Consider the following 61,731-nt stretch of genomic DNA (forward strand, 5'->3'; position numbering starts at 1 on the left):
GCAAGGCAGGGGGCTGGGAGATCTGTGGCTAGTCTTCCAATCAATGTGTGTTCCTGAGCATGGTGACAGGTCACCCATGGTGACTCAGAGCAGGCAAGCGCACAGTCCTGCAAAGGAACAACACGGAGGCTCTGGGAAACCCACAGCTAGCGTCACACTCGACAGTGCACGCTTTTGCCCGTAGTCAAGAACAAGACCAAACTGTGTGGTTTCATCACCTGTTTCCTGTTGTGCGTTGCCCTGGTGCTGTTTGTACTTTGATGCTAATTCTGCTTCCTCAAGAGGGACTGGCTCAAGGAGTGGATCACGCCCTCTGGTGATTTCAGGCAAACCTTCTGCCCATTTTATAAAGCAAATCAAGGCGAGAGCCTGTGATTGGGCAGTGGATGGGAAAGGTGGGGCTGGAGGTTTTAGAGAGGGAGAGAGAGAAAGGAGGAAGGGAAGATGAGGAGAGAGAGAAGAGAGAGGAGAGAGAGGAGGATAGAGGAAGAGAGGTGGAAGGAAGATGGAGCAGAACCACGTGGCCTACAGGAACGGAAAGTAGCAAAGGATTTCCCACCTGGGGCGTGAAGTAGTGTAGTGTTCAACTGTTGAAACGCCACCTATTCTCCACAAGGCTTTGCTTGACGCAGTTGCTTTTCTGCCTGCTTCAGCTTCTACATGGAGGGTGCCAGCAGTACATCATTCAAGTTAGACATTTTTATTAGCAGCCATAAAGGCCACAAAGAGGTGGACACTATGGGTGAGAGACAGGCTTTCACGTGTCAGTTTCAATTTCTGTTGCCATTGGGAGGTCCTGAGCCTACCTTCTGCTCAGGAAAGATTGTCAATCATAGATGGCAACTCAAAAAGTTTAGGCACACGCTTGGGGAAAGGAATAAAGAAGAGAATAGCATTTGAAGGAGGCACCACCTACTCTGTCCTTTGCTTCTGCTAGATACAAAGGATGCGAGCTCTCCTGTTCCAAGTTTAATCTACCGATCCTCTTTAGGCTGTTCATTAAATGTGAAAGTCCTTCTTTTCATGGAAGCAGATTTCACCGGGCACCTCTGGAGGCCACGAGCTATAATGAAGCCAGCACCCAACGTTAACTACAATGCCCTCTGGTGGCTTGAAGTATTTTCCTTAGTTACAACAGTAAAATTAAACAAAACAAAAGCTCAGAAAACAACCATAACCACCATAAAAGTCCCAGCACTCGGGCAGTTTTCCCTCTTAAAAGGAAGCTCTTCTATAAAGTCGGAAATCATAATTGTAAAACTCCTTAGTATGTATAACCTTCGTGACCACACATCTTTCTACACAGGCTCATTACCAAACACATGGATCAGAGATGAGTAGGTGAGAAAGAGGGGTTGAGACAGCTCAGTTAGAACGTTTGCCTGGCACACCCGAAGCCCTCTGTTCCCCAGCACCATGTAAACAAGGCGTAGGCGTGGTCATGGTCGACCCAACAGTAACTCCAGTACTTCAGAGGGTGAGGGAGGCGGAGCCAAAGTTCAAGGTTATTCTTGACTTTCTGTTGCCATGACAAAACACCATGACCAAGGCAACTTGGAAAAGAAGGGCTTTCGTTAGCCTTAATTCAGCCCTGGGGAGGGGATGGGGAGGGAATTGGAGTTCACCATGGCAGAGCAAAGGCACAGAGGGAGGGACAGATAAGAGCTCACATCTTGATCCAAGAGCAGGAGACAGGGAACATACTGAAAATGCGGAGACTTTTGAAACCTTGAAGCCTGGCCCCAGGGACTCCCTCCCTCCAACAAGGGCACACCTAATCCTTCCCAAACAGTTCCACCAACTGGAGACCAAGAATTCACGCCTGTGAGCCTATGGGAGACAGTCTCGGTCAGATCACCACAGTGAGTTTGAGGCTAGCCTGGGGCACCTGTGGAGAAGTTGGTGGTGGTGGGGCAGTATAATGAAGAATCCCAACAGGAAGAAATTGCAATCTAACAAAGTCACGTGACATGGGTAGTTGTGCAGACCGGTGGAAGCAAAGCTCAAAAGGCAGAAGTGTGGGAAGTACAGGGGCTTTGGGCTCTGCAGGATTCAGTAAAGACACACATAAGGTCCTGGGACACCAACGTAAGCAGGTGGTGCCTAATGAACGGTAGCTACTGTTATGACCTAGTTTAGTAGACAGACAGTCTCCAGTCTCAGCTACTCCCACTGGGTGAGAACTTTCAGCTACTGATCGTTGTAGCATTTATACCCTCTGCAGGATCGTTGGGGAGAGCAAAGCCACATAGTACACACAGCCCAGCCCTCAGTCCTGCACCTTTCTACCCATTCCTCTTACAGTGGGATTTCTCCTGCAGATCCGCAAGCAGACATGAAGAGAGGATGTCCACACTGCTCAGTGAGGGACACTGAATGCAAATGAGTCATCAGGGAAGTGGGAGGTGCAGGCCCAGGGCACCCCAGGCACGGGCTTCTGTCTTCTCTGCATTGTATGCTGCAGGCCAGTCCAGTTGACCTGGTGAGACCCTGTCTTAAAAACTACAAACCTCTGCCTGGCAGTGTGGCACATGCCTTTAATCCCAGCACTTGGGAGGTGGGGGCAGGTAGATTTCTGAGGCCAGCCTGGTCTATAGAGCAAGTTCCAGGATAGCTGGGGCTACACAGAGAGACCCTGTCTTGAAAAACAAAAATCAAAACTAAACAAAGCAAACCATAACAAAAACACAAAACCCCTACAACCCCCCTCACACCAGAATGGCCAGCCCGGCCAAGGACGATGGTTACAGGAAACCTAAGCTGGTTTTGCGGGTTGATCTTATATAGGGAAAACGAAACAGTCCATGTTACACTTAATTTAAAATTTTAATTACTTGATGAGCTCAAGGACATCATCATCTTATTAGACTCAATTCTAAGTGTAAACAAGCCGGTTAAGAAACATGGGGTTGCGGACTGGCTCTTCCCTCGGTGCAGGAAGTGGTCCAGAGCTCTTTCCTCTCCTCTATTCAACCTCCTCTCAATGCTCAGGCCTAGGCTGGAAGGCTTCTGGGTTTGGTTCAGATTCATGTAGAGAAAATTTCTAACTGACAAACACTCTCCACTTCCTCCGTCAGACAAGCCTCCACCTAACCGCTCGCAGCTCGGTGTGTTCCCAGGGCAAACTTCACCTTCTCACCTCAAAGTCCATGACAGAGTTAGCTCCTGCCTCTCAAGCTAACAGTGATGTAGTGGCTGGGGAGGAGGCTGGGGAATTAAGAGACCTGACTGCTGTTCCAGAGGACCTGGGTTCAATTCCCAGCATCTACTCAGTACCTCACGACCTTCTAGAACTCCATCCAGTTCTAGTGATTTGATGCCCTCTTCTGGCCTCAGTGTGCACAGGGTATATAGACAAACACACAACCCAAGCACCTATACACACACATAATAATAATAATAATAATAATAATAATAATAATAAAATTAAGGCAGGTGGTGGTGGCACAGGCCTTTAGTTCCAGCACTCAAGAGGCAGAGGCAAGCAGATTTCTGAGTCTGAGGCCAACTTGATCTACAGAGGAGGTTCTAAGACAGCCAAGGCTATACAGAGAAAACCTGACTTGAAAAACCAGAAAAAAATCCTCTCTCTCACTCTCTCTCTCTGTCTCTCTGTCTGTGTGTGTGTGAGTGAGTGTGTGCACGAACAAACATGCACACATGGGCACACACATGTATTCTTGCATGTGCACATGCCACATGTGTGCAGTGTCCATATACACAAAAGCCAAAAGAGAGCACTGGACCCCCGGAGCTGGAGTTATGTGTGGCTATGGGCTGCCCAGTGTAGGTGCTGGGAGCTGAACTCAGGGCCTCTGGAAGAGCAGCAAATTCTCTTAGCCACTGAGCCATCGCTCCAACCCCACAAAATGACTTGAACGTTTACAAAACATTTTTTCATCAAACTTCTCTGCGGAAGCAGTCTAAGCTGTAGTCGTCTGTCTGACTCCCACACTGAATAATGAATTAGAAGGGCAGAGCCTGAATATTATTCATCTCTCCAGTCCCAGAAACTGGCAAGGCACTTGCATATGGCAAATAATTTAAAAAAAACTGGTTTTTTAAATACACGAGCAGAGCATTAGTCTCAAAACCAGAACCGACAATGTGATAAAGCCCTCCATATGGCACCCACAGGGACTACTCACTGGCTGGCCATCCACTCTACGAACGGGCTCCAGACTCTAAAACAAACAAGGATGAGATACACCCGGAGCAGCCAGCATCTGGCACAGGGTAGCTGCCTATAAAGCAAAAATCTAATGAGTGTTTAAAGGTTGAATAAAAGCAAACTGAAGCCATGCGATGCTGTGTGCATGTAATCCCTGCCCCTGGAAGGCAGAGGCAGGGGGATCAAGTATCTTAAGTCAGTCTAAGCTATATGGAGACTCTGTCTCAAAAAGTATGAACTAATTAAAGAAAGCTGAAAGCTGAAAACACCACAGTACAGTAAAAATGTAAACTCTGTGTATGTGTGTGCACATGTGTGTGTGTATGTGTGTACATGCAGGTGAGCGTGGAGGCCAAGAAGTCAAGAAGTGCTAGGTGTCTTTCTCAGTCTCTCTCCCCCTTATTTTCTGAGAAAACAGGCATATGCCACTGTACCTTGGTTGTCATAGGACTTCTGGGGACCTGGACTTCTGGCTCTCTTACCCAATGAGCCATCTCCTTAACTACAATGGAAAGGCCCTTTAATTAAGATAGATTCAAATGGAAAGCAATCCGCTTCATCTTCAGCCAGAAGCAGTCCACACCACGGGTGTGTGAGATGGCTCTGACCACCTGAGTTCAGTCCCAGGTCCCACACAGTGGAAGGAGTGAAGGACATATTGCTCTCTGGCCTCCACAACATGCACACTGCCTACCCAAGGAGGCCAGAAGAGGGCCTGGGACTAGAGTTACAGACAGTTGTGAGCCAGCATGTGGGTACTGAGAGTCAAATGGGTCCTCTAGAAGAGTAACCAGTGCTCTAAATCGCTGAGCCATCTCTTCAGCCCCATACACCGTATTTTACTAATATTCACCACAAGCTCCCTCTCACCTCCACCTATCTACTCTGCCCCAACTTCATTTCTTTTAGTTTAAGGCCAACCTGGTCTACATAGCAAGACCCTGACTCAAAGACAACAGTAACAAACAAAAAGCCCCAGAAGAAAACAAACAAAAGAAGACAGAAACCTAAAAAAATACCAACCATAGCTTCTCAGCTAGGGGTCGGGGCTGATGAATCCCTCCCCATACCATGTTAGCATGTTGGACTGGATCCGTCTTCTGTGAGTGCAGTGATCTTGCTACCTCCAAAACCAGTTTCCCTCTGGTCCTCTCCAACTTTCTAACCTTTCTATCCCTTCTTCCCTGCTAGTCTCTGAGCTTCAGTGTATATATGTGTATAGTGCGAGTATATGTGTGTGTGCATGCATGTGTGTGTGTGTGTGTGTGTGTGTGTGTGTGTGTGTGTGATATAGACATTCCATTTGTGTCTGAGCACTCCAGTCACTTATTCTTGCACTTTGACCAGGACAAGGTCTAAGAACTGCACTGGCCTGTGGATTCAGAGGTGAGACTGTGCAGGGAGATTTGATATGATGACCACTGTTTTGTTTTTGTGGGTCAGGCGCTCCATTACTGAGCTGTACTCCCAGCCCTTTAGAAAAGGTTTCTTTTAAATTACGTATATGTGCGTGTCTCTGCGTGTGAGCATGTGCACGCATGCTCAAGTGTCCAAAGATGGGCTGGAGTCACAGGCAGTTATATAAGCTGTCAGTCGTGGGTTCAAGGAACCAGGTTTAGATGCTTTCTCTGCAAGAGCAGTGCACGTTCTTAACCTCCGCCATCTTTCCGGTCCATCTGGGCAGCTCGTAGTGTTTTGTTGTTGTCTTAAAGAACGTCTGGAGGATGCAGAGTGACTGTGCAGGGAGTTTTGAAGTCAGTCCTCATCTGAACCCTCTCACTCACAAGGTGCATGACCCTAGGTACGGCCATCTTTGTCCGTGCTCTCCTCATCTGTTCATGGGAAGGAACTGTGCATGGACGCTTAGGCATTCTTACAGGGTGTGCTGGCGAGTTTTACCTCAACTTGACACAATCTAAAGTCATCAGAGAGGAGGAAACCTCAATTAAAAAAAAAAAAAGCCGGGGGTGGTGGTGCAGGCCTTTAATCCCAGCACTCAGGAGGCAGAGGCAGGCGGATTTCTGAGTTGGAGGCCAGCCTCATCTACAGAGTGAGTTCCAGGACAGCCAGGGCTACACAGAGAAACCCTGTCTCCAAAACAAAAACAAAAACAAAAACAAAACAACAATAACAACAAAAACAAAAAACAACAAAAAAGTTTCCATTAGCCAGGCAGTGGTGGCTGAGGCCTTTAGTCCTAGCACTCCAGAAGGCAGGTGGACCTGTGAGTTCGAGGCCAGCCTGGTCTATAGAGTGAGTTGCAGGACAGCCAGGGCTACACAAAGAAACCTTGTCTCAAAAAACAAAACAAAACCAAACAAAGCCTCCATCTAGCCTGGTCTACAGAGTGAGTTGCAGGATATACAGAGACTATACAGAGAAATCCTGTCTCAAAAAAAAAGCCAGGACTACACAAAGAAACCCTGTTTTGAATTGCACCTCCAAATAAGTAAATAAAGAAAGCCTCTATAATAATATCTAGGATATTTTCTTAACTAGTGATTGATGGTAGGAGGGGGAGCAGCCCATTTCAGGTGTGGCTATCCCTGTGCTGGCTCTGGGTTCTACAAGAAAGCAGGGTGAGCAAGCCATGGGGAGCAAGCCAGTAAGCAGCACTCTTCCATGGCCTGGGGATCAGCTCCTGCCTCCAGGTTCCTGCCCTGTGTGAGTTCCTGTCCTGACTTCCTTTGATGATGAACAAGAATATAGATGTCTAAAATGAATAAACTCTTTCCTTCCCAAGTTGTTTTTTTAGACTCAGTGTTTCATCACAGCAATAGAAACCTCAAGACATATAAGGCTTAATTATGATTGGCCTTCAATGCACAGAAGTTCCACGACCCATTCATGTGTGCTGACTAATTCTAAACAGCACTTGTGGGTTCTATGGTTCAGCAATCTGTACACCACCTTTCCCTTTTCATAGTCAGAGTGCTGTGCCGCGCTCAGCACTGGTCGGTCGTCTCTTCTTCTGACTCTCACGTCTTCTAGGTTCCTTATCACTCTTCATCGTGTGGGTGCACATGTGTGCATTTGTGGAGACCAGAGGAGGAGGACATCAAGTGTCTCTTCCTCTTGCTCAATGCCTTATTCCCTCAAGACAGGGTCTCTCACTGAACCTAGAGTTAGCAGGGTTTGTTTGGGTTTTTTTTTCCCCAGCGTTAGGCTGATAGCCAGAAAGACCTAGTAATCCTCCTGCCTCAGCACCAGGGTTACAGGTAGGCACAGCCAGAATTAGTTGGGTTTTTTTTTTTTTTGTTTTTTTTTTGAGACAGGGTTTCTCTGTGTAGCCCTGGCTGTCCTGGAACTCACTCTGTAGACCAGACTGGCTTCAAACTCAGATATATCCACCTCCCTCTGCCTCCTGAGTGCTGGGATTAAAGGCATGCGTCACCACCACCAGGAATTTCTAAAGATCTGAATTCAGTTCTTCATTCTCACACAGGAAACACTCACACTTACAAAGCCATCCCATCTCCCTAGCCCTCCCCAAGACAGGCAGGGTCTCATGCAGGCCACGTTCTCCTCAGACTTGTGTAGCCGTGAATGACCATCAACACCTGATCCTCCTACCACTAACTTCTAAAGTGCTGGGATTGCAGGTGCTTGTCCTATGCCTGGTTGTAACTCTATTTTTTCAATGCGCGCGCACGCGCGCACGTGTGTGTGTGTGTGTGTGTGTGTGTGCGCGGCGTGTGTGCGTGCGTGCGTGCGTGTGTGTGTGTGTGTGCGTGTGTGTGTGTGTGCGGGTGTGTGTGTGCGTGTGTGTGTGTGTGTGTGTGTGTGTGTGCATGGGGAAGAGGCATGTGTGTGGAGGTCAAGGGACAAGTCTGGATTTGGTGTTCTTCTGCCTTTTCATGGGCCTTGGGATCAAACTCAGATCACTCCACTTATGTGGCAATAACCTTTACCCTCTGACCCATCCTCACCAGTTATCACCTTTACCCCCTGACCCATCCTCACCAGTTATAACCTTTACCCTCTGACCCTTCCTCACCAGTTATAACCTTTACCCCCTGACCCATCCTCACCAGTTATAACCTTTACCCTCTGACCCATCCTCACCAGTTATAACCTTTACCCTCTGACCCATCCTCACCAGTTATAACCTTTACCCTCTGACCCATCCTCACCAGTTATAACCTTTACCCTCTGACCCATCCTCACCAGTTATAACCTTTACCCTCTGACCCATCCTCACCAGTTATAACCTTTACCCTCTGACCCATCCTCACCAGTTATAACCTTTACCCTCTGACCCATCCTCACCAGTTATAACCTTTACCCTCTGACCCATCCTCACCAGTTATAACCTTTACCCTCTGACCCATCCTCACCAGTTATAACCTTTACCCCCTGACCCATCCTCACCAGTTATAACCTTTACCCTCTGACCCACACCTCACCAGTTATAACCTTTACCCTCTGACCCATCCTCACCAGTTATAACCTTTACCCTCTGACCCATCCTCACCAGTTATAACCTTTACCCTCTGACCCATCCTCACCAGTTATAACCTTTACCCTCTGACCCATCCTCACCAGTTATAACCTTTACCCTCTGACCCATCCTCACCAGTTATAACCTTTACCCTCTGACCCATCCTCACCAGTTATAACCTTTACCCTCTGACCCATCCTCACCAGTTATAACCTTTTCCCTCTGACCCATCCTCACCAGTTATAACCTTTACCCTCTGACCCATCCTCACCAGTTATAACCTTTACCTCCTGACCCATCCTCACCAGTTATAACCTTTACCCTCTGACCCATCCTCACCAGTTATAACCTTTACCCCCTGACCCATCCTCACCAGTTATAACCTTTACCCCCTGACCCTTCCTCACCAGTTATAACCTTTTCCCTCTGACCCATCCTCACCAGTTATAACCTTTACCCTCTGACCCACACCTCACCAGGTGCCACTCACTCTGTAACTGTAGTGTCATTTTCTTCTCTTTTCCTACCTACACCCTAGAAAGCCTTCTTTCCTGTTCAGTTAGACCCACTGAGCAGCTCCTGTAGGAAGAAGTACCTGCACCCCACAGACATTAGCATTAATACAAAGCCTTTTTCGTTAGATAGCAGCACTAAGCCCGTAGCACGTCAACCCGCCCACATTTATCGCATGCGTAAATACCTTACAAGGGAGCTTTCTATCGATCTGGTTATTCCGGTAACACTCAACTGCCAGGTAATCAATGTGCGGCCAGCAGGAGCTTGCTTAGCCCTGTGGCATTTGGCTCCATAAAGCCACCAACTCTAGCTTTTCTAAAGAGCCCAGGTGAGTCACTAGCTCAGCCAGTGACTCTTGCTATTGAACATAGCCTTGTTACTGAGTAACTGATAATTTCAGGGAGGGAAACCTAATTTGAATACTGAATAAAAGAAAACATTATTGGATTTGGCTTCTCTATTTTTCCTCTTCTCTGTTTGTTTATGACAAATATTCCATACTCATTATTGTCTCCACTTAAAAAAAAAAAGAATAATACTTCACAAATTTGTGTCACTGTGATGGCTAGTCTTGGTTGTCAACTTGACACAAACTAGTTACCTGGTGCATTAGTCAATGTTCTCTAGAGGAACAGAAAAGAACCAAGAGGATAAAGAAATGTATTGAAAAAAAGGTATTAAATCAGCCTAAGAGACGGAGAATGCAGTAGTTGCTCAGCCCTTGCAGCCGGGTACCTCAGCAGTTGGAGTGGTAGGCCTCAGTCTAGTTCATTATAGGAAACACCATGATTGATCAGCAATTGCAAAGGTCTGCATGAGTCATGCCATTACGGATATCGCATTACCTGAGTGACCCATTAGAGCCAGACCGTTATAAACAATGCTTGCCCTGTCCTGCCCATTACAAGTCAGGCCATTATAAACAATGCTTGGCCTGCCCTGCCCGTTGTGAGTCAGGCTATTACAGACATTGCTTTGCCAGTGCTCCCACTAGAGTACCTACAATCCCTTTTGCTACTCCAGTGCCCAATTAAACACACTGCATTTAATTCACCCAACTGAGTGGCAGCATCTCCACACCCTGGGGCCTGGCACACGGAGAGCAAGGACAGAGCTCTGCAAACGAGCTCCTCACCGTCTTCTGTCTTACGGCGTTGGTGAAGGGTGTGTCTTCTGATGAGGTCTTAAACAACAAATCCACTCAAGCATTCCAATTTCCCTGAGCCTTAAAAATCCCTCAACGTTAAGCTGAAGAAGAGCAGCCATCTTTGGCTCCTTCTAGCCGGGCAGCTTTCCACAGACACTCAGCCAACAAATCAAATGAACTTGTGGTACCTTTAACTGTTCTAGCTTCAATAGTAAACCCAGAATCTTCCCCCCCGGGGCTCATACTGATACACTCGGCCTCTCTAGCGCCACAATCCTTTGCCTCCACACTCCTTCCCTTAAAATCCATTCCTACAAGTATTCCCCAGATGTCTGTCTAAATGAGTTAACAAATTCACTAAGTTCATTTGTGTAATACAGCAGGCATGGGGGTGGGGGGGCATCCTCTGCTAAGGATCAGAAGACGATTTCCTCAGGCAGACTGGGCCCATGAGAATCTGAGGATTCAATACCAATCTCTCTCCTTATGGTCCTTCCACACATCACCAACCCAAGTCACATGATCCTATTCTTTTATAACCAGCACTCTCGTTTTTTAACTGCTGGCACCCTTAGAGGCTGGGAATCACATTGGCACTGTAAGTCAGCTAACTGCAAGGAGGGCTTGGGTTTGGCTTTCTACAAGTTGAGTTCTAATGGCTGCTGGCTTCTCTTCCAGGGCACACTTAGGAACCTTTGGATTGTTTATGCACACCTGGGGAATCATCAATTTTATAACTCAACTCATTTTTTTCCTCTTTTTCGTTTATCCAAAGACACCAAAAGGAAGCAGGCAGCCTCATGACTTTCCCACATTCAAAGGTTTTCTAAAAAAGTCACTAATGCCTTGCTTCTCGCAAGAGGCGAGCCAGGCACATAGGATGCATCTATCTTGCACACTTCTTTAAATAGCTCACACTATGGACTTTCCGTGTTCTCCGTGCTACCCGAGCAGCCTTTAGCAACCATGGATTTCATGCAATTGAAGATCCAACTCCAGAGACCAGAAAGCCCATTGGAGAAATTCATCCTTATAATCCTGTTTCTCCAGAGCATCCCTCGTACCACAAGTTATATTAGTCAATGTTCTCTAGAGGAACCGAATCAATTGAATACACACACACACACACAGAGCACATATATAACATGTATATTACATACACTTATATATGAGTGGATCTAAAGAAATTAAGTCAGTTTACATAGCTTACATTGAAATAACAACCGGTGTCTCATACCAGAGGGGCTGAGCTCTCAGTCCACGAGGCTTGGAGCTTCAGCAGTCCCAATGTGATGCTGAAAACTGGAGAGTTTCCAGAGAGTCACTGCTCCTCAGTCAACAATGGAAGCCTAGAAATGCTAGCTGCAGTATCAGCAAAGGAATCAGTGGAAGCAGCCGCCGCCGCCTCAACGGGGAAACTCAGCAGCAAGAGGGAAGCCCACAGGGGCAGAAGGCAAATAATCTTCCCACTGCTGTGTGTGTGTGTGTTTTGCCTTAAATCTGGAATGCTACCACAAGGTGCTGCTGCACTGTGGGTAAGTCTTCACACCTCAATTACGGAAATCGAGACAATCCTTCAGGTGACAATTCCTACTCTGGTGATTTTAACATGTGGCAAACTGACATTAAAACCAAGTCTCACAGCTGAAACGAGGGAACCTCAACTGAAGCCCGGCCTCTATCAGAGTGCCCGACAGGAATGCCTGTGGAGCTTTTCTGCCCCTGTTAACTGGTGTGGGAGGGTCCAAACCACTATGGGCGGCACCACCCCTAGGCAGGTAGACCTGGGCTGTATAAGAAAGCTAGCAGAGCAAGTCTGAGAGCAAGCCAGAAAACTGTGTGCTTCCACGGTTTCTGCTTCAAGTTCTTGTCTTGAGCTCCTGACCTGAATTACCTCAGTTAAGAACTGTGACCAGAGCCGGGCGAGGTGGCGCACGCTTTTAATCCCAGCACTCGGGAGGCAGAGGCAGGCAGATTTCTGAGTTCGAGGCCAGTCTGGTCTACAAAGTGAGTTCCAGGACAGCCAGGGCTATACAGAGAAACCCTGTCTCGAAAAACAAAACAAAACAAACAAACAAAAAAAGAACTGTGACCGGGAAGTGCAAGATGAGACAAGCATCTACCTCCAAGTTGCTTTCGGCCATTGTCCTTATCGCAACAAAAGAAATCAAACTGTAATAGTCACCTTGCACAGGGTCATGCTAATAAACTCTGTATCTTTCCAATTTTACTTTCCTCTGAAGCAAGAGCCTGGCTTCTCTTTGAAAACCACCCTATATTAGCAGTGTCAGATGTAGACTCCACCTCGTGGAAAGGGCCTTCAATACAGTTTTTAAAAAGTGGTCAGCTGGGCTGGTGAGATGGCTCAGTGGGTAAGAGCACCCGACTGCTCTTCCGAAGGTCCAGAGTTCAAATCCCAGCAACCACATGGTGGCTCACAACCATCTGTAATGAGATCTGACTCCCTCTTCTGGAGGGTCTGAAGACAGCTACAGTGTACTTACATGTAATAAATAAATAAATCTTAAACAAACAAAAAAAAACACTTGAAAAAAAAAAAAAAGTGGTCAGCTACTCCCTAATGCCTGAGTCACTACTACATTAGTGTGTCTTGTAGGCAGGTCCCTGTGGTAAGTTGCAGAGCTGATAGCTGGATGAGATTAATCATTATCAAACTCTGCTAGCATGAAAAGTACCTTCCTGCACTACGGATGCTAGTCAGTAAGGGTAAAGCTTCCTGTTCAGTACCAGCTCAATTTCTCCATGTTCAAGGACATAAGTAGTGTCTTCAGCAAGAGGGCCCCGCCATCTATGGGATGTGGAGGGTAGCACTGGCAACAGTCTATAATGTTTGGGGGGCTTATGAGACCTCTTTGGCCGATGACTCACAAGGTGAAACCCACTCCTGACCTGGCTTTTACTTGGCATGTTATATATGATGTCTAGTTGTCTCCCCTATGATATGGTGACTTCATTTAAATCCTTTTATATATTTTTAGGAAGCTTCTAGAATAGTAGGTGTGAGTGTGGCTTTTCAAAAGTCACCTTTCCCTATATTTCCCTTGCTCGATTAATCCTTACCCCAATTTAACCCTATTCTGATTTCCCTACCATCCCTTTATAAAGCTATTTTCTAACCCAGGTTTAGTGGCACGAGCCTTCATTCCGCACTCCACCTTTGACTCCAGGACTCCGGGAAGAGGCAGGTGGAACTGTTGAGTTAGATGCCAGCCAACCTGATCTATATATCAAATTCCAGGACAGCCAGGGCTACACAATAGACCACATCTCAAACAAACAAAAAGCATACCTATACTCTAACTTGCTTTCTTTAGAAGATCTCCTATTCCCTCCTGGTCCCAGGAACTTGCTATGTAAACCAGGCTGGCTTCAAACTCAGATATCTGCCTGTTTCTGCCTTCCAAATTCTAGGACTAAAGGCACTGGACACCACATCCAACTTTCAGCTTTTTTGTATTGTTTCGTTTTGTTTTGTTTTCTTGTTTTTTCAAGAACGAACATGAAATTGGGTGGGGAAGAAGTTGGGGAGGATCGGAGAGAACTTTAGAATAAGATCAAATGCTTTGTATAAAATTTTTAAAAAATAATAAAAAAATAAAAACATGACACGTCAAAAGAAATATTCACAATGAAAAAGAATAAAATGACATACAATACCCAAGGAAAAGAGAGTTTCTTAGTTCAAACTGCACTTGTTAAGCACAGATACGCATCAAATACCGTGTCAGTGCTTGAGACCCCACACGCCTGTCTTTTGCCCTGAGAATAATAATTTTGCTTGATAGGAGAAGACACAGGCTTTGAAGGCAAAGTGATTGATCTGCGGCCACAAGGCTAGGATACATGCTAGGTGGAAACTGAGCTGAGATCTGGCTCAAAATCCAGAGTGCCTTCTGTGAGAACACAGTTATACCCAGGCAGCTATATTCCTGATCAATATGACAGTAATAGTCACCACTGATGTTTAGCTAGCTCTAACAAGGCACGCAGTGTGCTTTCATCTGACATCAGTGATCACCCATGGGCTAGCTTTATCAAGAACTTCACTCCTGAGCTGGAGGGAAAGCTCAGTGGTTAAGAGCTGTCCCACCAGAAGACTTGAATTGACTTCCCACCAGCACCCACATAGTGGCTCACAACCATCTGTAATTCCAGTCCCAGGAAATCCAATGTCCTCTTCTGACCGCCTTGAGAAAATGGTGAACAGGCAAAAGAGTCATTCACACAAAATAAAGCAATATTTTATTTATTTATTTATTTATTTATTTATTTATTTATTTTGGTTTTTCAAGACAGGGTTTCTCTGTGTAGCCCTGGCTGTCCTGGAGCTCACTCTAGACCAGGCTGGCCTCGAACTCAGAAATCTGCCTGCCTCTGCCTCCCGAGTACTGGGATTAAAGGCGTGCGCCACCACACCCGGCTTTTTTTTTTTTTTAAAGATTTATTTATTTATTATATGTAGCTGTCTTCAGACACACCAGAAGAGGCCGTCAGATCTCATTACGGGTGGTTGTGAGCCACCATGTGGTTGCTGGGATTTGAACTCAGAACCTTTGGAAGAGCAGTCAGTGTTCTTACCCATTGAGCCATCTCGCCAGCCCAGCAATATTTTTAAAAGGAGAGGGAGAAAGAGAGAGTGGCAGAGACAGAGACGGAGTATATTCCACACCACAGTTAAGAAAGCTGTGCTTCCTGAAAGTCCGGTCTGAGTAACTATCTCTCTAATCCCAGAACCCGTTCTCTTAATTTCCAGAATGCAGGAGACTCAGTTCTGGCCCTGGCTCTGCCTCGCCAGTCTTCTTGACAGTTGTATTTCAATTTCCTGGTTAATGAAATGGGGCCATTGTTACTCGTCCCTGGCTACTCCACAGAGACACTGGGTTGACGAGGAGGAAAAGCAAAAGCTTCAGAAGAAGAAGTGCTGTACAAATCTGGAGACTCACGAGCTCCCGGCAGCCCCATCGTAAAGGGGTGGAGCTGACATCATTAGCTCTCCCACACCCTCGGCAGTGGGTAGGATGTATCATCAGCTCCACTTATCAAAGAGTGGAAGGGCAAGGAGATGCGAGTTAGTGGCGAGTTGGGAAATAAAATCCAGGACTTCCAACTCCCGCTGCTTATGTTCTCAGGGCACAGTCTAGTTTTTAGAGTTCTTAGTTAACTGTAAAATAGTCAAGGGTAGAAACATCAGTGTCCACTTCGAAGCAGAGATGAAACACTTACAGAAATGAACACTTCCACAGCAGTGATGCCCATGTGATCTCTAAGGTCCTTAATCCTCCCAAGTCTAAAGTAACTACATGATTCAAGAGGGGGAAAAAAGATCCCCATTCCTTCTAATGGACACCAGCTCTTTAACATGCTCAATTAACCTGTCACTAACTAAAGGCTACAAAGCTAGGCGTTATTACCTAGAAAGCCTCATTACTAAACTGCCCCTCGTAAGATCAGAGAAAAAGGGGCCAGGTGTGGTGGCGCATGCCTTTGATTCCAGTATTTGGAGGCAGAGACATGGATCTCTGTGAGATTGAGACCCGCATAGCTTACACACTGAAATCCAGAATAACCAGATCTACAGGGTAAGACCCTGTCTCAATAAAACAGACAGACAACCAACCAAACAAACAAACAAAAAAATGAAGACGTCAGAGAAGTATCAAATACATCTCACATCATAAACACTCACTTGAGGGGGGCCTGGGGAGAGAGCTTAGCCAGCAGAGGATGCCCGAGGACCTGAGTACAAGCGCCAGGATCCCCTCGCAGAAATTCGACATGGTGGAGCATACTACAACCCCAGCACGGGGGAGGTGCAGGCGGGCAGACCCTGGGGGCTAGCCAGCTGGTTGGTCTAGCTAAATCGGTGAGCTCCAGGTTTATGAGAGACCCTGGCTCAAAAAGGTGAGGGGAAGAGCCTGAATGGCGGGTGGTTTCCACATGTAGGTTCGCAGTTCCACTTGCTCCCGTCCCCACACATATACACATAACAATAGTAATGGGACCAGTTCTGTCTCTCATAGGGAAAGTGCGTTCAGTCGATCTCACTTAATTTTTGTTTCCTTGAATGCCACAACCCCCATCAGTTATTACTAGTTTAATAATCACACCCTTTGACATCATCAAAGGTGTGGGAAGAGGAAACATGAGAAATTTCCAGGGTCCGGATCACAGAATCCTCATTACGCTCCAAATGACTGAATGATAAACGTGACAAGAAACCAAACCACAAAGTCAGTTATTCTACTAAGACGAAGCCACACTTGATCTTAGCAAGGCAGCTGAGAACAAAGAATTCTCTGAGTGTGAAGAGAATTTGTTTTGTGGGTGGGTAGCTTGAGCTATCGTAATCTGCTCCTGCTGTGTGCTCTGAGGGAAGGAATTGGTGACATGGGATTTTGAGATTTCTGAGAGGCCATCTTTTCTATAACAATGCAGTTTTCCTTTGAGAGAAATATTTGTCTGGCTTCTGTAATGGAAGCCAATCCCATCTCCTGTTGGGCCACTGGCCCTACGATCTCCTGAACTTTATTATAGATGGGAATGGCCTGGGGAACTTGTTAAACTACAAAATATTACTCAGGAGGCCTGGGCTGCAAGCCTAGCCTGCTCTCAGCTGATGCCAATGCTACTGTTTGGTGGGCCATATTTTACAGTAGTAGGGCCCTAAGGAATGTCTCCAAATGGAAATAACCTGCATTCAATGCTTCTGAAATACAGCATCCACAGACTCTACAAGGGAAGAGAGCAAGCGTTGCAGAGCCCACACAAGGTACCTGCCTCTCAGCACACTTGTACAGTCTTTCTCTAACCATCCGGTTGCACACTGTCTCAGTCACTATTCTGTTGCTGAGATAAAACACGATAACCAATGTAGCTTGTAAAAGAAAGCACTTAAGCCAGGCAGTGGTGGCGCATGCCTTTAATCCCAGCACTTGGGAGGCAGAGGCAGGCGGATTTCTGAGTTAGAGGCCAGCCTGATCAACAGAGTAAGTTCATCCAGGACAGCCAGGGCTACACAGAGAAACCCTGTCTCAAAAACCAAAAAAAAAAAAAAAAAACCCAAAAAACAAAACAACAACAACAACAACAACAACAAAAACCCAAAAAAGAAAAGAAAAAGCAAAAAGAAAGCACTTGATTTGGAGCTTAGGGTTTCAGAGGGATAGAGGGCAGTGACCGCCATGGCAGAAAGGTAGGCAGGCAGGCGCTGGAGCAGTGGCTGAGAGCTTACTTACATCTTGAGGCACAGTCTTGTGTCAGAGAGACATCATGTGGGCTTTAAAACCTCAAAGGCAGCCCCCAGTGACTCACCTCCTCTAACTAGGCCACACCTCCTAACCCTTCCCAAACAGTTCCACCAACTGAAACTAAGCACGCCACAGGGCCATTCTCAGTCAAACCACCACACACACACATTTAAGGCCTTAATCAAGAGCAACTTTCATGAATGTTTTCTGTATGTGTGCTGACAATTTATTGAGGCTTATGTGATTGGAGCTTGCACGAATGGACATACAACATCAAGGCTTTTTTTTGTAATATAAAACAATTCGAAATAAATATGTATTAAAAAAAACCTATGTCAAACACCAATGAATAATTGACATTTACAAATTTTAAGAAAATCATTTAGGTTAGTAATTTTCATTTCCCCCACAAAATAAATAGCTTTCTTAAAGCAGGAGGAAAAGAGTCAGATGGAAACAAAGTCATGCCCATGGCACAGTCATGATGTTATTCTCAGAGGAACTCTTTACCAAGATTAAGACAAAAGCATCTGAGGAGAATTATGGTACTGAATCGTCTAGAACCTGGGAGAGAATTTAGCAAAAGAAAACAAGTGGCAAAGTTGAGAAAAGCTTTCAATGGAAAGTCCACCCCCTTGAGAAAAATGAATGAACACCCACAAACTAACATTTTCAGGGTTTCAATATTTTCATATCAGTCTAACCTCTACCCCCAAATACAACCAAACACCATAAAAACACCAAAAAACCCCATAAAGGTGACAGGCTTAGCTGGCTATACTCCCTGCTTAGCCTTTGATGCCTTTACAGCCAATGACTGGAATGTCTGTGGTGTGGATGGGACCAACGGGAAAGGAGAACTGTTCCTCTTCTCCCTGTGCAGCACCTGCGTCTCCACACTGTCCTGTGGGCGGGCCTCAGTGCTTATGTGTGCTCTTCAAGCCCATTACGGTGAAGGTAGCAGCTGTCAGTTTCTCGTACACAAGGAACATGAGGGCGGCTGTGAGCACTGTCTGCAGCAGCTTAGCTTCCAGGCCTTTGTAGAGTCCCATTATTCCAAAGCGCCTAAAAGGAAAAGAGGTTGGGAAAAAAAATCGATTTTCTTTGTAAAAATGGGCTCTTGTGTTAGATCTAACGCCCTGACAGCTTCTCCTTGAAAGAATTTCTCGTTAGGATCAAAACAAGCAGCAGAGGTTTTCAATTCCAACAATCTGCTGCTGGAGTATTAGCTTTGAAGGTGGACAGATGAGACTCAGTATGAGGGGCCATTGATACTGTCTTTATGAGCATTGTCATTAGATAGTAGGGTGCTGGCAACACTGCACTAATAAGATGCAGATTCTGAAAGCTTCTGAACCCATCATCATAATGCCCAAACCAGAGATCTAAGAACTACGTTTAATGGGCCCCCAACTCCAGGTATTTCAACATAACAGCCCCTAAGTGGTAGGAAAGCCATTAATTGGTTCAGATCATCTAGACCTCAATAGAACCAAGGACAGAGACAGAAATGAAGAGTCGTTTGATCCTCAGACTGCCTACACATTTGGTCCTAAGCCTCAAATGAAATTCAGCAAGCACCTGACTCACCCAGACTGCTGGTTAAAATACAGATCTGCTAGCCCACTCAAAGAATATATGACTCATTAACTTTGGGACAGGACTCAAAAAAAATTTTTTTTGCATGTCCAACAAGCTCCCAGGTGGTGAGGAGGAGCAGGCTAGCCCGGGACCAGCATGTAAGAGCCCCTCAGACAAGAATGCTTTGGCTAGAACCGGAAACTCAAAGCAAATAATCACTCCAAAGCTATTTGCTGAGAGTGAGTTAGTCTCTTATGCCAGCTCTATAGCAACTCCAGCTTGTGGGTCCATGTTACAACTAATCTGATGCCCAAATCAAGCTAGTTTATATATGTGCTGTGAAACATCTATTGCCGGGCAATCATGAGAAAAACAGGGTGCAAGACTGGACCCATGCCTTTCCCATTCACTGACTACCCCCTGTGCTCTTCAGGGTGACATCACCCACAATGGAAAGCCCAGCCAGGGCTACTGAGACTGCAGACTCTGAGGCTGCGTCCTGCAGGGAAGGTGCAAATCTATGCTGTGACAAACTGGGTTTTCTTTTTTATAGATAGGGTCTTCATGTAGCTTCATCTGGCCTCAAATTTCTTATGTAACCAAGGCTGTCTTCAACTTTGGTTCTTCTACCTTTATAGGTGTGTACATCACACCTGGCTTCAGACAATATTGTGTGTGTGTGTGCACATGTGTGTGTTTGCACATGTAAAGCCCAGAGGTTGACTTGAATTTTTGTTTCCCTGAGACAGGGTTTCTCTGTGTAACTCTGGCTATCCTGGAGCTCTGTCGACTAAGCTAGCCTCGAACTCACAAAGATCTGCCTGCCTCTCTGCCTCCTAAGTGCTGGGATTAGAGATGAGCTGCCACCACTACCCTACTTTTAAAAAAATATTTTTATTACTTAAAATTGTTTATGTGTATGTTGTTTTGTCTATATTTCACATGTGTGCAGTGACTGAGGAGGCCAAAAGAGGGCTTCGGCTCCCCTGGTACTGGGGTTATAGCTGGTCTTTGCAGGCATAATGTTATTGTGCCCTGTGTAAAGATCACCCTGTACTTTTCAAATGCTGCTTTCTCTGACCCCATGTCTGGTGGCAATCTAGACGTGGCACTGTAATGCTTATCTAAATATCTCCTGCCTTAGGGCTGTGTAACCATCGCTCCTCATTTATTTTCTGATTTGCCAATAAAAACTGATCAACCAATGGCTGAGCAGAGGAGAGAATAGGGTGGAACTTCTGATCCTAGCCAGGGGAGGGGGAGAGGCAGAGAGGAAGAGGGGAGTGGTCAGAAGAGGGCACCATGGAAACACACCTGGACCAGAGAGAGTTAGAGCAATGCTCAAATGCAAGTATCTTGGGATTTTGGTTGAGAGATCGTCAAATTCGTTTAGAGGATTAAAACAGATTAACAACTGCTCAGCTACTGTGCTGTAAAGCTTGATTAAATAAATTGTAAAGTCTCTGTCTCATTTATTTAGAAGCTAGCCAGGATAAGGAAAAATCAACACTTTCAAAATTACAAAGTGCCATGTGGGTACCAGAACTGAACCCAAGTCCTCTGAAAGAGCAGCCAATATTCTTAGCCCCTGAGCCATCTCTCCAGCCCCTCTTCAGTTGTTTCTTGATCACATACAATTGGAGAGGCTTGGTATGTTATTTCATTATCAACGACAGTAACCACTAGCCAGATGTGGCAAATAAAAATTAAAGCAATGGCCAGGCAGTGGTGGCACAGGACTTTAATCCTAGTACTCGGGAGGCAGAGGCAGGTGGATCTCTAGGAGTTTGAGGCCAGGCTGGTCTACAAAATGAATTCCAGGACAGGCAAGGCTACACAAAGAAATCCTGACTTGAAAAACTAAAAAGATGAAACAATGGAAACTGGGTTTCTCGGTAGCATCGCAGTATTCCATATGTTCAACAACTCGATGCAGCTGGTCACAACCCGCCTGGACAGTGCAGGTGTTTCCATCACTACAGAACACGCTACGGCAGGATGGCAGTCATTCATGTGGCTCTGCCCCTCTCTAGTACTGGGCAAACTGCTTTCTCTAAATCTGTTTCTTGATTTGCAAAATAGGAATATAATTGCTTTTCTACAGGGCTGAGTGAGGACCAAACAAGACAAGAAACGAGATGTGAAAACAGTTAATTTGCAAATTATAGGACCTCATCAATTTCCAATTGAGAACATCTTAGTTAAAGCTCTTAGCGACGGCCATCTTTCTTAACCTTCTCAGTGCTGGAGAAAATTTAATTGCTGTCATTCTTGAGGGTCAACTGGCAATGTCTAAATCTATAATTTTTGAAATTATAAAATATCAGAATTTCATGTGTTCTAATTCTCTTAACTAGGTAATTCCACATAAAGGGATTTCTTTACAATTATGATTACTTAATTGTACAAGGCTCAGTTTAGAGTCTTCACTCAGCAATGTCTATAAAGACCCTTCAGACGGCCTGGACACTCTGCAGTAGCTGCCTGGTGAATAAATCACAGTGGATTACATCACAGGAAGTCAGTACAAGTCTACAATTGTCAATGGGAAGGGGTGGGTGTGATGTCAAGGTTATAAAAAGGAGATGAGGCAAGACTGCCTCAAGTGTGAGACTAGCCTGGTCTACTTGGCAAGTACTAGGCCAGTCAGGGCTACACTGCAAGCTCTGCCTCTAAAAAGTAAAATCAAAATAGTAAGATGTATAATACACACACATACACACACTGAAGACATACTGAAATATATGTTTTGTATAATTCTCTAGAAATGTGAGTGCTTTACAGTGACTACCCCTTAAGAGAGGAACGAGAGGGATTTTTTTTAAATTTATGTATATATGTAACTTTTACTGATATTTAACTGGCTTTATATTGGTTGAGTTTTTTATTTTATTAATTTTTGAGACAAGTCTTACTATGTGGCTCTGGTTGGCTTAGAACTTGCTCTGTAGATCAGGCTGGCCTCAAACTCACTGAGATCTGCCTGCCTCTTCTTTATTTTTCTTGGTCCTAGCGTTTGAACCCAGGGCCACGCACAGGCTAAGCACAGGCTCCACCACCCAGCTCCACTCCCAGCCTGGGGCTCCCTTCCCAATGGAGCCCTGTATTTATAACTAGCAAAGGATAAAGAGCTGAACTTTTCTGAAATCCCCTGAACTGCTGAAATCACACTAAGCTCCTAAACTGAGAGAAACCTGAACACAAAGGAGAGGTGTCTGAAGCTGCAGCTGCGTGAGCTAAAGCAAGAACAGCACAGGTAGCCCCCCCCCCCCCCCCCCCCCGCAAAGGAGGCTGCTGAGAGGGAGAGCAGAGCTCACTTGACTCGCTGGTGAAGAAGAGAGAGAACATTCCGAAGACTTCCCAGGGTCCTGTTTTCTGGGTTCAGTCTATGACGTCCAAACTGGGATGAAAAGAGGAAAAAAAAGATAATTACTATTTATTACTGTTTTACCTTAATTTTGTTTTTAAAAAAGATTTATTTTTATTTTAATCATGTACATATGTGTGTGTGAGAGTATGGATATATGCACGTTTGCACGCCAGTGCCTTGGTCCCGAGGAGCTGGAGTCATGGAAGGCGGTGAACCTCTCCACGGGAATGCTGCACAAGTGGATTTGGGTCCTCTGCTCTAAACCACTCATCTCTCCAGCCCCTCTTCATCTTAATCTCTACTTAGGAAATTACACTGGTGTAACATCTCATAACACAGCATCCTGTTGATAAAAAGTATCCAACTAGGATCATAGAGTTTATTAATCTTCTTTTTCAATTAAGCAAATCAAAATAAAAGATATTTTTCAATAAAGAATAGATTCCCTCAACACTAAACTACATCCTCAGCATGGGGACTTTCACCTTTACAAAGAGTTATGGAATAACTTGATCAGCAAGGATTAAAACAAAACAGAAGCACATGCCCGGGGTGATACACAGATGTGTGTAGGGGGGGAGGGGTAACTTCCAGGTCTTTAAGACATTCTCCTTGGTAACATAACCACTGATCAGTCAGAGCACCCACAAACAACACTCTTCAAATCATATATTAGGACTATGTTAAAAGCATTAATGTGAACTATAGTGAAATCCTTTCCATCAAGAGCCAATTTCACCAAAAATAGCACATTAGCAAAAACACTTTTCATAGAAAGTAGAGTTTTTAACTGAGACACCACCTTCATTTTCTTGAGCAATAAATCTTTCAAATGTTCTTTCTAGAACAGATTTTTTTAAAAAAAGGATTTATTTATTATTATACATAAGTATACTGTAGCTGTCTTCAGACACACCAGAAGAGGGCATCAGATCCTATTACAGATGGTTGTGAGCCACCATGTGGTTGCTGGGATTTGAACTCAGGACCTTCAGAAGAGCAGTCAGTGCTCTTACTCACTGAGCCATCTCGCCAGCCCCTCTAGAACAGCCTTTTAACAGTATTTTTGTAGTGCTGGGGATCGAACCCAGGACCTTGCACATGCTAAGTAAGCAACACACTAAGCCCCAGCACAGACCCTGAATTTGTCCACACCCTATCTATCTCCATTGCTGCTAACCTAGCCTAGGCTACCATGCCCTCACCTAGATTACTAAAATGGTCTCTTACCTGATTGGCCCTCTTTTTCTTTCTCTTTAGCCTGGGAGGGGTGGGGTGGGGTGTAAAATAACTTTTATTTTCCTGTTGTAATTGTTCCTTTCCTAACCTATGCCTAGTCTGGAAGCTTCTAGCCTCAGTACAATCTAATCTAGGCCTAGAATGTTTTCAGCCTCGGAGACTTGCTGTTGAATAAGCTCACCTTTTTTTGCTCGTTCTAATTCAACTCAGCTGTTCTGGCTCAAACTCCTCTTCCAGCTGACTTACTCAATCTGACTTTTCTCTTGGCCTCTGAATTCTCCTTGGCCTCAAACTACCTCTAGCAATCTGTCCTAGTCTTCTGGCTCCTTCTTATTCTCTTGCTTGTTCTCTCTTCAATCTGTCTGTAAAACTCTCCTGGTAAAGCTGCCTCCCTCTCCCTCTCTGTGCTGCTCTACTCTCCCTCTCAACTCTACTGCACTGCTCTCCACGAACTCGACTGTATTCCTGGACTGTATTTTCTTCCTCCTGTTCTTTCTCTCTCCCTTAAGCAGCTTCTCTTTCCTCTCTCATCTCTTGAGAATTGGGCATATTCCATCCTGTCAAATCTTTTTCTGGCTTGTTTGTCTGATACTTAATTAGACATAGTATTTTTAAACACGCTGCTTCCTTCTACAAACTAACTTCACCTTTATTGTTTGAGATTAAAGGTGAGGTCCAAAGGCCAGTCTGTATTCCAACCAGGGGATTAAAGGTGTGTGCCAAGGGCTGAGCCACACCACAACTAGAAACAGGTTCAAATAGCCTGTGAAAGTGGAGGATGCACCTGTGTGCATGTGGAGGTGAAGTAGGGGCCTCTGTCGCCTTCTTCTCTTGATCCCTGCCTTCATGCCACAAGATGGTCACTGACACAGAAGCTTGTCATTTTGGCTAGGCTGGCTGGCGAGCCAGCTTTCAAGATCTGCCTGCCTCTACTCCCATACTTCCCCAACCCCATGTTGGGGTTACAGGCACAGGAAGCCATGCCTGACTCTTTACAAAGGTGCTAAAGATTTAAACTCAGGGTCATATATTTCAGAGCAAACACTCTTATCCAGACTCTCCCCGTCAGCTGATCAATACACTGCAGAAGAGCCACACAGGCCTTTCAGAATCATGCTACGTCCCACCTTAAAAGTCCCCAGAGGCTAACTGCTGGGCTGAGAATAAAATCTTGCCATCGGCTTTCCTCACTTACAGCTACCTTTCCTGTAATTATTCTAGCTTCCTGCTGGGCAAGCCACTCCTGGCCACAGAGGCCCCCTTCAGTTCTAAGACAAGCAAGTCTTGCCGGCTCTCTCCCTCTTAGCCAGCACAAGCTTCACAACCCCTTGCATCTTGACTTCAGTGTGCTTCTCAGGAGAGCTGGAAACCCAGCCCAATCGCCCAGAAGGAACCCCACTGCTCCTCTTCAGTAAGCCAGGGCTGCTCATGTCCCGAACAGCTGACTCAGACTGGAATAATTACCTGGTGCTTTCACTTGCTGTCTCCATGAGGACAGGGACTACACTGTACCCCCAGCTTCTCAGAGTGTCTAAAAATGTCTGAATGTGTAAACAACCAAATGTCTGGAAATCTGAAGTGCTTTGAAACAGTTTAATTGTTAACTATCCATGAATGAACTATAGAAGCTAACCTCTGGGGGCTGGAGAGATAGCTCAGTGGTTAAGAGCACTGACTGCTCTTCCAAAGGTCCCGAGTTCAAATCCCAGCAACCACATGGTGGCTCACAACCACCGGTAATGAGATCTGACTCCCTCTTCTAGGGTGTCTGAAGATGGCTACGGTGTACTCACAAATAAATAAATAAATCTTTAAAAAAAAAAGTTAACCTCTGATTTTATCAAGGATCATCAAGGCAAACAACGTGAATGAGAAGAGACCCTGGGGTGTCCTGAGTCCTTGAGGAATCTTTCCACACATATGGTTTTTCTGAGACCATATATTACTAAGAAATTCCAATGTAACCCTCATTCCACGTCATGCAGAAAGTCAGGCTAAAGCCTGGCTAGCAAAACATCGCACAGAGAGGAAAATGGGCAGAACCACACAGGCTACACACCACCTGCATCACTGCCTTTACGACTTTAGGACGTAATTTAGGTGTCACTGGCCTTACTTTAGGAGAACCCCAGGACTCACCCTCAGAATTGACTGTACCGTCTGCATGGGATAGGTGACTGTGGTGGCAATCGCTTTGGCTATTGCGCCAATGATGAACACATCCAGAGAAGAGAGCTGGAAAGCAGAGGAGGGACCATTTTAATCAAACGAGGAAACAGGCATTCCTTTTAGACAATTTTAAAGTTAGGGATTACCTTCATCCGTTTCTTTAGAAGCTGCCGTTTTAAGCCTTCATAGAACATGAATTGGATGGCAGGGTTGAAGACCAACAGCAAGGAGGGGAAGGTGCCATTCCACAGAGCCAAGATCCCTTCATCTCGAATAATCTGGTGGAATGCATCTAAGCAAGAAGTCAGGCTTTTGCAAAGCACCATGACAGTGCCCTAACTAGAAAAGACATTTATTCTGTTCAAATGGGCCCAGATAGAAACTATCCTCTCAATAATATTTTGGGGGCAGATTTCCTACTTAGGTACTTTTCTGTTCATCTGTCTTTGCTTTTGTTTTTAAAGATGTTCGTGCTATGTATCCCAGTATAGCCTTGAACACTGTATCTTCCTGCTTCAGACAACAGGAGTGGGCTGCCATGCACTGGAGTTAACTATTTTTTAAATAACCATCAGAATGTGATGCCAACTTCCATCACATGAACTTTGCCTGATACTGCTGCACTGTCAGCACATCTGGGAACTGTGTACTGTACAGAAATGTGAACTGTAAACCATGTGTTCCACACGGCCAACCATAGCACAAGGTAAGATCTTTTCTTGAAATCTATGACCAACGATTTACAAGAAAACTATTTCTGCCCGGGCGGTGGTGGTGCACGCCTTTAATCCCAGCACTTGGGAGGCAGAGACAAGCGGATTTCTGAGTTCGAGGCCAGCCTGGTCTACAAAGTGAGTTCCAGGACAGCCAAGGGCTACACAGAGAAACCCTGTCTCGAAAAAAACAAAAACAAAAAAACAAAAAACAAACAAAAAAAAAGAAAATGACCTCTGTTACAAACAAAAATGCATGAGAAATGAGATCCTGGGCGTGTGGCTTCACTAAAACGCCAGGCAGTGTGGTGGCACCCTCTGGCATCCAGCACTCTGGGGACTAAGGCAGGAGGACTTAAAAGACTTCAAAGCCAGTTGTACATCGAGAGCCTTCCTTAAAGAAGCAGACGTTTAAAGCCATCAGCTACTGTCCCGGTATCCAAAGACATCATTATGGAGTAAAAGGTGCACTATTCTTTAAAAACAGGAACACGGGCTGGTTGTACTGTAAGCACCAATACCCCCAGCACTGGGGAGGCTAAAGGGCAGGAGGAGCTTAAATCTGTGGCCGGCCTAGGCTGGGTGTGGTGGGTCACACCTGTAATGTAGGTACTTTGAGGCCAGTGTAGGCCTCAACGTGTTCAAGGCCAGCCTGGGAAACAGCAAAATTCTTGTCTTAAAAATAAACTAGAGGCACTTGAGCTGGGGATACAACTCAGTATTGTGCTTTCCTAGAATGTACACAGCCACGGGTTCAGACTCTCACGGCACCGGGACGCACTCCTGTAAATCCCCACTCTGAGACTTGGAGGCAGGAGGATCAGAAGGTCAAGATCATCTTGAGGATGAGGCCAGCCTAGGCTACAGAGACTGTCTTAAAAACAAAACAAACCCCAAACCAAAACAACAGCATCACAATTTACGTTAGGGGTAGAATGCTTGCTGGGCACACCTGAGGTGCTGGGTTTAATACCTAGTAAAAAACTAAGTAAAAACTCACATACTCCCCATCTTCTCCTTGAGGATAATACAAGTCTCTACCCTAGTCTTAGGCGTGTCACCAGGCACGCTGCAGCAGCACAGCAGGTGTGTCCTCTTGTGCCACTGTTAGGAGAATGTTCAGGGCTGAGACTCAGCCCAGATGAGTTCTATGGACCACAGAAACACAGGCAAACAATGGCTTCCTGACAGTTGAAGCTGTCTGCTAGGCAGCTTTTCTGTGGAAACAGAGTTCAAACAGAAAGGACACATCTCAGAGACACCTACCGATAATGCCTTTGTAGTTAGTTGGTATAATGTCTTCATTCCGAAATTTTGCCCCCTGCAGCTTCAGTCTGGTGTTTACCACCCAGAGCGGAGTCGTCAGCAGCACATTCACCACTCCTTAAAAACAGAGAAAGACGCCTGAAAGCACGGTTCCCCGCTATCTTCGCTGTCTTAAGTTACACCAATAAGCCAGTTTCTATTTCTGCCACTGACTTCAGGTAAGGCTTAACTTTGTGCTGGGTTACAACAAATGCCACTGCTGTTAGAAGCCATCTGGAAGCCCGGCTGATAGCAGGGCTTCCTCACACACTCACACAACAAGGCAGAGAACTCCCTTCCTCACTCAGTGAGGGCAATCACTTGGTGATTTTTTTTTTTTAAATAAGATTCAGAATGGTGATTTGGGGTTGGGGGTTTAACTCAGGGATAGAGCAATTGTCTAACACATGCAAGGCCTGGTTTAATCACCAGAAGTGCAAAACAAAACAAAGTGGCAGTTTGATATAGTCTTAAACACAACTGTTAAATAATAGAGAGGGAGGAGAATGACACCATGCTAAATCCATGTCAGCATCAGAGGAAACAACGGCCCACTATCACGTAAGCAGCACAGGGTTTTAAACCAGTGTGATCTGGTACTCTGGGTGACAAGTGGGAGGACAGACTGGCATTTCTAAGTGCTTCAACTGGGACCAAAAGCTCACAGAAGAGCTCATCACTCAGAGGATTAGGACAGCCAGCAGCAGGCAGCAGTTACAAAGTGTCACAAAATACCGAAAGGAGCCAGCTCCAGGCGCTGTGACCCTTACAAGCATGAAGATCAACCTTGGCCCCACAAGCTGCCTCAGAGCAGCACCGTGAGCCAGGTGCTTCTTTGAAAACACATGGTCCCAATTTAACAGCATCTTGAGAAACTAAAACTTCTCATCATCCTGAAATGATTAAAGAAAATACCATATAGGATTGTAACAAAATGCCTGACAAAGGGTATCTACTTTATAACTACAGGTCAACCAAGGGACAAGCAGTGAGCATGTGTAATGGAACTGTCAGGCTCCAGCTGAGCCCTGAAGAATAAATAAACAGGAAGGATCCTGAAGAAGAAAAGGAAGCCCCACCCCCTTGCCAAAAGTCCTCTAAACACAACACAGACAAAAACATGTTTTCGTGTAAGGAATCTCAAAAAACCCTACAGAGAAAACAGTTTAATCAAGGATAGACTTTGTGAAAGCAGCCAAGCAACTCAAATCTATAGTTTTGTTGGTTTCATACCATTACCAAAGTAAGACGGTTTTCTGCTTATTTTCCAGGAGCATTGTACCAACTGATATTTCCCCCAACTAAAAGTCAGTACCAAGTAATCTTATGAGTTGCATTTCTACAGAGTCACAGAATACCAAGAAGCCATCCGTAGCTCTGACCCTATATTCATATACTCTCTCAAGGCATTGAGCACAGTCTGAAAAGGCTCTGCCTGCCACAGGAGCTCTTTGCTCGACTCTTTCCAAAGGCACCAGTGCCCCACAGCCTATCTGTCCAGAGTTCAGAATACATGCCTACTTGATATGATGTGCACTTCACTTTACAGAGACAAATCAGGATCTGGGAAAGTCAGGCCAGCAAATGTGGTGTCTCTGCCTGCCTGCCCCCTGCACCTCCCCGACCTCCCCACTCCCTGCAGAGGAAGAGAGCACGGGAGAGCTTGGAACCCGGGGGTACCACAGAAAAGCGTGTATGCACCATCCCAAATAAATGAAATGCATTGCCCTTTAGTCAGATCCTTTAGAAATCAAAACGTCCTTCAGGCTCTATTCAAGAAGTAGGTGTGCACAAAACACAAGGAGCAACACAGCCAAGACTAACATTCAGCCATTATCTAAGGCTCTGCTTCCTTGTTCCCATTATTAATACAGCAGAAAGACTGAAAGGTTCTGAGGGCAGCCTCGAGTACAGAGTGCACCACAATATTTAAATGAAGGGATCAAAAGTCATTGCAAAGCTTTGCATCTGTGAAGATCAAGGACTGCCTCCATCCTCTAAGTCAGAATGGATGGAGAGGTACCTTTTTACCACGATAATTTTATGAATTCTGGGGTGGAATGCACTCAAAAAATACTTGACAATGCTTTTTAAAAACTTCACAAAAATTGCAACTTACATAATCAAGCAAATGGCAGCATTCCAGAGCTACTCATGACTAACTTCAGTTCCTAATAACACCCCACACAGGCAGACCCTCAGGGGTGCACTCCTGTTGGTTCTAATCTGTGGGTGTTGCTTCAGCTCTAAGACCTGAGTTCTAATTAATACTCTTCTTACCTAAGAGCAGGGGGTTACTTTTCTTTTGAGTATCTATGAATCTACCTTTTCTTTTCCTTTTCAATAACATATCATTTATGAGAAAGCAGAACCAAGTCAAGACTAACCAAATACACAAACACCATCCAGCCATCCGGGAGAAGGAGCACGGGAACGCCACCCTACTCCCCAATCCAGACGAAGGGGCCAGGGAACAGCATCCCAAATTCAGCAGGATTAGAGCAATTTTTAAATGTAGGCTCTTGGAGTCTGGAAGAGGGTCCACTCTGGTGTTCCCTTATTTGCCTAAAGATGACATCCTTGAGTGTCACAGGAGAGAAAAGTGGGTTACGTTACTACCCCTGGATAGACTGTCACAAACAGCAATCTGTCTCCCCTGCCAACTCACTTCCAGGGAGAATCACACAAACTGCTCTGGTCTCCAGGTGCACTCATTCTCTCTAAAAGCCATTTACTACCACTCAAAAACGACTCTTGGACAAAGAGGAGTGCATAGGTTATTCTGTAGCCACTGACCTGAGGTTGCTTCCTGTGCAATTTAAGTACATTTGTTCTATTGCATGTCCTGTCATTGCTCCCTAGAGAGGCAGTGGGTATTTGTGACTTTCATTCTTTTGTTTTGTTTTTTTGAGACAGGGTTTCTCTGTATAGCCCTGACTGTCCTGGAACTCACTTTGTAGACCAGGCTGGCCTTGAACTCAGAAATCCGCCTGCCTCTGCCTCCCGAGTGCTGGGATTAAAGGCGTGTGCCACCACGCCCAGCTTGTTTGTGACTTTCATTTGCCACTTCCTAGCATCCTATCTTTTTTTGGGTGGGGATTGCTTTTTGTATCTTTTCCCTTGCTAACCTGTCCACTGTCAGCTCATTTCAGGAACCTTTCCAGGGTAAAGAAGCAGCTGTTGTTCATCCTCACAGCAGGAATAATTGGGACACAGCTGTTTACTTCTGAAATCTTAAAAATAAACAGCTTTGTTCAGGGGGGAGGATGAAAATGTGTCTCAAATGCACAGCTGGAAAGATGGCAGCTGATGCAGGAAAATGTCCAGGGCTGGGGAGATGGAGTTCAGACCCTCAGCACCCCAATGAACATGGACACGGAGTGGGCTCCAGGCTCAGTGAAAGAACCCCATCTCAAAGGAACACGGCAGAGAGCTATAGAAGGCAACATTCAATGTACTCTGGCCTCTACAAACATGAACGCATGCACACTACTTAAGTAAATACATTTTAAAAAGAAAAAGAAAATGGCAGGTCGAGGTTGGGCGGCTGAAGCAGGAGGATCATGAGTTTTTTTAGTGACTCATCTCAAAAGTCAATTCTTGTCCCCTCAAGACAAAATGAAATAACCCAAAATGGCAGAGGAAAGCCTCAAGTGTAACCCACTGTCTCCCTAGGGAGGAGCACAACATGAATAAACCTGGCTGGCCAGATCAGATCAGAGGCAGGAAGTACGTTGTCAACTGGCATTCAAAAGTGCTGCTGCTCAAAATTACAATTCATAAGCATGGCAAACATTGTCTTCATTCATGAGATCTAGTCCCAGATTCTCCCAGGTATGTCTATTGGGCTTTCCTGTAGAAATACAATAAATAATAAACAACTTCTAAGATTCAAGCAGAGTCTGAATAACAACAAAGCTAGAGGTTCTCACCCTGTGGGTTGCAAACCCTCGGGGTCCCAATGACCCTTCTGCAGAACGCTTCTGTAAGCGTGGCTGAAGACCACTGGAAAATCCAGATATTTACACTACCACTCATGACTCACAGCAGTAGTGAAGGACAGTTATGATGCAGTCATGAGGTAGCCATGAAAATAATTTTATGGTTGGGGGTCACCACAACCCGAGGAACTATATTAAAGTGTCGCAGCATTGGGGGGTTGAGAACCTGGAAAGCTGTGCCTTGCTTGCCTCAGAGTAATGGAGACTTGTTTCTCCAGAGTTAACACAGTGACAGGGCTCAGAGAAAAGACGGCTCTGATTACTGCAAGAATGGGTATGGATTAAGATACAAAAACGTGTCATGGCGAGAAGTTTAGAATTGTAAAAGTCATTTCCAAAGCCTCTGTACCGCTAGAAAGAAGGCCTTCTAACCGGGAATCTCAGAATCGCAATCTTGTAATCGTTCTTTAATTTCAGGTTTCCTGGGTACAACCGCACTGGAATTTTCAGGTGGTTCTTTGTCATGTGCTACTGGGTAGAATGTTGTTGGGGACAACTGTCCTCCAGGCATAGTATGGTCATCACTATTTTCATTCCTCTTGTATTTCATGTCTGCATACTGTGAGAACTTAAGCAGAACATGTATGCACAGGAGCCTATGGAGGCCAGAAGAGTCTGAGCCCCTTGAACTGGAGTTACAGACAGACAGACAGCCGTGAGCCTGAACAATCTTGTGGGCGCTGGGAACTAACCCTGGGCCACTGCAGTGTCTCCAGCTCTGGTCATCACCATCTCACACCCACTCACAGAAGGAGTGGGGATGGACCATGGGACCCCATCTTAGACTGTAGCCAATCTTTTCACAGCCCCTCCTCCCTCAGTTGTGGGTAACTCTACCCAATCTGTACACCGCCTCAAGAAGTGCTAAAATATACAGGAGAGGCCAACTTGACTAGAGGAGGTACTTATTTATGTAGCTCTCAGGAAGTAGCCATCCATGCCGGAGGGAGACTCCCTAGTGATGTAGCTGTTTTGGGATCACCCACAGTCTTATAACAGCTTGAGTATGCTCCTCTAAGTAAGGTTAATAAACTCATTTGTCCATCAAGCTGAACTTGGCAGACATCAGAGTGTATCTTCTCAGGAAAAGTCATGCAACACTTGGCTCAGCCAGGGGCCAGTAAGAGCAAAGATGATCTTGGGAGAATGTGGAGTGGCATTGCTCCTGCTGTGGGTGGGAAGCTAAGCCCTCTAGTGCAGAGCATCTTGGACTAAAGAGGGAGAGGATCCCTACACAGCCGTCCATCCATGTGGTAGGGAACGGCATGCCTTCCTGCTATAGTAGTTACCTTGTTCTTGCCACACAACCAAAGCTACTCTGTCTGAAGGTGGTGTCTGTGGGGTAATCCCAGAGTGCCTTTCTTCCTCTATGTGGTAGAGTGCCACACTTCTTATCACATGAGTACAGGGACATCTCCAAAATGGCTGACAGACAGAATGACTGGGATCCCCGAAATGTGCAGGTAGGGGATGGAACTGTTAGCAGACTGTGGCATCAGTTGGGGTCGGGGTGGAGAGCTTAGCTGTGAGTGATAGACATGCAGTGAGGCTCAGCTGTCTGCCCAGAAGGAACACACCCATACAAAAGAATTACAAATAGAGGGCTGGAGAGATGGCTCAGCGGTTAAGAGCACTGACTGCTCTTCTGAAGGTCCTACACAACCATCCATAATGAGATCTGACGCCCTCTTCTGGTGTATCTGAAGACAGCTACTTAATAATACTTAATAATAAGTATTATTATACTTGTGTATAATAATAAATAATAAATAAATCTTTGGGCCAGAGCGAGCGGGGCTGGAGAGAACAGAGAGAGGTCCCAAGTTCAATTCCCAGCAATTACATGATGGCTTACAACCACCTGCACAGCTCTTATACATAAAATAAATAAATAAATCTTAAAAAAAAAAGAATTATAAAGAGAAAGGGGTGTGCACTAGCCGCTGGGCTGGCAGGAAGAGAGGGAGAACAGGGTGTGATGGCGGGCTTGGCTCCTGGGGGAGGCTGGAAGGGAATGAGCGTCCTCATTGGTTCATGCATCTGCACGTATGGTCTTTAGGGGAGGTTATGGAGCCATTTTGTGGCACCTTGCAGGAGGAGGGGCTATAGCCTTATCCCACTTCCAGCTCATTCTCTGCTTCCTGCTCTTAACTGATGTCTTGCTTCCTCTATTCTTCATGCGTGCTCAGCACAGTGGTCAATGGTTTCATGTTAGAACACCAGGGAGAACCTTGCGCTGCTGCTAAGGGCCCTCCAATCGCTTCCTACCTCCTGTCATGTGGAGTGCAACATGGCCTGGCCCTGTTCTCTGCAGTCACATTGGCCTCGGCTCTGTTCTCCAACACTCCTGCCATGTTTCTGCATGTCTTTATCACCTATTTTAAAATGGCCACAGTGACCTAGGCGGTGGAGGTGTACACCTTTAAGGCAGATGGATCTTTCAAGGTCTACAGAGCTAGTCTAGGGCAGCCTAGACAACAATACAAAAAGAAACCCTGTCCAAAAAGGAACAAAGAAAAAGAAAAAAAGCCATGCTGTCTAAAACTGTCCCTTAGCTAGCCTGCCCAGCTCTCTACCCTCCTCCTCTGATGAAATCTGCCCTTAGCCCTTCTCTTCTAAGACACTGCACATTTGATTTATCTTCCCGATTGTCCTTCTTACATCACTGGACTGTAAGCCTCAGGAGGACAAGGACTCTCTCTTCACTTACTACTGCCGTCCTTGCCACCTAGAACTAAGGTCAACAGAAAGAAGCAGTGACAGACATAACACTACAATGGTTTTAGGGGCTGGGCCAGGTACCAGAAGTTTATTACAAGGCATGAAGGATTCCTACAACCCAAGAATGCAAAAACAGTAGCTTGGTTTTAAAAAAAAAAAAGGCCAAGAACTGGAAAGGACACTTTTGTAGAGATAATATACAAACAAGCAATGAGCACACACACACAAAACACTCGACGAAGGAAACACGCACTGATTAAGAGAGAAAGCAATGCCGAGAGAAGAGTGAGAAGCCTACTAACAATCCCTGGACCATAAAGATACAGCTGGCATGGGCACTGCCCCAGGGCCAGACAGAAGACTACGGCTCACTCAGCTACACAGTCACTCCACCTTCCATGCAGCACAGGACTCATTGTTCACTTGGAGCACAGGCACAGAACAAGTCTGCCCCTCCTCATGCATCCAGACACCACTGCCTGTGCAGCAGCACATACAAGGTACACACCAGTAAGTCCTTAAAGGAAAATGGGTGCCACCCTATAGAATCATCAAAGTCGGTTGGAACCTTATGGTCACATACCAGAAGAAGCAGGCCCTAGGACAGATAAGACCAAGGAAAGGTGAAACACCCTCATCTGAGCCTCTTGAAGGAAATGTCTAACACTACAACGTTGACAGTCCACACTGACCTATCACCTGACCATCTGGCATGTGTGCCAAGGGACTAGTATAGGCAGCAGAGATGTTCTAAGCACTTTAGGGACTGCAGCCCAGCTTTGTGCCACTGCTGACACAGCCTACTTCCACTGCCATCTGATAGTCTACCAGACCGTCCACGGGGACCTGCCCCTCACTTCTGCAGCCTCCACAGCCTGTCCACATTGGCAGCAGCTTTCTTCTACTCTGAGGCTCAGTTCCAACCTGTGAAATCTACAGCCTGGCTCCGAGGTAGGGGCATCTCCGGCAGCTCTCCAACAGGCTCATTTGCTAACACAGCACCCCAGAATCTCTTTGCACCCACCATCCTCCTGCCTCCACCTCTTTAACCCTCTGTGTCCCTTAGTGCTCACACACATCATTACAGTTGATTATAATATGAGCTCTAAAAGATAAGATCAGTGGCTAAGATCACAACAAAAGAACTGCCAGCTACCAAGGGAAATTGGGACACCGCAAATTACAGCCAAAGAAACAGATGGAGCTTGTAAATTTATCCTTATTCAAAAATTCTGACATTGTGAAAAGAGATTTATGTGTCCATCATTGCTTCTGACATGGCACACTCACAACAATTACATATGATATTCGATACCATTTGAGGACATACATACAAAAGTACTTGAGACGAGGGCATCTTTTTAGGTGCCCAGCCCTGTGTTCATGGAGCACTATTCACAACAGCAAGTGGTGGATGCCACCCAAGTGTCCGTTAGCAGATGAGTGGATTCACAAATGTAAAGCAGTCACACCGCAGAGTGTTATCTACCTGTGAAACGCTACAATATACTTGAATATCGGGGATACTACTGACTGAAATAAGCCTGCTACAAAAGACAAATACCATACGATTCCACTTACAAGCAGTAGCTAACGTAGTCAAATCCTTAAAAGCAGAAAGTAGGATGGATGATGGTTACCAAGGGCTGGCGAGGGAGAGACAGGGAATTTACTTTGGGTGTATGAGGTTTGTAAAATGAACACCTCTGGTATCAGTTTTAAAATGCAAGCATATTTCATATGACTATCTTAAAATGGCTAGTGACAAATTTTATGTCATGTGTTTTTAAGTTCACATTAAGAAGACATGTCAGTGCTGAGCGGTGGTGGCGCATGCCTTTAATCCCAGCACTTGGGAGGCAGAGGCAGGCGGATTTCTGAGATCGAGGCTAGCCTGGTCTACAAAGTAAGTTCCAGGACAGCCAGGGCTACACAGAGAAACCCTGTCTCAAAAATACCAAAAAAAAAAAAAAAAAAAAAAAAAAAAAAAAAAGAAGACATGTCAGAAAAACTGGTCATATTCTCTGTAGTATTACTGAGTGCTAAAATCATCTCTTAGAGGATATATGAAGCATAGATCAACATTAAAATATAAACATATTTTATACACAGAAAACTTTGTTACCTGCTACAAACCCAACCACGAGATCTTTTCCTGTAGAAGAACGCTGACCTTTGACCCACACTGCTTTGAGGCTATTAAAAGTGTAAAAATAGACAAAATTGGAGCAGCAGAGACTGGAAATAACTGGAAACCATCCTCGGTATGGTGCCAGGCTACGGAAAAAACACAATAAACAAAGTAAAGATCATGAACAAAAGCCATGGGCAATTGCCAGAGAGGCCTGTCAAGGTTTGAATGTAAGCCACTCCCTCCAGGCTTATGTATGTGCATGCTTGATGCCAACACCTCTACCCACAACTGGTTTAGAAGGCTTCGAAGTCTGTAAGAGGTAGATCCTTGCAAGAGGGGACAGTCACTGGGGATGTTCCCCGTCCCACTTCCCGTGGAGGCAATGTGATCAGCTGGCATGCCTGATCTATCATGATGGACTGTGAAGGAAGTCAGAATAAACCATCCCTCCCTTCTCTTGCTTGACATAGAACTGAGAGAAGTAAGTAGTATGAAGCCAGGAAAAGTCTGGCTTCTACTGACAATCTCACGGTATGACAAAGAGCAGGACATCTGCAGCACCTTAAAAGGTTCTCCCCACAGGTGCTTAGAGCTGCAGGAAGTAGCTACAGCATACGACAGAAAGCACACATGGACCACAGGAGGCCAGCAGGAAAGAGGGGGATGTTTCATCATACTGTCTAGCCTGACCCTGAACACCTGCATTAAGCAGTTCTTCCCCAGCCTCCTACAGAGCGGGCACTACAGGTACGCACCATTGTACTACCTCGGCACTCATTATTCTTATTGAGAATACATTGGTTCAGAGGTGAAGAGCACTGACTGCTCTTCTAGAGGTCCTGAGTTCAATTCCCAGCAACCACATGGTGGTTCATAACCATCTAAAATGAGATCTGGTGCTTTCTTCTGGCATGCAGGCAAACTTAAAACAAGAATTAAAATTCACATCTTTAATATCAGCACTCAGGAGGCAAAGGAAGGTGGATTCCTATGAGTTCAAGGTCAACATAGCTTGTCCCAAGCCAGCCAGGGCCTTATAAGGAGACCTTATCTTGAAAAGAAAGTGGAGGGGAGAATATATTATTTTAAACTGTCATAGAGGTTAAATGCTCTGATGCACATAACTGACAAACTCAAAAAAGTCTTATGATATGTGTGTGTGCTAAAGACGGAAACACAGGGAGGGCAAGTGGAAACGTAAAAATGGTCAATAAAAGCGTAAAGCGGGCAGTGATGCACTGTACCAATTTCAGTTTTGAAATTGTTTGCAACTCTGAAATTATCTCAAAATAAAAATTCAAAGAAATTTAAAAAAGAAGAAAAATAATGCAATCTGTCTGGATGCAACTGATAGGAACAAACTCTGTATGTGTGTGTCTTGTGCAATGTGTGCTACTGGCACTGAAACCAGGCCCTAATATGAAATCAGTGAGCTAAATCCTCAACTCTTGAGCAACAACACTATTGCTTTATTAAACATTAAATTTAGCTGGGCAGTGGTGCCTTTAATACCAGCACTTGGATGGTAGAAACGGGTGAAATTTTTCTCAGTTGGTCTATAGAGTGATTTCTAGGACAGCTAGGGATACACAGAGAAACCCTGTCTCAAAAAACCAAAAAAGAAAAAAAATTTTTAGAAGGTGCCATTAAAAATAAATAAATAATTAATTAATTAAATGGTGGAGGATAGAGAGGGCTTAGCAGGTAAGGGCATTTGTTGCTCTTGAAGAGGACCTGGGTTTGGATCCCCGGACCCACATGGTGGTTCACAACCATGGGATCCAACACCCTCTTATTGCTTCCTTGAGCATCCGACACACACATGATACACAGACATACATGTAAGGAAAGTACTAACACAGAGAAATAAATCTAAAAACAAAACAAAAACCAAACAGATATGTAAGGAATTAAGAATGCATTTGGCTCTATATGTCCCGAGCCTCTGAGCAGGGACTTCAAGTCTCACTCAGCATGGAAGTCTTCATATGAGGCGCTCTGATGGAGCTGTGAAACAGGCAGTACTCACAGGCCTTCTTCCTTAATTATCTCCAGGAGCACTGCATGCGTCGTTTTTGACTTTCTTTTCTCATCGACTGTAAGAATGAAGACAAGTATTATCTGCAGCATCAGCGAGCTTCACCAAAGCGCCATCACTTCATCTGCATAAACTCACTTGTTCTTTGAATTCCCTGCTTTGCCTCAGACCCTCCAGTGTGTCTAGCCAATGGCTTTACTTCCCCAGAGAAAATTCCGTGGGTTTCATCTGTTACTCAGAAAGAATTTTAACTTAAATCCTAATTGCCACAGTAATGCTGAAATGCTATTTCTGGAGTTTTACTAAGCTCTTTCTTAAAATATTTACTTTCTTTTTAATTGCATGTTTGTACATGTGTTTGTGTGTCAGTGTGTGCTTGAGTGCAGGTGCCCTTAGAGGCCAGAAGAGGGTATAGGACCCCTGGAACTGGATTACTGGGAACTGAATTTGGGTCCTCTAGAAGAGCAGTGTATGTTTGTAACCACTAAGCCATCTCTCTAGGTCCATACAGTCCATGTCTCTACCCTTCCTTCCCCATTTCCCTTCCATCCTATGCATGTGTGTCTCTGTGACTTTATGTGTGCCACATGCATGCAGGAAATCTTGGAGTCCAGAGAGCATCAGATCCCCTGGACCAGCAGAGACAGACAATTGTGAACCTCATGATGTAGGTGCTAGGAACCAAACCTGGGTCCTCTGGACCCATAATGTTATGAATTCATAAATATTTCTAATGGCTTAGCCAGTTCTCTAGCCTCACATAGTGCTCTTTTTAAAGCCAACATGCATGTTCTCATTTTTATTTCCATACCTTATAAAGGAAACTGACTACTTTCTTCTCTTTTAAAAAAATTTTATTTATTTTATTTTCTATGTATGAATGTTTTGCCCTACATGCACTATATGTATGCCTGGTGCCCAGGGAAGTCAGAGAGGGTGTTGGATAATCTACAGCTGGAATTACAGATGTTTCAGAACCGCCATGTGGGTTCTGGGAATTGAAGCCAGGTCCTCTGTTAGAGCTACAAACGTTCTTAACCTCTGAGCCATCTTTCAGCCTCTACTCTCTTCCTTTATGAAAGAGGCAGGGAAATAAAAGCAAAGCCAGGATTAAAGCCCAGATTTCCAGCGTCTGGCTTTGTGCTGCTTCCTAGCCTTGAATCCCAGGACAACGCCCTCATTTCTTGGGCACTGTCACTGAAAACAATATCCACATTTCAATTAACTTCAAATTTCCTGCCCACGCTATAAAATTAATCTGAAAACATAAAAATGTGGAAATGAACCAGTTTCTCTAGAATTAAAATTGGTACCAGTATATCTTATGAAATGGCAAGTTAGTCAGTCCCCATTAAACGCAATTTGGCATTTACTCAAAATCACACATCTACCCCTTGATGTGGAAGAAATCTCACATCTGGGAATTTATCCCATAAAGTTTACAGAAACAAAATGGCTTATGAACAAATCTATTATTACATGGTATTTGCAAGAACAATAACAAAAAAGTAAAACAACCCAAGACTTCTTTCGCAATAGGGCAAGGGTAGGCAGCTTATGGTGCATGCAGACTTGACAACTGGCAGACTGGATAAAGAAAAACACACTGCAAAGTTTCAGGGGGAGAGGAGCTGGAGAGAGAGCCCAGCAGTTAAGAGATCTGGCTGTTCTCCCAGAGGACCCAGGTTCAATTCCTAGCATCTACATGGTGACTCACAACCCTCTGTAACTCCAGTCTCAGAAAATCTGGTGCCTTTTCTGGTCTCTGTGGGAATGAGGCACACGTGTACTATACAGACATACATTTGGGCAAAACACTCATATATAAATAAAATCTAAAAAAGAGTATTTTTAAATGCAAGGTCTAGGACAGAGCAGACTGCTTTTTATATGAGTAAGACAGAAAACTCAGAATATAAATCACTTGCTTGTTACTGCATAAAGCCTGAAAGGCTATTCAGGAGACCAGGAAAGGCTGACCGACAGCCTCATGCTTCACTCCTATACATCAGTGGGCTCTAGTCTCTGCAACACCCATCACTCTTTTTATTTTGTTCTGCCTCTCTCGCTCTCTCTTTCTTCTTCTTTCTCTGAAACAAGGTCTCAGTACAGCTCCTGTGCTCAAAAGGCCCACAGGCCTCAGACTGTAGCTAGAACTGTAGGTGTGTATACAATGACCACCTACACCTGCTATTCTGAAGGATGTCCAATCGAGAAATCTTGGAGCTGGAGAGATGGCTCAGCACCCGTATCAGGTGGCTCACAATCACCTGTAACTCCAAGGATTCCAAAGTTCCAGGCTTCTGAGGCTACCTGCACTCATGTGCACATACCCCCAAACAGACACACAATACTACACATACATACAATTAAGAGTAATTTTAAAAACTAAGAGACAAAGAGAGTGAAATCTTCCTAGAGATGAAGATACCAAGAAACACCACAGTGTTAACGATGGTGGAGAGGGGTGAAGGTGGATTGGAAGTTTCTCCTTTCTATGTATTTTGCTTTGTGGATCATATAAATATTTGCTTATCTAAAAATTCTAACCACAACCAGTAAGCAAAGTGTTTAACCTTTGAGTTAGTTTTCAAACTCTCTATGCAACTTGTGGCATTGGTTCATAATTTCAAGATGAAAAGAAAATAGAAGGAAGGGGAAAAAAAGAATTATAGCAAAATGCAAAACCCTGCAGTGCCAGAGGCAGGTTAGGGCGACATGTCTAGATGAGCAGGAATGGCTATTTGTCTCCACTGCTTTCTAGTTTCTATCCTCTTTAGAAAACCTTCCTCCTTTAAAAATGTCCAGTGTAGGCCGCAAAATCACCCTGGAGACAGAGTTCAAGTGGAGCACTTGCCTAGCACACGGGAAGCCCGGGTCTGGCTGCCTACTGTAAAAGCCATGGAAGTTTAGAAAGAATGGTAATGGCTTGAGATTATAAATGTAAGAAGCCCTTTGGTCTCTCATCCACTATGAGTCTTCTAAGAAACTGAAGGCTGGTAGCCAAAGGGCAGTCCTTCTCATCAGGCTCTGATGTCTCCAAGGGGGGCACCCTCGTGTGAATGATTGAGGTGGAAAAATCAGGAAAGCTGAAGCTGACTAGGCCAGTTTCCCTGTGTGTCTGTCTCTTGTAGCAGCTCCTCACTTTGTCCCAGTACTGATTCCTTTACCAAGCCTGCCAGTACCCGACCTTGGGGCTGACTCTCTTAGGATATATTTTGGTTTCCACGGTGAGCTCTGCTCAGACTTGTTTGGTGGGCTTTACACTGCAGTGCCCAGACACCAGTGGTATAAGTGCAGTCCCAATTCCACTGCCCACTCACCCATCATGCAGTACATCGTCCTAGTTTGGAAATCGATCACACGGAAGCATAGAGAGTACATTTCTCATCTGCCTTTTCTAATAACTGCTAAAGGAAAAAAAATACCTTTTTTCATGTGTGGGCTTGCTACGTGATAAAGTCAGTGAGATGGATTTCAGAAGGGCAGGTGTCTTGGGGTGCTGCCATGAGTAAAAGCTGTATGTAATCACTTCCTAGTGTGAGGAAATTCACCCTTGGCTTAACCCTTCAGGCCACCCTTTTTCTCTTCTAGGAGCCTGAAGAGCCTTGGTATTGAAGACTGTTTCTTAAGTAACTGCTAGTCAGTTTATAATAGAAACTTCTCCCATACACTTATTCTAACCTTTCCGACTACACATTGGGGAATTCCCTCTGTGGAATTCTCGACAGGTGACCCTCTAATTTACTTCAACTTAAGTTGCCACAATTATCCTTGGAGAACAATATGGGGGTGAACACTCCGTGGCCAAGCACTGGTCTAGTTGCTGTACAAAGCTTGTTCTCCCCCAGTACGGGAAGAGAAGGAGTAGGGATCAGGTATTTAAGTCAGGTGCATAGCCATAACGCAAGAGCTTTAGAGGCGGAGGCAGGGGGATGAGCCATGGTTAGGCTAGATAGTGAGTTTGAAGCCAGTTGGGCTATATATAACCCTGTCACAAAACCAAGCAAGCAAGCAGACAACAGCAGTATGTAGACAGAATATCCTTATCTCGGTGCAGTATGGAGTAGAAGATGTTTCCCAACATCAAAGGATCAATACATGAGATCATTACTCACCCTGAAGCCGAAGTCTAGCAGTATCCAAGGGGAAGAACACTGTCATGGCAGTCACACTTCCCTGCAAAGTTTTAAAAGGGCTTTAGCCATTACAGTAAATAAACATGGGCCACAACTTTAAAAAGATGGGTGTGGTTTTTCTTTATGTCTACACGCACGTCTGTCTGTGCATTATTTGCACGCCTGGTATAATGTGGAGGCTAGAAGAGGATGTCAGATTCCCTGGGACTGGAGTTCAGATGCTTGTGAGCTGGTATGTGGGTCTGGGGACTGAACCCAGGTCATCTACAGTAGCATCTGGCTGTATTTAAAAAAAAAAAAAGATTTATGTATATGAGTGCTCTGTCTACATATTTGTCTGCACACCAGAAGAGGGCATCAGATTCTATTACTATAGATGGTGGTGAGCCACAATGTGGTTGCTGGGAATTGAATTCAGGACCTCTGGAAGACCATCGAGATGGTTTAATCATAGCCCCACCCAGACTACAATTTTTAAACTATCAAAAACTCATAAGTAATGTTTGGCTGTGGTACTTTGCATCTGCTCCCATCAATTGCTAAGAACATGGCCCACAGAATCACAGACTGGAACTCCTGGAAACTTGAGAGATCAGGGGACCTGTAGGGTCTGACCCAGGTCCTCTGCTATACATGTTATGGCTAAATAGCTTGGTGTTCTTGTGGAAATCCTAACAGTGGGAGCAGGGGCTGTCCTTGACTCTCTTGCCTACTTGTAGGACCCGTTCCCCTCTACTGGGTTGCCTTGTCCAGCCTTGATGTAATGGTATATGACTGGTCTTACTGTAGTTTGTTATGCTGTGTTTGGTTGATGTCCCTGAGAGGGCTGAGATGTTCTTCTCGGTCTGAGGGAAAAGAGGAGAGGAGAGGTGGGAAGGAGGGGAACCTGCTGTTGGGATGTAATATAAGAGAAGACTAACATAATACTACAAATAAAAACTGCATACCACATCTAATATAACACGCTTGAATCAAAAGAAAAATATATTATGTAACATTAAAAAAACCACAACTAATTGGTGCTATCAGTTAAATTAAATTCTTACCAAATAAACACAGTACTTCAATCGATTGGGATTATCCACATATAAAATTGCATTATTAGGTATTTAGAAGGAGAGTTTAATTTTCCAAAAGAAATACCTTTTGTTTCTCTGATACTGAAAAAGAAACAAATCTATAGCACATTTGAAGACAGCAGATAAATGGAGTTTTGACTTTTTTTCAGGTCAGTTGCTACTACGATGCCTCTGATACTCCCCAAAATCAAAACAGTCGATAATCAAAAAATATAGTCTAAGTTGGATATGGTAGCACACATCTTTAATTTCAGAATTCAGAGGCAGACTGATCTCTATGAATTTGAGGCCAGCTTGGTCTACATAGCAAGTTCCAGGATAGTCAAGGCTACATGGCAAGACCTTGTCCCAAAAGACCAATATGTGTATGTGTGTGATACATATGTACATATATGTGACTACTTCCTAATAACTTAATATAATCACCAAAAATTGAAAAGGCATGCAAGAATCGTATTATGATTTGAAATGTGTGTGTGTGTGTGTGCGTGTGCACGTGCGTGCATATGTGTGTGTATGCATGGAGAGCCCAGAGGCTAAAGTATAGTTTCTTATTTGTAACTAACTATGAAAATGTCACAGTGTGTTGTAGTTTATTAACCAGCTGACCTTAAAAAAGGAAGATTATTTTGGATGACTAAGTGAAAACGAAGAAATTACTGGACTCCTTAAAAGTATCAGGGGCTGGCAAAATCACTCATTGAGTAAAGGCTCTTGGTGTCAATGTGATGACATCAGTTCAATCCCATGACCCATATAATGGAAGGAGAGAACTGGCTTCTACATGCTGCTCTCTGACCACCACACACGTGCACACATATCTACACATATAAATAAATTAAATGTAAACAAAAAAAATTAAGAGGGGTGTAGGGGTGCAAGTCTCTAGTTCCAGCACTTAGGGATCCAAGGCAAGCAGATCCTGGCTTGAGGCCAGCCTGATCCACACAGAATTCTGAGCTACATATTGAGACTCTATCTAAATCAAACCAAACAAAAGACAATCTTTAAAAGGGAGGAGGAGGAGGAAACAACTCTGGGTTCTATTCCCAACCCTGGAGGAAAGAAGACTCGGGAGCAGGTCAGAGGAGTAAGTAGGAGAAAGCAACTGGGTGTAAGAAGAGACTCCAACTACGAACTCTGGCGATGGAGGAAGAGGCCACTAGTCAGGAAATGTAGCAGCCTCTGGAAAGTGGTCAAAAGAAGGAAATGATCTTTACCTAGAGCAGTGGATCTCAACCTGTTAATACAGTTCCTCATGTTGTGGTGATCCTCAGCCATAAAATTATTTCCGTTGCTACTAGAAGTGTAATTTTGCTACTGTTATGAATTATAATGTAAATATCTGATATGCAGGTGGTTTTAGTTGACCCCTGTGAAAGGGTCGTTCAATACCCCCAAAAGGGGTCTTGACCAGGGGCTGAGAACCACTGCCTTGAAAAAGAAACATAGCTATTGCAATGTCTTGCTTTTTATTTCAATAAACCTGCACTGGCCTACCTTACAGATGATAAACAGGTATGGTTTTAAGCTACTTGGTAGGCATGGTCACATTTGTTATGTAGAAACAGAAAACTGATACAACAGAGGATAAACCCTGGGAGGCAGAAGGAAGCCCTGTAGTACCTTTCACAGTAGTCAGGGAATCCCAGTCCAGCTTCTGGACTTCCCTAAGGTGACCAGAAATATGCAGGTAGCATAGGAAGCTAGCTAGCCAGAATACCAGCCTGACTTATCATCCCTGGAGACCAGCAGCAGTAAATAAACAGAACTCAAAGGATAGGACACACACACACACACACACACACACACACACACAGAGAGAGAGAGAGAGAGAGAGAGAGAGAGAGAGAAAGCAGAGAGAGCGCTCCCCTATGTTTTGTTAGAAACATGAATGTGAAGCTTAAAACTTGAATGCTGAGATGGGAGTTTCTGATTACAGCAATACAGTGTCATAGGCGACATGCTGCTAATTATCCAGAAACCCTGAATAAAATATAACAAACACCCTTCTGCTTACTGCAATGCACTAGAAAGTACAGGAGAGCCTTGGAGGGCTAGAGATTAGCCATCCACAGGGTTAAGCAGGTTCGTGTATTCCAGGGGCTGCAGGAGCTTTTTGTCTTGCTGTGCTTTTAAAACTGAGGTAAAATCCGTACAGTACAACACTAACCATTGTGGAGTACACCTCAAGGGCTGGGATGCACTGGGCTGCTGTGTGTTTCCTCATCAAGAAACACAAAGGGCTGCTTTCACATGCACTGTTACCTGCAACAAAATATTGTACTTGCACGCCTTATACTGAGTCACACAAACACATTATTTTCAGAATCTGAATTAAGTTTCTCTAAATAGATTTATATTTTTCCTGAGAACAATTTGTTCAGTAATACAGAATGAGAAGACACAGATGAGAAGCAGGCATGCTGTACCACAGTGTTGTGCCAGAGGCATAAAATAAACCCACTGAGTCCCACAGAACTCTAACTATCTGAGTAGGAGTGCTATTGCAGACAATAATTACAATTCACAAGAATCTATTTCCAGAGAAGTCTATTTCAGAGATTTCGTTCTCTCACCAAGACCATTTTGAATTATAACATTCTGTGTTAGGAGAACAAGTAAACTCCTATGCTGCACTGGCACTTGAAGCCAGTAGGTCCCTACAGCTGGAAAGCCAAGAGCCCAGGCAGCCCAAAGGCAGAGTGGCAGAGGCAGGGTGTAAGCACCCAGACTCTACCAAATACATATACACCTTCTTTCACTTCTTTTTTATTAAAAAAAAAAAAAAGTATTACATTTGTGTGCTTGCACGTGTGTGTGTGTGTGTGTGTGTGTGTGTGAGAGAAAGAGAGAGAGAGAGAGAGAGAGAGAAAGAGAGAGACAGACAGACAGACAGACAGAGACTGAGACTTGTGGGGGGTCAAAGGGAGCAAGGTCATCAGCCCAGGCATTAAGCACCTTTATTTCAGCAGCCCTTGATTTTTTTACCCCCTCTTTATTTGTAAGTGTGTGAGTGTACACCAACATGCGTGTGGATGCCCACCAAGGCCAGATAAGGCATCAATCCCCTAGAGCTGGAGTTGTAGGTGGTTGAGCTGCCTAATCCGGTCCTAAGAGCAGCAAGTGCTCTTGACCTGAATCATCTCCCCAGCCTCACACAGATGACTTACTTTCATTTGTTTATTTTTTTAGACAAGTCTCATGTAGCCGTTGGCTGGTGTGGAATTCTCTATGTAAACCAGGCTAGTCTTGAACTCAGTGATCTGCCATCCTCTGCCTCCTGAATGCTGGGATCACAGATGTGAGATATTACATATACCCAGCTCTCTTTGTTCAGGGTTAGTTTGTTGTTGTTTTGTTCTGATCCTCCTGCCTCGGATCTACAGGGATGGCACTGAGGGTGTACACCACCATGCCTGTACTGGCTGGTTTTGTGTGTCAACTTGACACAGGCTGGAATTATCACAGAGAAAGGAGCTTCAGTTGGGGAAGTGCCTCCATGAGATCCAGCTGTGGAGCATTTACTCAATTAGTGATCAAGGGAGGAGGGCCCCTTGTGGGTGGGACCATCTCTAGGCTGGTAGTCTTGGGTTCTATAAGAAAGCAGGCTGAGCAAACCAGGGGAAGCAAGCCAATGAATAACATCCCTCCATGGCCTCTGCATCAGCTCCTGCTTCCTGACCTGCTTGAGTTCCAGTCCTGACTTCTTTTAGTGATGAACAGCGGTGTGAGATGTGTAAGCTGAATAAACCCTTTCCTCCCCAACTCGCTTCTTGGTCATGGTGTTTGTGCAGGAATAGAAACCTGCCTGAGACAATGCCCAACCACATACAACATTTAACTTCACTCTGCCCCTCACAGAAGTGCACACGATGCACACAGATACCACTATGCTTAACTGTAAATACTTAAAACAAACAAACAAACAAAACACATGAAAGAGGGCCTGGGGATGTGGCTCAGGTGGGAGAGTTGGCACAGCCATTCCTACTGGAAACAGGGAGAGTCATGAAGCCAGCACAGTTGCTGGACACAGTTCCAGCAAAGCTGAGTGGATCGCTACAGTCACTGTCCTATCTCAAGCTTTTGGTCTCTGCGTGTTGCATTATTGGGAATTTTCTGCATTATGATTCATTTTATGTCTTTTCCTAAGGAAAAAAAATATGCCTGAATTCTTTTAGGAACATCCTAAGATTAGCTTTGTCTGGCCACTATTTAGAAGTCTTCCTTATGCCCTGGAGATCGATAAGCACATAGCTTAATGAGGCTATTACTCCAGGAATCTGCTTGGGGTATCTGCCCCTGAGCTAACTCCAAACAGTATAATTGGTACAGGGTAAACTGTTGACTGGCCAGGAGGATAGGGTACAGATTCAAGATACACACACACACACACACACACACACACACACACACACACTTAGAGCTCTCTTTTTCTACTTTATAGCCTAAATGATCAAACATATAGTTAAAAAAAAAAGTTAGGTATTAGTATTTGCTACTCATAAGAAGGCTGGTTCAAGCCAGGCATGGTGGCGCATGCCTTTAATCCCAGCACTCGGGAGGCAGAGGCAGGTGGATTTCTGAGTTCAAGGCCAACCTGGTCTACAGAGTGAGTTCCAGGACAGCCAGGGCTATACAGAGAAACCCTGTCTCAAAAAACAAAAACAAAAAAAAAAAAGAAGGCTGGTTCAGACAATTTTTTGTTTGTCTGGAGTGCTTTCAAACAGCAAACACACCAACCTAAAATAAAAACTGCCTGTCATATAATAAATGCATGCAGGCTGGAGAGATGGCTCAGTGGTTAAGAACACTGACTGCTCTTCCAGAAGTCCTGAGTTCAATTCCCAGCAACCACATGGTGGTTCACAACCATCTGTAACAATTCTGCTGTATCTGAAGACAGTAAGGACACACTATAGTGTGCTCATATACATTAAATAAATAAAATCTTAAAAAAAAAAGAACAACAAAAATTTTTAAAAATGCATGCTTTGGGGGCTGGAGAGATGGCTCAGCGGTTAAGAGCACTGACTGCTCTTCCGAAGGTCCTGAGCTCAAATCCCAGCAACCACATGGTGGCTCACAGCCATCTGTAATGAGATCTGACGGGCCTCTTCTGGTGTGTCTAAAGACAGCGACAGTGTACTCATATAAATAAAATAAATAAATCTTAAAGTAACTGTAAAAAAAAATGCATGCTTTGGAGGAGACATTCTTTAGAGTCATTAAATTGAAGTTATAGGGTTAACAGTAAGAATAAAATCCATTCTGTTTGTATTTCTGAATGTAACTGAACTGTAACCCTGGACATGCAATGACAAGTCAAACACACTTTCTGTACCACTTAGGTACTCATTAGTTTGCCTCTGTTCTGGGAAGCTTGTATAGACAAAGAAGCACCTGGCTGCTCGCCAGTCAGTCAGAGCTGCTAAATTCCCAACCTGCCTCCCCCAACTCCCTATTGCCTCTGCAGGCTACCCTGTCAGCAAGGACCCTCCAACTCTGCTTTCTGTGCTGAGAAATAATGCCCCTAGCAGAGTGACTGCCTAGCATGCACAAAGCTCTAGGCTGGATCCTCAACAGCACATAAACTGTGTGTAAAGGTGTAGGCCTGTAATCAGCCTGGGCTATAAGACTTTGTCTCAAAAATAAACAAACAAACAAACAAATAAATAATACAAATAAGGTGTGTGTGAGGGAGGTGGAGGGAAGGCTCAGAGGTTGAGAGCACTGGCTGCTCTACCAGACGATCAAAGTTCAACTCCCACCACCCACATGGCAGCTCAAAACATCTGTAATTTTAGTTCCAGAGAATCCAAGATCCTCTTTGGCCTCCACAAACACTAGGCATGCACTAGGTATATACATTCAGGCAAAACACCCTACATATAGAAATAAGTAAATAAAACCATTTTTTTTTCTTTTCTTTTTTTCCAAGACAGGATTTCTTTGTAACTCTGGCTGTCCTAGAACTTGTTTTGTAGATCAGGCTATCCTCGAACTCAGGGATCTGCCTGACTCTGTCTTCCAAATACTAGGATTAAAGGCACGTGCCACCACCATTCAGCTATAATGAGTATAAACAATCTTTTTAAAGAGATGAGAGGGCTAAGTGTGATGACTCCTACCTGTACTGTAGCTCTTGGGAGGCTAAGGAGGAGAAAGGTTATGAATTGGAGGTCAGCCTGGCTACGCCCAGGCCAGACTGGGACACACAGAATACTGAGACTAATATGCTCTGGGAGGTCTCAGAGTATGATCTGGAGAACCCTGACTGCATCTAAGGTCTTCCTAGGAGTCCGGATGATGAAAACTATGTATTATAAGGCACACATGTAGAGGTGAGAGCACAACTTGCAGGAGTTGATTTTCTGCTCACAGTATGAATTTTAGGATGAAACTCATGCTGTAAGGCTTGGCAGCAAGGGCCTGTATCTGCTGAGCCATCTTGCTGGCCCCAAACCTGTTGATCCTCCTGCCTCCACCACCTGAGTGCTGGGAATACAGGAACATACTATCATGCCTATCTCAAAATTATTTTCAGAAGACTTATTACAAAGTAATAAGACACAACTTGCTTTCAAAAATTCTTATTCTCCCAGTATGAGGGGAATTTTCCACTCGTTACATGTGTTCTTGCAAACAGAAAAAGGAATCACATAGTCCAACATCTGCAGATACACAAGTACCTCCTCTAATCTTTAGAAAATTATAACCTAAAAATGTTTTTGTTGACATGTAATGGATATATTTTTAAAATTTCCCAGTTTGCTTGCTTTCTAATATGGAGGTTTTGGGGTTTTTTTGTTTGTTTGTTTTCAACAGTACAATTTCAAGTAGCCCAGGATGTCCCTGAACTATATCTACAAATCCAAGAATAATTTTGAACTCTAGATATGTCTGTCTCCACCTTCTAAGTGCTGGAACTTCAAAGGTGAACCTCTATACTTTGCTGAGAATGCAGTAATTATTAAGTGAATAAAGTGGTCCTGGGATCAATTTGAAAAGCAAATTGCCTTTAAATATAAAAAATATAACATTAATAACATATTCTATTATCTCCAAGCAATCACTTGTAGTATTGCTTTCCCCAGATCTTGTCATATCAATGGAATACAAACCAGCAGATGACATGACCCTATCTCTATATGGCCCAATAGCTCAACCAGAAAAACTCTCTAGGCACCTACTAAATGGTTTCATTGTTTTTCTGTTTTGTTTTGTTTGTTTGTTTTGAGATGGGGTGTCTCTCTGTAGGAGGGGTATCTCTATGTAGCCTTGGCTATCCAGGAACTCACTATGTAGACCAGGCTGGCCTTAAACTCTGAGATCTGCCAGTCAATGACTCCCTAGTGCCATGATTAAAGGTGTACATCACCACGTCCAGCCACTTAATGGGTTTTTAGTGACAAATGGGATATGATGACATAAAATTATATTTTGGTTGGTGATGCAAAAGTGAATGCTTGGTCCTCACCCCAGGCTGCTGGCATACACCTGCTCATAAAACCCTTGGAAAGGCATCTAATACCCTTTCAGTGTATTGGAAGGGTAAAAGATCGCTCAGCAGGCAAAAGAGTGATTTCAGTCACAGTACCTAAGTCTGGTGGCTCACAATGGCCTGTGACTCCACCTCCAAGGGATCTGATGCCCTCTTCTGGCCTTTGTGGGCACCTGGCATGTTCCAGTACACAGACTTACATGCAGGAAAAACACTTATATACATAAAATAGTAATAACTAAAAATTAAGAAATCATGAAGATTTACATATCTCTCTTATCTAAGAGTTATGTGGTTCTAGTTCTAAGACTTAGGTCTGTGGTTCATTTTGTGTTCATTTTTGTTTATGGCTGAAGTAGGTGTGAATGTTACCTCTGCCATTTACTGAAGGGACTACTGTCTCTTCACTGAGTTCAGGAGCCTTGTAGAAAATCAAGAGAATTCTGAAGATTTTGGATTCTCAATACTATTCTGTTGATCTGCGTGTCTATCCTTGTATCAGTAATCTTTTGATTGCTTAGCCTTGTAGCACTTGAACCCAGAGGGAGAAGTCCAATTTTATTCTTTCTCAAGATTGCTATGGCATCTGTCTTCTGATTTTTGCAAAAAGCAAGCTGGAATTTTGGTAGGATTGCTATGAATCTATGAAGCCACATGGAAAGTGCTATAGCAAGTCTTTCAAACCACTAACAGCATCTTTTTCCACCTGATCTGGTCTTCAGTCTAATTTTGTGGTAGCTTAGGCCTTCAGTACAGTCATAAGTTTTAATATGCACTATACTATTATTACTCAGTTCTAAATACTGTTTCCATTATGATTTCTTCTCTAACCCACATATTAGTCAGAAACATGTTTTTACAAGGGCATAGCGTTCTGTGCCTTCAGGCTTTCCTATCTGGGAAGTCTAGGAGGGAGGAGCCCTGGAGTTTAACACTAGAAGAATAAGGAGATGGGGAAGAGGAGAAGAAATGCATCTTGGGGGCTGGCATTTGCTACTAAGCCTGGCAATCATGAGAGTTCATGCCTGGCACTCATATGATAAAGGGGAATTGTCCTCTGATCTCCACACAACTGCCATGATGCACAGGCACACATATACACATAACACTATAAGTAACCTTAAAGAAATATACTTTTTATTTTTATAGCCCAGTAAATAAAATATATTTCTCCCTACCTTCTTTCCGGGTTGTATTCTGTCTGTTTGTTTTGAGATAGTCTCCTATACTCCAGGCTGGCCTTAGACTCACTATGTAGTTGAAGACAACCTTAGGCTTCTGATCCTTCTGCCTCTGCCTCCCAAGCGCTGAGATTACAGGTGTGCACCACCACCTGAGCTCCACCCCTAGCAAACAATTCTTAAAACTGTGCTGTGTTTGGCTTGAAAAGACGTGTTCTGCATAAAGTTCTGTATTTGTCTACTAGATCAAATGTGTTAAATGCATTATTCCTCATTCCAAGTACCTTCTAGTTCATCTAGAAGATAAAACATGAGATCACTGGCTACGAGTGAAGCAGTAAGAAGGGTTCCAGGAAGGAAGAGGACGCTTCACTTCCTTTGGGTTTCTTCTTCTCCTTCTTTTTATTTGAGAGGGGAGTGCTGGAGATTAAACTTGGGCCACTGAGCATGCTCAACACATACTTACTTTCTAAACCTGGGTAAAAATAATTCATTTGCAAGAACAGACCCAACTTACAGCTGTAATATTCCATAAGGTCACTACTGTCTCATGAGGACCCTGAGGGTGAGGTGTTACTGTCGGTCTCATAACTTGGTAAACCCAAGTTCAGAAAGAAAGCTAGCCACCATGACACAGAGCTAAGCATTACTCCAAAACCTTCCAGCTGGTATACCATGTTTACTTCTTTAAAAAGAGGAAAGAGAGAGCCACTGGCTGCCAAGTCTGATGGCCCAAGTTTGATTCCCCAGAACCTACATGGGGTTAGGAGAAAACCAACTTCAGAAAGTTGTTTTCTGACCTTCAGAGCTGTTCTCTACCTACAAAATGAATGAGTTAATGAATTAGTGAATAAATAAATAAATAAATAGATATTGAGAGGAAAACAAAGGTCAAAGAATATTGTATATGTGACTATTCACTTTCAATTTCCTTTTTCTAATTCATGTATAAAGCACTTACTATAAGTGTCAAGTAACATAAAAAGTCTGTTATTATGTTAGTAACATTCACAAGCCCTGGGAAGTTACTGATATTTTACAGATAAAGATCCAAGTTAACTAAATCTGGAAATATAGGGTTTTTTCCCCCAAATATCACAAAATTAGTGAAACAGGAATAATGAGGCTTTGAGAGATAACACTAATATTTACATTATGCAAAATGCCCATCAAAGCAAAAGGGCTTACGGGAAGTATGAATAGCCATAAATAAATGGAGTGCTTTATACAATGGAACACTATTTGGGGGGCGGGGGACAGTGGTATCTCTGTGTAACCCTGGCTGTCCTTGAACTCAGAGATCCACCTGCCTCTGCCTCTTGTGCTACCACGCCCAGCTTTGGAATATTATATACTTTAAAAAGTAATGATATTTGAAGACTTTTGATTTTATAGACAGGGTATCCCTATACTGCCCAGACTGGTTTAGAAACTTAGGCTCCTCCTTCCTGCCTTAGAGTCCTGAGGTTTGGGGTTACAGTGTGCATCACCACTACACCCGGCTTCAAGGTACTGTAATGGCCTGATATACAGATGTCAGAAGTTTTGGATCACATAGCATCACTCACTTTTGCTGATTTTCTTTCCTTATTTTATGTGTATGAGTGTTTGCCTGAATGAATGTATGTCTGTTGTACCACATGCATGCAGTTCCTACGGAGGCCAGAAGAGGGCATTGGATACTATTGGATTGGGTTAAAAGATGGCTGTAAGACATCATGTGGGTACTAGGCATTGCAGCTGGGTTCTTTGCAAGAATAGCTATAGCTCAGCTAACTGATGAGGCATATCTCCAGCCTCCAATTTGCCTTTGAAGAATTACCTTGTCCTACTGTGTACAATCTTGGCAGGTCAGAAAATCCAGTTGCCACCCTCCACTGAAGCTCCTAAAGGGTCCTTCTGCCCATGCCTTCATTTCACACCTGCTAATTACAAGTGGTGTGTCACTGTCAGGAGCCCTATGGGACAAGCTAATAACTAGCAGGTGATCATCCTGAAGTGGCCTGCCTTGGATTATTATATAATCTGTGACAGGTGAGCCCTCATTAAGCAAGGCTGTGAGGGACTCATTTTAGGAAGGATTCCTGCTATTAATATGCTTTTCCTGTTATTATTAAACATATATAACAATCACTAAGTAGTAGTATATTCCTTTGGAGCAGATCTCTGCAGATCTGTGAAGATGTACTATCTTGTAATGATGCTATATAGACTTAAGATGACTTAAGTCTTAATGATGATCCTATAAGAATTCCTAAAATTATATCTGTGATTATTAAGCTCTTTTATAATGGGACTGCTATTAGGTCCTTTTCTGATAGGACCTAATAGATGAGATTAGATTGCTAGGTGCAATGAGAACTCTGCCAGTCTCTCAAGTGTCACCAATTGTCACTTAATTGCTCTTAGTAACCAGACTTTCTCCTACTCATAGCACATTCCAAGAGGTTGTAAAACAATTAACCAAAGGTCATAAAAAGTGAACTAATGATTTATTATAGGTGTTACGATGGAAGATAAAATACCGACTGGGTTTACCTATACAAAGCTTCACTAATAACTTAGTTATGGATTTAAACCTTCAGTGAGCCTGTGGAGCTGAGACAGGTGATGGATGTTTAGCCAGATAATTACTCCTAATGGATATGCATGTAAACATTCGCTGTTGTAAACTTCTATTTCAATTTATGATTTGATTTTCTGTGTGAACTTGTGATGCACTTTGTAACATGTGATCATGTATTCTGAGAGACGTGTAAGTACTGAGGACAAAGAGAGGGGCGGGATCTAGAGAGGAGACTTTTTTGCCTTTCCCCACTTAGAGAAATTTTCCCTTCCCCTGCTTTTCCCCTTAGATAGCTTTCACGGGGAAACCTTTTACAACTTAGTAATAAACTATAACCACTTCTGTAAGTGTCTTTTCTTCCAGCGACTTCTGACTGAAAGTTAGAGCCCAGCAGCTCCTGCTGAGATAGAACAAAGGCTATTTACTTAAGCCTTTGTGGCTTGAAGAAGAGGTGCTAGGTGCCAGAAACTGCAGTCTCTGGCCTCAGAGGATCACAGAAGGCAGGTCAGCTACAACAGCAAAGTGACTTGGGCTTAGATAAGTAAACTTTTTATTATACAGCAACCCTAAATATCTCGACCAAGTCCTACCCTCCACCTAAGCTCTTCCCTTGCCGCTGCTTCAAGAAGAACCGGCAAGAAAGAATATCCCACACTTGGGCTGGCCCTCGGCATGTCATGGCTTGCTTGGGCAAAGGGTGTTAAGTTCTGCTAGAAGGGACTCTACAGGTACTTGAGTCATTTGTTTGTCTGTTTGCTTGCTTTTTCTGAAACAGTTTCTCTGTAGCCTTGGCTGTCCTGGAGCTCATTCTGTAGACCAGGCTGGCCTCAATGGGTTTAAAAGGCGTGAGCCACAACAGCCTCCAGCAGTATTTGAGTCTCAATCAGAATTCAGTAAGGACAGAAGATCAGAATAAAACCCTCTGATTTCAGTGGTGGTGCCAGCAAAAGACTTCAGTGACTATTTCAGAAATCTTTTTACTCCAAATACCCAGTCTGTTTTTCCACCCTGTAACCAGGGAGCCCTAATTGAATCACATGGAATGTTCTTTATATTCCAAAACAAATACTCATAACAAGCAAATAAAAAAGCCAGTACGTAGAACTCTACTAACATTTACATAAACAACAAAAATCTATGCACACTCATTTGTATATGAATACATACAGGGCCTGGAGAGACGGCTCAGCGGTTAAGAGCACTAACTGCTCTTCGGAGGTCCTGAGTTCAATTCCCAGCAACTACATGCTGGCTCACAATCATCTGTAATGGGGTCTGATGTCCTCTTCTGGTGTGTCTGAAGAGAGCAATGGTGTACTCTTCAACGATGATCCAACTACTGCTACCCAAAGGGCTCCTGCTCTTTATGTACAAATAGTTATCCCAGGTAGCCGTAGCAAGGCCATAGAGCTACTTAGAGCACTCTAGTGCTTGGACCTTAGTGTTATTTAGCTTTAATATAGAAACCTGCTAAGAGTTTGAAAACAACCCTTTGGCATGGCAGTTTAATAGTAATAGTGATGATGAGGAGGAGGAGGATGACCACGATGATGATGATAAATAAACCACAGCAGTGACAATAACAAAGCATGGCCAGGGAAGATATCCAGAGCAGAGGCAGGAAGATCATGAGTTCAAGTCCAGCCTGGGCTACATCACACACACACACACACACACACACACACACACACACCATGAAGCAGCTGGATATGGTACTACATGCCTATAATCCCTAGGATTTAAGAGGCTTTAAACGATTACAAGGTTGAGCCTATCCTGGGCTACACAGTGAGACCCTATTTCAAATAACCAAACATACAAAGCTACTTCTCATTCATATATGTGCTAGAAATACTACTACTCTGACAAGAAGCATGAATACAATGGATTATTCTTATAGATAATTTAGGGGTAAATGGCAAAATCAGGGTATGTAATTTCAAGTGAAACTTTAACAAAAGAAAAACAGGCAACAACAACTAAAAAATCAATGACAAAATTTTGTTCTGATTAATAGATATATATCACCCTGCCCATAATCATGCTTTATCATAGGGCTCAGAAACCTGGTCTGTGGGCCAAAGCCAATGTACTGCATGTGCCTATGACATTGTCTGTGAAACAAAGCTTAGACCATTCATTTACTTATGGCCTATGGCTGCTTTCACACCATCATGGCCGTACGTAGTACATGAAATATGTCCCTCACTAAAAAGTGTTTGCTGGCCCTATTTGTTTAGTAGCATTTACTATTTAAATCATTTTGTGTACTTGTTGTACTGTCTGGCTTCTCCACCAGAACCAACAATTAGTGAAGAAAATGACTGTTCTCCACTATGTTCTTTAAACCTAGAAGAGCTCATGGTCCACAGAATGAACTCAACCAATGACATTCGCTAAGAGAAAGAAAAAGCAACCAGATTTTCCATCTTCCTATGCTGTGTCACACTCCACTTCGCCTGCCAACCTGCAAAACTAGTCTTCTCAACTAACCACTGGGCTTATCATTTTGACAAACCCAATCAATGACTGGTTCTCGGTCCTCACCTTCCTTGACCTCCTGGAAGTAGATGACACACTTGGACGACACCTTCTCCCTGAAATACTTCCTTTGAGCAGTTGGCAGAACACTTTTCAGTTTCCTTCCACCCCACACTGGTTACCAAGCCTTCTCTGTAACACAAGCTCCCTTCCCCCACCTTTTAAGGTCAGCCAGCTTTTCCACTGGGTCACTGTTATTTTCTTAGTCCCCTGTTCACTTCCTTGGCGAGTTAATCATTTAATGTCATGCTATTCTCAGGGACTTCAACCTTAACTACTTCAAAACTATAACCAAGTTTAACTTTTCCCCCAAACTTGAGTCTTCACAACCACTGTCAGTTCACTTGGGAGGAAGACCATTCATGTTCCTTGAGTCAAAAATTTGTCAGACACAAGCAACCCTAAGCTACACCCAAGCTATCATTAAATCCTGGTGGTTCTTATAAATCCATTCCAGGCAAATGCTCTCTTACCCCTTCCACCAATAGGTCACAGCCATCTCTTGCCTGAGAGAGATGTGCCTTCCGTATTCTACTCTCCACAGGGCAGCAGAGAGGATCGGGTTTGAAATGTCAATCAGTAAGTGCAACCACTGACCCTTTCCTACACAAAGTCATGAATCATTTGGCCCCCCATTTGCATTTCCACTTCAGTCAAACAGGTCCCTATGACCAACTGAAAACATGTCACAACAAACTTCCACCCCAGTTCTTTCATAACGAGCAAAAGGCACTTCTGGTTGATTTAAAGGAACGCGACTCTTTTGAATAAGACACCATGTAATATTCCCTCACCTACTTCTCAAGGTCTAGAAGAAAAGTGTAATATTTTCTTCCCTCTTCATAGATTACAAACGTGAGATTTGAGATTACCTGGTAAACATATGATAGAATTGGAATTAAAAAACTCAGATTACTCTTCACCGGAACATAAGCTGTCTGAATGGATAGGAATGGTCCACGGTGACTCTACATGGCTAAAGGTACATGCTGGGAGTTAGGGAAGAACATGGGAAACAGTCTGAGGAAAAGAACCAGAGGAGGAATGTTACCTGTGCCAAGAATGTGAAGTTTCAGGGAAAAGGGAAGTGTCAAATGGAAGGAACTTAGATACCTCTAAATCGAAGAACAAAGCACTTAACTCACAGTAACTATACAGGTAGTACATAACACCACCGATCTTGACTTAAAAAATAAACAAACAAACACCCTATCTTTTCCTGGCAATAAGGCTGACTAGGAATGTTCCATTAGCTATTGCCACTTGCCTGGGATAAGGTGTGACACCAGGCTGGCAGTAGACTTACAGCAAGCACCCCATCTTCACACTTAGTTTTTCCGCAGGACCAATTTGGACGAAGTTTGTGTGCAGTGAGAGTTGGGTAAGGGAAGGGTTGGCCTTAAACTTTTAAACTTCAGAAGGCAAAGAAAATAGCAATTATCTTCTTCCCTATTCCCTCTGGACCTTTGTGACTGATAGTCCAGACAGTCTCTGGGAAAGTCCAGAGGGGACTGCGGCAGAGGGTGGCTCCTGGCCTCGCCCTCCCTCTTGTAGCAGCAACTTTCCATTTATGCCCGTCCTTTTCGTTCCAGTTGTGACAGATTCGGTCCCCACATCTCCCCCGTGCCCTTCTCCCCGACCCATCCCGAGATTTACTTCGAAGCCCCAAACCCCTCCTCACCACGGCTCCGGCCACGGCGTGTACCAGACTTTCGTAGGACAGCACAGAGGCCATGGTGCCACACTTTTCACTCAGGCGCCTCAGAGTGTGCGGGTTCGTGAAAGGACCGTCTCAAGCCCCACCTCTCAGAAGTCTCCCCCGCCTCCACCAGAACGACTGCTTCCGGGTCACAGACTGCCCTGGTTCGCTGGGGAGAACAGCCGGGGAGGCGAGTGTGAAATGCCCAGGAACGCCCCTGAACATCGATTGGTCCGGATCGGTCAAGGGGCGGAGCAATGCTCAGTGGCTATGGAAGGATCTGTGTTCTGAGCACCCCCTGCAAAGGTTCCTAGCCCCTCAGTCTGTCAGTGTGCTTGCACACTAAATTGGTTAGTCAAGCCCATAAAACGGGAGGACATAAAAGTCCTTAATGACTCCTGCACCCCAGTTCCTTGCAAAATATATGTTGGCAGGCTCAGTTGTTAGTGCTTGCTTAGCATGACTACCAGCAAACCATAAACACCAGTAAACACAGTACTCAGGAAGTGGAAAGAGGATCTGGGGACTGAAGAGTTGGCTCAGTTAAGAACAAGTACTGCTTTTGCAGAGGATCCTCGTTTAGGTCCCAGTATCCCAAGCAAGTATAGTTCCAGGGGGTCTGACCTTCTCGGGTTTCCGCGCACACTAAGACATACACACACACACACACACACACACACACGACTAAATAATTTTGTTAAAAGAATTTAGTACAGAGTCACCCTCAGCTACAGAGAGAATTTGAGATTAACCTGGGCTGAGACTCGTCTCAAAACAAAAGCCAAAACAGACCTAAACCCTAAAACGTAGCCTGTAATCCCAGTACCATGGATGCTGAGAAGTGGAGTTGGCTAGCCAGAACTATAGAAACAGCGTCAAAACAAAAGCAACCCTCCAGGATAAGCTGATAGCCATAGATAAGGGGGTGGGTCAATATCTCCAACCTTCGTTTCTCCATTCAGCCATCCCAACACCCGCTGCGAGATATAGAATCAAGGCTCTGAGGCCCGGTAGTTAAACCTCTAGCATAGTTTGTTTAAACTGACAATTTGGGGCTGTATAGATATAGCTCAGCAGCTAAGAACGCTTGCTCTTCAGTTGCTATCACACAACCCTCTATGTCCCTCGGGACAGACGCCACAGCTTTCTGTCCTCTGAAAGAATCCAGGACTGCTTACATAAATGCACTCATGCACATAAAGGTAAATCTAAAAGCAAAGTCAGTATTTTACCCTTCCACTGTGATAGTCTTAAGGTTTCTATTCCTGCACAAAACATCATGACCAAGAAGCAAGTTGGGGAGAAAAGGGTTTTATTCAGTTTACATTTCCACATTGCTGTTCACCACCAAAGGAAGTCAGGACTGGAACTCAAGCAGGTCAGGAAGCAGGAGCTGATGCAGAGGTCATGGAGGGATGTTTCTTACTGGCTTGCTCAGCTTGCTTTCTTATAGAACCCAGGACTACCAGCCCAGAGATGGCACCACCCACAAGGGGCCCTCCCACCCTTGATCACTAATTGAGAAAATGCCTTACAGCTGGACCTCATGGGGGCATTTCCTCAAGGGAGGCTCCTTTCTCTGTGATAACTCCAGCTGTGTCAAGTTGAACACAAAACCAGTCAGTACACACGTTTCACAGAACTGTTCAAACTTTCCAAACTTGACACTGCTGTGTCTGCTTTCCTCTTCATCCATGAGCTATATTCTTATTTTAAAATGTGTCTGCCAAACCTGGGTGGGTGCTTGGGAACTGACTACAGGCAAGATGTGCTCTTGACACTGAAGCATCTCCCAGCCCCAACCAGTTTTACTAGTTACATACTCTACTTGTTGGAATTACTATAACTTAAATTTAATGAACTACAAACCTCAACGAACTGTCCTTTACTTTCTAGAGAATGTCATGGAGATTCCAGCAGCACACACCTGGTATTCTTTAACCAGCAATCATTCAAATGTGCACTTTGGCTTTCAATTTCTTACAGGAGCAGCCAGGCATGCTGATACAACTACTGTCTAGTAGTTGAAAGGCTGAAGCAGAAAGATGGGAATTTAAGCCAGCCTGTGTGACACAGCAAAACCCAAGTCAACAAAACCTTAACAAAAAAACCAGCAACCTGAAGCTTCTGTCATAGCTGGGCATGATGATGCCTTTGATCCCAAGAAAGCAGAGGCTGTGTGGGCAATCAATTTGTTTCAAGCCA

At 44.3% G+C, this 61,731-nt stretch overlaps 1 protein-coding gene across 1 annotated transcript; it reads right to left on the reverse strand.

Annotated features, from left to right (window-relative positions):
• Positions 1-17,752: 17,752 nt before the first annotated feature.
• On the reverse strand, positions 17,753-59,597 carry Slc25a17 (solute carrier family 25 (mitochondrial carrier, peroxisomal membrane protein), member 17). Its single transcript, NM_011399.3, has 9 exons — positions 59,509-59,597; positions 42,933-42,993; positions 38,806-38,872; positions 36,768-36,919; positions 27,882-27,998; positions 26,049-26,194; positions 25,873-25,968; positions 22,442-22,524; positions 17,753-18,608 (listed from the first exon to the last, which is right to left on the reverse strand). The coding sequence occupies exons 1-9, from the start codon at positions 59,560-59,562 to the stop codon at positions 18,461-18,463; spliced, it is 924 nt and encodes a 307-aa protein (NP_035529.1). The 5' UTR covers positions 59,563-59,597; the 3' UTR covers positions 17,753-18,460.
• Positions 59,598-61,731: the final 2,134 nt, after the last annotated feature.

Source organism: Mus musculus, chromosome 15 (genome assembly GCF_000001635.26).
Source record: "Mus musculus strain C57BL/6J chromosome 15, GRCm38.p6 C57BL/6J".
Classification (NCBI taxonomy): Eukaryota; Metazoa; Chordata; class Mammalia; order Rodentia; family Muridae; genus Mus; species Mus musculus.

Excerpts from the sequence above, each read along its gene's own strand:
- Slc25a17 (NM_011399.3), bottom strand. The coding sequence starts at position 59,562 with ATGGCCTCTGTGCTGTCCTACGAAAGTCTGGTACACGCCGTGGCCGGA. Across the intron at positions 42,994-59,508 it reads ACGCCGTGGCCGGAGCCGTG|GGAAGTGTGACTGCCATGAC; the intron begins GTGAGGAGGGGT and ends AAAACTTTGCAG. Across the intron at positions 18,609-22,441 it reads CTTCTTCACCAGCGAGTCAA|GCGCTTTGGAATAATGGGAC; the intron begins GTGAGCTCTGCT and ends TTTTCCTTTTAG.